General features: G+C 38.9%; 5 protein-coding genes and 1 pseudogene across 6 annotated transcripts; all 6 read right to left on the bottom strand.

The window, feature by feature from the left end:
• Positions 1-7,764: 7,764 nt before the first annotated feature.
• On the bottom strand, positions 7,765-10,330 carry LOC121782648 (thylakoid lumenal protein TL20.3, chloroplastic). Its single transcript, XM_042180587.1, has 7 exons — positions 9,974-10,330; positions 9,518-9,683; positions 9,418-9,447; positions 8,976-9,082; positions 8,699-8,733; positions 8,435-8,563; positions 7,765-8,177 (listed from the first exon to the last, which is right to left on the bottom strand). Exons 1-7 carry the CDS (start codon positions 10,209-10,211, stop codon positions 7,986-7,988), a joined length of 897 nt encoding a protein of 298 aa, XP_042036521.1. The 5' UTR covers positions 10,212-10,330; the 3' UTR covers positions 7,765-7,985.
• A 15,528-nt stretch (positions 10,331-25,858) lies between these two features.
• Positions 25,859-29,427, bottom strand: LOC121781807. Its single transcript, XM_042179505.1, has 5 exons — positions 29,139-29,427; positions 28,967-29,037; positions 27,111-27,216; positions 26,524-26,656; positions 25,859-26,402 (listed from the first exon to the last, which is right to left on the bottom strand). Exons 1-5 carry the CDS (start codon positions 29,219-29,221, stop codon positions 26,208-26,210), a joined length of 588 nt encoding a protein of 195 aa, XP_042035439.1. The 5' UTR covers positions 29,222-29,427; the 3' UTR covers positions 25,859-26,207.
• A 7,467-nt stretch (positions 29,428-36,894) lies between these two features.
• Positions 36,895-41,671, bottom strand: LOC121782657 (eukaryotic translation initiation factor 2D-like). The gene is made up of 9 exons (XM_042180602.1): positions 41,397-41,671; positions 39,883-39,994; positions 39,512-39,702; positions 39,327-39,421; positions 38,775-39,200; positions 38,473-38,581; positions 37,692-38,337; positions 37,289-37,418; positions 36,895-37,156 (listed from the first exon to the last, which is right to left on the bottom strand). Exons 1-8 carry the CDS (start codon positions 41,529-41,531, stop codon positions 37,297-37,299), a joined length of 1,836 nt encoding a protein of 611 aa, XP_042036536.1. The 5' UTR covers positions 41,532-41,671; the 3' UTR covers positions 36,895-37,156; positions 37,289-37,296.
• A 1,135-nt stretch (positions 41,672-42,806) lies between these two features.
• Positions 42,807-46,888, bottom strand: LOC121782804 (SUN domain-containing protein 4-like). Of its 2 annotated transcripts, XM_042180754.1 has the most exons (5): positions 46,653-46,888; positions 45,616-45,881; positions 43,760-45,201; positions 43,600-43,685; positions 42,807-43,170 (listed from the first exon to the last, which is right to left on the bottom strand). In XM_042180754.1, exons 2-5 carry the CDS (start codon positions 45,773-45,775, stop codon positions 42,924-42,926), a joined length of 1,935 nt encoding a protein of 644 aa, XP_042036688.1. In that variant the 5' UTR covers positions 45,776-45,881; positions 46,653-46,888; the 3' UTR covers positions 42,807-42,923. The 2 variants fall into 2 exon arrangements, with proteins under 2 accessions (XP_042036688.1, XP_042036689.1); XM_042180755.1 differs by lacking the exon at positions 46,653-46,888 and having other exon boundaries at positions 43,760-45,137; positions 45,616-45,752.
• A 4,412-nt stretch (positions 46,889-51,300) lies between these two features.
• On the bottom strand, positions 51,301-51,890 carry LOC121781992 (protein TAP1-like). Its single transcript, XM_042179691.1, has 2 exons — positions 51,580-51,890; positions 51,301-51,506 (listed from the first exon to the last, which is right to left on the bottom strand). The coding sequence occupies exons 1-2, from the start codon at positions 51,836-51,838 to the stop codon at positions 51,430-51,432; spliced, it is 336 nt and encodes a 111-aa protein (XP_042035625.1). The 5' UTR covers positions 51,839-51,890; the 3' UTR covers positions 51,301-51,429.
• Positions 51,891-52,392: 502 nt separating this feature from the next.
• Positions 52,393-55,348, bottom strand: LOC121782858 (annotated as a pseudogene).
• Between the last annotated feature and the right edge of the window lie 16,275 nt (positions 55,349-71,623).

The following is a 71,623-nucleotide window of genomic DNA, read 5'->3' as shown; positions in this document are numbered from 1 at the left end:
TACCTGAAGGCACTTGTGAGGATGAACCAGTTAGGCTATCCGAACTTCAGGTTTAGGTATCGGGACAGATGATCTACTTGTTTCTTGCATATGATTTACACACTTTGTTCTTCCTTTGGGCTTGGTCACTTTTTGGCCGGCCACGTGTAAGTATTGTTCACTTGTTTCGAAGCTTTGGCTAGATGGATAGATAGATAGTACCCGGTTGGACTTTGGGCTTGGACTTTGTATGTATGAGACTTTGATTTATTTGGTTGATATGGATAGGTTAGGGGGCCTAACCCCCCACCGCTTAGGTGTTTGAAGAACAAAAAAAACCCTGAACCCTAAACCCTAAACTAGGGTAGGCGGGATGTGATGCGATGGAGCTTGACTGGTGATGGTGAGTTCTCGACAGCCTCAGCATGGGAGCTCATCCGGACATGGTCCCCTAGACATTTCGGACTTCGCATGGTTTGGAATGTTGGGCGCCTCCTCCTTCAGAAGGTCCTTGTTGAGTGTCATGTTCAGACTCGTGGTATCTCTCTCGCATCCAAGTGTCTGTGTTGTGTCTCTTCTTTTACTGTTGAGTCGTGTCAGCATTTGTTTGTGTCGAGTCTGTTGGCGAGATCTGTCTGGGATTATTTTGATGGTTGGTTCCCCTATATTAGCACACACATTCACACGTGCACTGATATTGCACTTAGATTAGGTTTTTGGTGTAGGTCCTCTCACATGGCTCCCACCTTGCACATCAGTTTCATCATTCCTTGCTTGGTATATTGGTTCATTTAGACGGAGAGGAATAGTTGCAAGTATCGCAACATTTCTTTTCGTTCTTCTCATGTTATTTGGCAGGTGATTAAGCATTTGCGGGTTCTGGTGGCGGCAGGTGTGCTAGTCCCCCTTCATTGGCGTGGTAGTACCCCGATTGTAGATTTCATGCCTTCAGCTCCTCCTCGCCGGCGAGTTCTGAGGTCCTTGAGTGTGCTTTGGCATCCACCCGACGATTATTAGGTGAAATTGAACACAGATGGGGCCTTTTCTACCTCGACAGGTGATAAGGCTAATTTCATGCATCGGTCTAGGGGTTTTATTTCGTGAAATTACTGGGTCTAACGCACGATTTAAGCCAGGTGTGTGAAGATTTTCGCTAGATCCAGGAAAAGAAGAGGACGCTTGCATGGTCCTAGGAAACTGGCGAAAAAGTGGACATTATGAAGGAAATTGCTTGACGGAGGAAGCCTCGGAGTTGAAGGGTAGAATAGGGATTTCTACGAAGACTCTAGAAGGCTATGTCCGTATCTATAAAAGGAAGAAGCATGCAAGCTGGAGGGATCTTCTCGGTGGAGACCTTGCTAACAGCCTGTAGCTTAGTCCATTCTCTTCACACTCTTGGGTTCTTTCGGTGGGAAATTCAGGGCACACTAGGGGGTTCACCTCTAGCTTTCATACATTTTCGATCTGGTTGTAACACCGTCCTTCTTTAGGGAGAAGAAACAATTTATTTTCCGCTTTCGTTTCTGCTGAATTCGCCGAGCTTCGCTGTTCGAAGCTCGGACCTCTTTTGTTTCTGGATATTTCTTACTTTTATGCAAGTTTCGTTTTCGTTTACGTCGATCGTGATGGTTCCTGTTGTTTGATTGTGTTTACTTGAATTCTGGAGTTGGATTGTTGGAGTTGGTTGATTTCTGGATTATTGCAGGTTAATGGTTGAATCTGGGAGAATGGAGTTGGTTTGTGAATGAATCGGGGTTTTGTCTGGTTAATGTTGTGGAGTTGTTCGTGATTGTTGGAATTTGGCGGTGATCGGAGCAGATCTGTTAGAATCGGAGTTATGGAGTTGATTTTGTTGATTGTTGAGTTTGGATTGCTTGGATCCGGAGTGGATTAAGCGTCCGACGTGATTCTGAGCAGGAGTGTTTAATTTTATGCCGCGCTTACGTGTTTTCATTTCATTTCGCCTAGTTTACGTAGATCTGGTGTATTTCCGATTCGTAGCAAGTTTCCGGCGTCCAAATTTCTAATTTCTGTTCGAATCCAGGAGTATGCTCTGTTTTCTGCATTTACGCGTCTGAGTTGGTTAGGAAATTGCATGGGTTGGTTGTCTGCTGCTTTTACCGTACTTGCTATTTCTGGAAACATGGTCCCCACTGTTAGTTGCTTTCTGTTTAGCTAGATTAGGTAATTGTTTACTTAGTCTAGGGAGTAATTGTGTCTTTCGGATTTGATGTCTGATTCCAGTAAGTTTTCTGTGTCCTAGGTCTAGCGTTTACATTTCTTGCCTAGATCTAGTGATAGTTAAAATCTCAACCCCTTTGCGTGGCAGCAGCCGTTTGTTTCCATAGTCTCTTAGCACTACTTTGCGAATCCATCTCTGTGGGATCGACCCCACTTCCCTATACTAATTCATAGTATTCGGGTTGAGGGATTTATTTTTGAAGGGGAGTCGAGTGTGTCCAACGACAAAAACACTGTAGTTCTCTTGAGTTCCTGGACCCAGTGATCCAGTGGATTTAAGGAGCGTTGTGTCTGGACCGAGCTTTGCATTAATTCTCATATGTGCACACTTGCTTACACCTGAGTCTAGTCATTCGACATTAGAGTCGAGTGAGAGGACCACCACTTCAACAGGACAGGCTGGTGGTGGGGGAGTGGTTCGTGGTTCAGACGGTTCTTTATTGAGGGCCTTTTGCATGCCCCTTGTAGCTACGTCAGCCTTCGAGGCGGAGCTTTTAGCTCTTCTTCATGGGTTGACGATGGGTAAAGAGTTCTCATCAAAGGTTTGGGTCGAGATGGATGCAGCAGCAGAGGTCGTTGTGTTCACTTCAGGACGCAGGGGAGCGTCGGAGGTGAGACATCACATGGCTGGTATCCGCATCTTGCTCTCACAGCTGCAGTTTACCTTCTCTCACATCCACCAAGAGGGAAACCGAGCAGCCGACTTCCTGGCAGGTAGGGGGATCAGACCCCTGCCATCACTTTCTATGATGCAGATACAGCGCATCGGTATTTGAAGTCACTTGTGAGGATGGACTAGTTGGGCTATCCGAACTTCTGGAATGGTGATACTTGGGTTGATAAACTGCATGATTTGCTTGTTCTGTATGCTTTGTCTGTGCATGTTTTGGATGATATCAGGGTTGTGCCGATTGAGGTGGGCGGTAGGGATGTGATGCGATGGAGTCTGACCGGTGATGGCGAGTTCTTGACGGCCTCAGCCTGGGAGCTCATCCGGACTCGGTCCCCTAGACACTTCGGCCTTCGCATGGTGTGGAATGTTGGGCAGACCCCTACTACCTTCGTGTTCATCTGGCTCCTCCTTCTTCAGAAGATTCCTGTTGATTGTCATGTGCAGTCTCGCGGTATCTCCCTTGCTTCCAATTGTCTATGCTGTGTCTCTTCTTCTTCTGTCGAGTCTTTACCTTATTTTTTTTTTCTAGTCAGTTGGTGATGTATGTTTGGGACTACTTTGATGGCTGGTTTCCTGATATACGCACACACATTCACACGTGCACTGACATTGCACTTAGATTAGGTTTCTGGTGGAGGTCCTCCTACTGGGCTCCCACTTTGCACATCAGCTTCATTATTCCTTGCTTGGTCTACTGGTTCATTTGGACGGAGAGAAATAGCTGCAAGCACCGTGGCATTTCTTTTCGTGCTTAGGGTTTAGGGTTGCGTCGGACTTTAAGCCGAAGCTTCTTGCTCTTTTTCATGGTTTGACGATGACTATTGATAAGGCCTATTTCATGCATCGGTTTAGGGGTGACTATTGATAAGGCCTATGTCGTGGTCCCTGCCTAACTACTTGATCAGTTTATCGCGCAAAGCGAGCGTTAATTGTTCAGGAATGCCGCTTGACCAAGGGCAACAAGGCCAAGCTGATCAAGCTGGTGCAGATGGCGAAAAAGGACAAAGATCGGGTGGAATGATCAAGGGGGTGATCAAGTAGTTAGGCAGGGACCACGACATTCTAGAAGAGAAGCACGTGTAGCTGATGCGTTGGATAGGATCATCAATCAGTTATCAAGAACGAAGGAGAATCCTCATTCGATTGCTGAGGGACCACCGCATTCTAGAAGAAGGGGCACGTGTCAATTGATGAGGTTCGCGATCCTAGCGTGAGCGAATATTCTCTGCCGAAATCGTTATCTAGCTGGAGGTCATTGCGACGAGCATATAAATAGAGGATGTGCCACCATAATGAGAGAGCTCCGAATAATCTTTTTTTATCTTCCTTTTTATCTTCTCTTTTTCGTTTCTAGTTTAGTTTCCAGTTCTGAAGATAGGTTAGTTAGAGAAATGATCAGTTAGAAAGAGCGACCGAATGGAGCGCGACAGAATACTCAATATCTGTTCGGCGCCGTCTCAAGTTTCCGACCGAGAACTTCTCGGCTTTACTCGCTTTCTTATTTTCTGAAGTTTTTAACTTAGTTTAATTCCGTGTTGTCCCGTAGTTAAAGAATCGATCTTTTTGTAGTTCGCATGTTCACAGTACTGATCTGAGCTTTGAATATAAAATTCAGGGTTATTTGGTTTTCGAGAAAATTGTCCACAGTTCCAGTTTGGTTTGTTTTAAAGTCTCTGATCCAGTGTCTCATTATGTTGAATGTCAAGGTATTTTCGCAGTTTCGTAGCGTGATTAGGTAGTTAGTCTTTATTCCAACCTGTCGTTCACTTGGTCCAATTCCTGTTTTTCTTCCGGCATGATGAATGCCTTGATCAAGTAGATAGTTTATTTTCTGCCTAGCGTAATCCAGTAGCATAAAAACTCCCAACTTAAAGCGTGGCAGCAGCCGACCCCTGTTCACTACTCACACACTCAACACACAGGTTTCTCTGTGGGTTCGACCCCGAACTTGCCGTTTTACTGTTAAAGTAGTGCAAATTTGGGAGTTATAAAAATATATTTGCGGGGGAACGAGAGAGAACGTCTTGATCAAGTGGCAACGACATTTGCCAACTGATCCACTCGGTTCAGTTATCTTCCATATAGCTTGATCCACTCGCTTCTTAAATCGCGTCCGACCAACTATGGAGTTCTCAGCACAGGTTTGGGTCGAGATGGATGCAGCAGCAGTGGTCGCAGTGTTCACTTCGGGCCAGAGGGGTACGCACCTAAACTTAGAAACATATCTTAGCTCCTCGAAAAATGCACAAATTTATCCCATAACAAATGCATGAAATGAGTCTTATCACCTACTTTGTGTCGTATGGTGGAAGTCCTTTCACAGGGCCCCTACTTTAAATATCGGTTTTATTATTCCTTGTTTACTGTATTGGTTTTTTTTGGACGAAGACAAATAGCTACAAGCATCGCGACATTTCTTTCCTCTTCACTGGCACAGTTGCACCCCAACTGTCGACTTCATGCATATGGTTCCTCATCGCCGGCGAGTTCTAAGGTCCTTGAGTGTTCTCTGGCACCCACCTCCCCAGGACGATCCTTGGGTGAAGTTGAACAATGATGGGGACTTTTCTATCACGACTGGACAGGCTGGTGGTGGAGTAGTGGTTCGTGGTCCCCGGTTCGATGGATCTTTGTTGAGGGCTTTATTGCACACCCCTTGTAGTGGCATCGGGCTTTGACGCGGAGCAACAATGGTCACAGTTTTCACTTTGTCTCTAGATCTCACAGTTGTAGACTCGCTTCTCTCATATCCATTGAGAGGGCAATCGTGCAACTTATTACCTTGCAGGAAAGGGGGCCAGACCCTTACCCTCAGTGAATTTGCCAGCAGTGTTGCCTTTTGCTTTCGTCGGCCACTGCTTACTAGATAAGGTTTCTCGATTTAGGTTAAAAATGGGTTTCAAAACGTGATTCAGTTAGCGGAGAAAAAGACGAAGAATGTGTGTTATTCAATTAAAAGAGATTAAGTTAGCTAGATAACGGTTTAACACTTTCTAGTATGTTTGAACATAAGGGGTTGTGATTAGGCCATAAGTGAGCCTTCTTTCCTTTTTCCTATTTTTCATTTTCCTTTCTTAACTAATCACTTAATTTGGTGCAATTTCTCTATTGAATAATATTTGTTTTTTTTCTTTCTTATGATATTTTCCTTTATATAAAAATAAGCATTTACAGTCCAACAAAGTCAATGGATTGAATTGATCAAAGTCCACAATCCTTATCACATTTTTATTAAAAAAGGAGAGAAATTTATCATTTAAATCATATTCTCTCCCGTATGTGAATAGGAGTCTCGTTTTTCTATATTATTACATCCGCAAATAAGAGTCTCGGTTTATTTCTACTATAAATAGTAATAGATTCTCACATTCCACTAATTCATTCCACTTAAATTTCATTTAAACTAATATTCCCTCCGTCCTATACAAATATGAGGACTTCCCATTTTGTTCGCACATCCCATAAAAATATGACCATTTTCATTTATGAAAAGTTGTCCCCAACTCATTACTCATGTACATCAATTTATTTACAATTTATACAACTAAGGCCCACAATTACAACTCATTTGACACTAATAATAATGTGGATTACATTATCCACTAACATTACTTTAATTACATTTTTCCTCATCTCTCTTACATTCCCAATTATGCATTAATTATCGTGTCATTTCAAATGCACATATTTTTATCTGACAGAGAGAGTATATACAAGTCAGATTCATATTCCACTACCTTTTTGAGAAATTCTTTTTTTGTTCTAAGGATTACTTAACATTCCATCAAAGGGGTAGTTTTTTTTATTAATTCCTACAAAGGGAACGACGCATGATAGACATGCATTGGTGTTAATGAAACGCATGATAAATATGCCCAATAATTTGTTAAGTATTCCCTAATAAAAAAACTACCCCTTTAATGGAATGTTAAGTATTCCCTAGAACGAAAAAAGAATTTTCTCACCTTTTTTCTCCACTTTTCTTATTGTTTCTCAAAACTCATATCGAAAAAAATTTGACTCCTATGGCGGATGAGGAAGTTACTTTTTATTGACTTTTGGTCAATCACATAACTTTCAAAAGCAACCAATTTAATTATAACTTTTGTACATTTCTCAATTGTCTCATACAATTCGATGATTATTATGTAAGTAGCAAAAAATACGGTGACGAAAAGTACAAAAGTCACAAAAATTTTATCAAAATTTTAATTGTATGGGACAATTGAGAAATATACAAAATTTATGATTTACTCCCTCTGTCCTTGAAAATTTGTCACTTATTTCCATTTGGTCCGTCCCCAAAACTTTATCACCTTTCACTATCACTCCATCTGTCCCTCAAGGCCTAAAGAATATGCACTCTTTCCTTTTTAGTCTGTCTCATAAGAATATGCACTTTCTAATTTTGGAAAGTATTTTCTCTCTTATGAGGTGGGACTCATTCTCCACTAACAATACTTTATTTACTTTTTCTATCTACCTCTCTCTTACTTCATCAATTTTACATTAAAACTCGTGCCGACCCCAAAGTGTATATTCTTTAGGGACGGAGAGAGTACTATTTTTGGTAGTTGGACCTACATTCCACTAACTCATTATCACTCATATTTTATTATATAATAAAACTAATACTCCCTCTGTCTCATTGAAGATGATCCATTTCGTTTTTCTCACGTGTTTTGAAAAAATCATAATAAATAGTTAAAGTATGGGGACAATAAAGTAAAATAGTGAATAATGTAGAAGATAGTCTCTTCCACATTATTCTCTCTCTTACTTTACGTTTCCTCAACTTTAATTATTTATTATAATTTTTCTAAAACACATGCGAAAAACGAAATGGGTCATTTTAACTGGGACGGAGGGAGTATATAAAAGTAAGACTCACATTCCAGTAATTTTTTAGTTCACTTTTTATTACATTTATTTAAACTCATATCAGATAAAATGGGGAGAAACTATTGGGGAAGGAGGAAGTCAAAGACAATTTTCCCTAAAAAAAATTGGTACTCGGCCAAGTTTTAAAGATGAATGTGAAAGTATCTAACCCAATTTACTTTGGTCATAACATCATTTGATAGTCCATACGTCAGTTTGCCTCACAGAGGCCGGTGGCGGAATCGCAGAAACCGTCGCGATCGAGGAGCTTCGGTGGAGGAGCACTCAGCAGAGGGGAGGATGGGGAACCATATGCATTTCTCCTGCTATTCCCACACCCCAAGCTTTTTCTGGTGCTTACTCCTGTTATTGGATTTGTGCCATTGGCGTACTTGCAAAGCGCCTGCACGAACACGAACAAAAACATGGTTAGTGTTGAACATCATAAGATAACATAGCATGGTTGTAAGGATTTCCAAGAGTCACACACCTCCATGTCCATCTCTCATTTTTTTTTCATTCCTTGTTTTCCGTCTTTGAGAAGGGTTCACTAAAGTGTGACCAAATTTCTATCTTTTCTTATCTATTCTTTTTTATGAAAAGTTTGCAATCAGAGATAACACACCCTAAGAGGCAAACAATCAGATGATGAAGAAAGACCTGTTTCTGAGGAAGGTCTAAGACAGCATCACTGAAATCAGCGCCTTCAATTATAGCACCACCAAGATCACTGCGTGTTAACACAGATCTAACTAGGACAGCATTCGTCAAATTAGCTTCGTTTAGCACCTGCAACAAAGATCAGAAGACGTAAAATAAAGAAAAGCTACATCGGAATATTGGATATTCGATATTTAACTACTTGTATCGTACAAGAATTGAAGAAATAGGAAATTCTCTACGAATGTGTTTCTATTAGCTTACCATGCGATCCATTAGAGTGTCGCTTAAATCCGCACCTGTGAAAGGACATGTTTACAAACGGAGTTTGAGAAAAAGCGGAAACTCAGCATAGCTTTTGTTTCCCACTTTTTTACTTTCATTGATTATCTAATTTTTTCAATCCATATAAATACATGTTATGTTATTTCAACTCAGTGCTTTGGACATGCGTATTAGAACTTTGAGGCTAATGTAGGATGACTGTGGTTGACCTAAACTAAACCCCTTGACATGATTAGCAACATAATCAGTGAGTAACCTGTGAAGTTGGCTTTAAAGGCGACAGCTTTCTCAAGATATGCCCCATTGAAAGTGGAACCACTGAAATCCGATTCCCTCATATCAGCAGCTGTGAAATTGGCTCTTCTGTATCATCCATTTCAAGTTAACTTGAATAACAATTCATTCGCTGTTAACATCATTTCCCTTAACTTCATGGAGTACATGTATATCATAGTTTATGTTTCCATATTTTTCGAAGCATAATTCACTCGTTTACTTGTAATGATGAAAATCATTACCATCGGTGTAAAATTGACAATAACTTCATGTATGAACTTTGAATAACATATGAAATGAAGTTAGTGTTAGAACTATCACTAAGTTAAGTTAATTTATTGGACTAATCGGCTAAGCCCACAGTTGAGTCAGTCTAGTGGAGAAACAATTAAGCTTTAATCGTTAAAGAAAAGGAAAATTACCTGAAATTTTCATTAACATGAACAGCTTTCCTGCATAAAAAGCAACAACAAAATTTTTAAAACTTTTGAAAAAACCATAAAAAAATATGTAGAAACTAACTTGAGGTCTGCAGAGCCAAATTGAGCAGCCGATCCAATCCCAAATTCTCCGCGAGTTTCTGCCTCAAATTTATTCAGATCGGCCACGGCAGACATGTTAGCAGTGGTAAAGGAAATCACAGCTGCAGCCAACGAAGTTGAAACCAGCTTTCTCCAATTCTTTGGCTCTGCAATTTCATCAACACTCACACCAATTCTATTATAATCTTCAAGAAATTGAAGGAAATAACTTGTTCAAAAGAGAGATTCAGTAATAAAACAACAAGGTCCAGTTTTTAAAGCCCAACCCCACCTAGCTCCGCCACCCCCACCAATAACTGAATAAACGATTCACCGTAACTCACTTACTTTTTCTGAATATGTATCTCAATGGCTTACCCAGTCACATAAAGCAGACTTGTAATGCAGTGATACACTTCACACACGCACACATACACACAGAGAGAGGGGGAGATACCTGCAGCCAATGCAAAGACAGAGAAGCTCCCCCTCTTCTGGTTCTGGCGCAAAGTTGAGATATTTGTAGAAGCGGAGGCAATCGCGACACTAGCGAAAAATGAAGAAGAAAGAGCACGAACTTCGGCAGAGGAAGTGGACCTACGACGTCGTGTGGAGTGAGATACAGGAAGCAGAGGCCTCCGATTTAAGTTGCAGATGGCGGAGGATGATATTTTCATCACGGATTCTGCCGCCATTTCCGTTTCTCAGTGATCACAACTGAAAGAGAGGCGATGGATTGAGGATTATGGGATAATGCAAATTGGAAGTGGGATTTCGTGTGGTCCTAAATCAATTGCAATTTTGTTGATAAATCAATCCTATTCAGTCACATAAAGCAGACTTGTAATCCAATTCAGTATGTATATTTCGTGTGGTCCTACTCATTATATACCACCTTTAAGGACAAGGTGATTTTCGCCGGTGGAGGATATGATAGGGCCCTCGATCTAGCGAAGCCTGCCCAAGATCGCATCACAATAATCTCCAATATATATATTTTTATTTTACTCTCTCTGTCCACCAATACAAGAGGAGTTTTGACCTGGTACGATTTTTAAGGGAAGGTGTGTCTATTTTTATATATTAATGTTATAATAAAATGTAAGTGAGATAAAATTAGTGGAATGTGAAGTCCATTACCAAAAATAGTAAAAAACAAATGAGAAGTTTATTAGTAACATATCTAAATGGCAAAATGAGAGGTTTGTTGATGGATGGAGAGAGAGAGTATATGATTTAACAGATCTTGTACTTTAGTCAGCTATATTTATGCAATCTTTATCTTTATCAAGTCTAGCTAGTATTCTATAAAATGGAAGCAGGTATAGATCTTTATTCATTGAGAAATACTTCCTCCGTCAGTGAATATGAATCTCATTTCATTCCGGCACAAGTTTTAAGAATGTTAAGAAAAGTGGGCGGAAGAAAGTTAGTGGAATACTGGTTTTGCTTGTAAGTATTAGCTTTAAATGATATGTGAGTGGAATGAGTTGATAGAATATGGGGCCTCTTTACCATTTATGGTACATATGAACCGGACTCCTATTCGCGGACGGACCAAAATGGCAAAACGGGACTCATATCCAGTCAACAAAACACTAATTAACGGTTGACCGTCGGAAATTGACGGCACCGTCAAAAAAGGACCGGATCAATACGAATTTCATTATTATGGATTCGTTTTTCAAAAAGTAAATGTTTTGGACCAAATTCATATTTCGGCTATATGTTTAGGACCGAAATTGACCTTTACTCTTACCCTATTAAAATATACTCTCTACGTCCCACCACAAGTGATGGATTTCTTTTGGGCTAGGAATTTAAGAAAATGATATATTTGAATTAAAGTAGAGAGAATAAATTATAAGAGATGAAAAAGTAATAGAGATAAAGATAGAATAAAGTAAGAGAATTACAATTTTGTTTTTTGTTTAGGGTGTGATGGAGAGTATATATATATAAATATATATATATATATATATATATAGGGGAGCGTTATTCTCCTTTTCACATCTTAGATCCTTTTTCCTTCTTAATATTACGCGTTAGATCTAAGGCATCAACGGATCAGATTGATTCTATAAAACTGGTTCCGTGTTGCATTATAGAAGGTGGTTGTATGCATTACAGGGTTATTATTGACATTTGACGGAAAAGTAACTGCCACATTTTGGTATCTGCGAATAATGCACCACATGGTCACGAGTAATGCATATAATTGACTATATAATGCACAATATGTGAACTGCAATGCATACGAATAAGATGTATCATGTTATGATGTTTGGACACACGTTTCTTGTTTCCCCTAAGGGTTTAATAAGCTTAGGGGCTAGGGTATAGTATGTAGACACGTATGTAATCTTCACATGGTAACGAGTAATGGATATAATTGACTATATAATGCACAATTTGTGAACTGCAATGCATACGAACAAGATGTGTTGTGTTATGATGTTTGACACACGTTTCTTGTTTCCCCTAAGGGTTTAATAAGCTTAGGGGCTAAGGTATAGTACGTACGCATTAATAACAAATTATAAAACGATACGAATAATTCACCAAATTGTCACGAGTAATGGATGTTATTAACTATATAATGCACAATATGTGAACTGCAATGCATACGAATAAGATGTACCATGTTATGATGTTTGACACACGTTTCTTGTTTCCCCTAAGGGTTTAATAAGCTTAGGGGCTAGGGTATAATACGTAGACATTACTAACAAATTGTTGTTATTGGAATATACGTATGTGCATTATTTGGTTTAGGTAGTGCATTATGTAGCTGTTAATTGTCATTATCTCAGTATATTATGCATTATTAGAGGTATTGTGTATATGGGTTAATCAACGGATTGAAGATTACATACGTGCATTTAGTAATGTCTACGTACTATACCCTAGCCCCTAAGCTTATTAAACCCTTAGGGGAAACAAGAAACGTGTGTCAAACATCATAACATGGTACATCTTATTCGTATGCATTGCAGTTCACATATTGTGCATTATATAGTTAATAACATCCATTACTCGTGACAATTTGGTGAATTATTCGTATCGTTTTATAATTTGTTATTAATGCGTACGTACTATACCCTAGCCCCTAAGCTTATTAAACCCTTAGGGGAAACAAGAAACGTGTGTCAAACATCATAACACAACACATCTTGTTCGTATGCATTGCAGTTCACAAATTGTGCATTATATAGTCAAATATATCCATTACTCGTTACCATGTGAAGATTACATACATGTCTACGTACTATACCCTAGCCCCTAAGCTTATTAAACCCTTAGGGGAAACAAGAAACGTGTGTCAAACATCATAACACAACACATCTTGTTCGTATGCATTGCAGTTCACATATTGTGCATTATATAGGCAATTATATGCATTACTCGTGACCATGTGGTGCATTATTCGTAGCAGTTTCCAGCCATTATTAGATTACTATTGTACCCTCATAATGCACAAAATATGACAAATAATGCAACACGGGATTAATTACCCAATGTTGATCTTGACCGTCCATTTCTCTAATATAATGGCTGATATTAAGAAGGAAAAAGGAGGAAATATAGGAAAAGGAAATGAATACATCCCTATATATATATATTTATATATATAGAGGGATGTATTCATTTCCTTTTTGTATCTTTTGTTCTATTGTTCTTTTTAATCTCAGCCCTACGATTTTGTCATCTGACGGTTAGATTGATGCCACGTGTCATTTAATAATGCAGATTTTTAGTTGAATAATGCACACCGACTAATAATGCACCAATATAGTGTACTAATGCAAATTTTCAGTTGAATAATACACACCGACTAATAATGCATCATTATAATGTAATAATGCAGATCATCACAACCATCTAATTCAAGGATCCAAGGGTTGTGATTAAAAAGAAGCTTGGACTTAGAAGCTGCGAAGGACCTTAACACACCCCTATATATATATATATATATATATATATATATATATATATATAGGTGTGATCAAATACAAACTCTCTAAAATACAAACTATGTCACCGGAGTGTACAAATTCTGTCGACGGGGGTGTCCAAATTCTGATTTTTCGATGTAAAAATGTTGACATTAGAAAAATCTCTTATATTAACCGTTGATTAATTGTATTAAGTGAGTATGATTAACGTTTGTATAGTTTGTATTTTAGAGAGTTTGTATTTTATCACACCCCTATATATATATATATATATATATATATATATATATATATATATATATATATATATATATATATATATATATATATATATATATATATATATAGAGTCTCATTATTCACAAATCCACTCTTAAACACCGAACCACCGAACCATACCAAATTAGGGTTTTTTGATCTAGTTTTTTATGGATGAGAGGCACAAATTTATAATTTATTTTCACCTTCATCACGAGCCTATTTTAATTCATCCGAAGGTAAATAAGTCATACAAACATGTTACAAAGATTTAAATTCATTACAGTAGGTTTTTACTTCATTCCAGTAGGATTATTACTTCATTCCAGTACGTAAATGCGGTTTCGCCGTCGCGTGTCGTTCTTTCTCTCTACAATATCTATCACCACCGCCACAACGCTGATATGATGTAATAAACACATGGAATGATGCAATAAATTATTGGAATGAAGTATGTGAAGTCCTATTGGAATGAAGTAAAAACCTTATCCAATGAAGTAATAACGTTTCTGAATGAAGTAATAAACGCACTTGAATAAATTGCATTTTTTAATGTAAATAAAGTAAAAACTCATGTCAATGAATTCAAATGAAACATATGTTGAATCATTTCAAAACCTACTGGAAGAAAGTAAAAACATGTTGTAGTTTCAAGGTATTACGTACGGAATGAAGTAATAAATCTATACAATGAAGTAAAATGAGCTTGTAATGAAGACCGAAAAATTTACACAGCAGCACATCTCATCAAAAAAACTAGATCTAATGGCTCAGATTTGGTCTCTAGTTCGGTCTTTAAAATTGGTCTCTAAAATACAAACTATGTCACCGGAGTGTACAAATTCTGTCACCGGAGTGTACAAATTATGTCAAAGGACTGTACAAATTCTGTCACCGGGGGTCGATGTCAACGGAATGTACTAATTATGTCACCGGGGAATGTATGGAGTGTACAAATTCTGTCGACGGGGGTGTCCAAATTCTGATTTTTCGATGTCAAAATGTTGACATTAGAAAAATCTCTTATATTAACCGTTGATTAATTGTATTAAGTGAGTATGATTAAAGTTTGTATAGTTTGTATTTTAGAGAGTTTGTATTTTATCACACCCCTATATATATACATATATATATATATATATAGAGTCTCATTATTCACAAATCCACTCTTAAACACCGAACCACCGAACCATACCAAATTAGGGTTTTTTGATCTAGTTTTTTATGGATGAGAGGCACAAATTTATAATTTATTTTCACCTTCATCACGAGCCTATTTTAATTCATCCGAAGGTAAATAAGTCATACAAACATGTTACAAAGATTTAAATTCATTCCAGTAGGTTTTTACTTCATTCCAGTAGGTTTTTACTTCATTCCAGTAGGATTATTACTTCATTCCAGTACGTAAATGCGGTTTCGCCGTCGCGTGTCGTTCTTTCTCTCTACAATATCTATCACCACCGCCACAACGCTGATATGATGTAATAAACACATGGAATGATGCAATAAATTATTGGAATGAAGTATGTGAAGTCCTATTGGAATGAAGTAAAAACCTTATCCAATGAAGTAATAACGTTTCTGAATGAAGTAATAAACGCACTTGAATAAATTGCATTTTTTAATGTAAATAAAGTAAAAACTCATGTCAATGAATTCAAATGAAACATATGTTGAATCATTTCAAAACCTACTGGAAGAAAGTAAAAACATGTTGTAGTTTCAAGGTATTACGTACGGAATGAAGTAATAAATCTATACAATGAAGTAAAATGAGCTTGTAATGAAGACCGAAAAATTTACACAGCAGCACATCTCATCAAAAAAACTAGATCTAATGGCTCAGATTTGGTCTCTAGTTCGGTCTTTAAAATTGGTCTCTAAAATACAAACTATGTCACCGGAGTGTACAAATTCTGTCACCGGAGTGTACAAATTATGTCAAAGGACTGTACAAATTCTGTCACCGGGGGTCGATGTCAACGGAATGTACTAATTATGTCACCGGGGAATGTATGGAGTGTACAAATTCTGTCGACGGGGGTGTCCAAATTCTGATTTTTCGATGTCAAAATGTTGACATTAGAAAAATCTCTTATATTAACCGTTGATTAATTGTATTAAGTGAGTATGATTAAAGTTTGTATAGTTTGTATTTTAGAGAGTTTGTATTTTATCACACCCCTATATATATACATATATATATATATATAGAGTCTCATTATTCACAAATCCACTCTTAAACACCGAACCACCGAACCATACCAAATTAGGGTTTTTTGATCTAGTTTTTTATGGATGAGAGGCACAAATTTATAATTTATTTTCACCTTCATCACGAGCCTATTTTAATTCATCCGAAGGTAAATAAGTCATACAAACATGTTACAAAGATTTAAATTCATTCCAGTAGGTTTTTACTTCATTCCAGTAGGTTTTTACTTCATTCCAGTAGGATTATTACTTCATTCCAGTACGTAAATGCGGTTTCGCCGTCGCGTGTCGTTCTTTCTCTCTACAATATCTATCACCACCGCCACAACGCTGATATGATGTAATAAACACATGGAATGATGCAATAAATTATTGGAATGAAGTATGTGAAGTCCTATTGGAATGAAGTAAAAACCTTATCCAATGAATTAATAACGTTTCTGAATGAAGTAATAAACACACTTGAATAAATTGCATTTTTTAATGTAAATAAAGAAAAACTCATGTCAATGAATTCAAATGAAACATATGTTGAATCATTTCAAAACCTACTGGAAGAAAGTAAAAACATGTTGTAGTTTCAAGGTATTACGTATGGAATGAAGTAATAAATCTATACAATGAAGTAAAATGAGCTTGTAATGAAGACCGAAAAATTTACACAGCAGCACATCTCATCAAAAAAACTAGATCTAATGGCTCAGATTTGGTCTCTAGTTCGGTCTTTAAAATTGGTTCGACATTGATCACAACCCTATATATATATATATATATATATATATATATATGGATGTATTCATTTCCTTTTTCCATATTTTCTTCTATTTACTTCTTGATCTCAGTCGTTTATTTCCTCCATCCTATGGCCTAAATTATTGGCTTTAACCATTAAATTTAATTCAATTAAAATCCGAAAAGGTTAAAATAGGTAAACACTAAATTGGTGGTTATGGAAACTTCCATGATTTCCTCTCCCTAAATAGTTGCGGTTATTATGAATTAAGATCACTTTTCCAATATCTCTTTTCTCCCAAAAATTTATGCATCTCCATTGACGTTTGTGCTTCATGAGAAAACCAATTCCTGGAAAAATTCACAACCAAGAAATCGGCGTCGTCGCATTAAATTGGTTGTGAAGAATACCGCGGTTATTATTAATTAAGATCACGTTTCCAATATCTCTTCCCACCCAAAAATTTATGCATCTCCATTGACGTCTGTGCTTTATGAGAAAACCAATTCTAGGAAAAATTCACAACCAAGAAATCGGCGTCGTCGCATTAAGATCACTTTCGATTTTTGGCGCACGTTTCTTGTTTTTCCTAAGGGTTTAACAAGCTCAGGGGCTAGGGTGTAGTATGTTCTAAGTCTAAAAAATGTTGTCCAAATACACGAGCTGCAGTAATTCATCTCGGGTTGCACATGCATAGCGCGTAGGCATTTTTTAGAACAGATATACATAATGTACATATTGTGTAGTATAATGCGTAGTTTTAGCTCCTGGAATGCATTATTTGTGATATGTAATGAACATTTATACTGCCCCATTTAATTTAAGTTGTGTAGTGTTTCGATGTTTGGCGCACGTTTCTTATTTTCCCTAAGGGTTTAACAAGCCCAGGGGCTAGGGTGTAGTATGTTCTAAGTCTAAAAAACGTTGTCCAAATACACGAGCTGCAGTAATTCATCTCGGGTTGCACATGCATAGCGCATAGGCATTTTTTAAAACAGATGTACATAATGTACATATTGTGTAGTATAATACGTAGTTTTAGTTTCTGTAATGCATTATTTGTGATATGTAATGAACGTTTATACTGCCCCGTTTAATTTAAGTTGTGCCGTGTTTCGATGTTTGGCGCACGTTTCTTGTTTTTCCTAAGGGTTTAACAAGCCCGGGGGCTAGGGTGTAGTATGTTCTAAGTCTAAAAAACGTTGTCCAAATACACGAGCTGCAGTAATTCATCTCGGGTTGCACATGCATAGCTCGTAGGCATTTTTTAAAATAGATATACATAATGTACATATTGTGTAGTATAATGCGTAGTTTTAGTTTCTGTAATGCATTATTTGTGATATGTAATGAACATTTGAGGCTAATGTAGGATGACTATGGTTGACCTAAACTAAACCCCTTGACATGATTAGCAACATAATCTGTGAGTAACCTGTGAAGTTTGCTTTAAAGGCGACAGCTTTCTCAAGAGATGCCCCATTGAAAGTGGAACCACTGAAATCCGATTCCCTCATATCAGCAGCTGTGAAATTGGCTCTTCTGTATCATCCATTTCAAGTTAACTTGAATAACAATTCATTCGCTGTTAACATCATTTCCCTTAACTTCATGGAGTACATGTATATCATAGTTTATGTTTCCATATTTTTCGAAGCATAATTCACTCGTTTACTTGTAATGATGAAAATCATTACCATATATCATAGTTTAAGTTGTGCCGTGTTTCGATATTTGGCGCACGTTTCTTGTTTTCCCTAAGGGTTTAACAAGCCCGGGGGATAGGGTGTAGTATGTTCTAAGTCTAAAAAACGTTGTCCAAATACACGAGCTGCAGTAATTCATCTCGGGTTGCACATGCATAGCGCGTAGGCATTTTTTAAAACAGATATACATAATGTACATATTGTGTAGTATAATGGGTAGTTTTAGTTTCTGTAATGCATTATTTGTGATATGTAATGAACATTTATCCTGCCCCGTTTAATTTAAGTTGTGTCGTGTTTTGATGTTTGGCGCACGTTTCTTGTTTTCCCTAAGGGTTTAACAAGCCCAGGGGCTAGGGTGTAGTATGTTCTAAGTCTAAAAAACGTTGTCCTAATACACGAGCTGCAGTAATTCATCTCGGGTTGCACATGCATAGCGCGTCGGTATTTTTTAAAACAAATATACATAATGTACATATTGTGTAGTATACTGCGTAGTTTTAGTTTCTGTAATGCCTTATTTGTGATATGTAATGAACGTTTATCCTGACCCATTTAATTTAAGGTGTGGCGTGTTTCGATGTTTGGCGAACGATTCTTGTTTTCTCTAAGGGTTTAACAAGCCTAGGGGCTAGGGTGTAGTATGTACACATTAATAACAACGTTAACAAAGACCAGTAGTTTCAGTTATAAAACTAGTGTTTTGTTATAATCGCGGTTATGGACTAATTTTGACTGATTTACATAATGTACATATTATGTAAGAGACGATCGCTCTTTCTTCCTCTAGGGTTCTTCGGCTCACCCTGATCTCCAGTCGTACTTTGGCCTACCTCAGCCAATCTATCCCTGAATTTTTTCGCAAGTGCTACCGGAATTACATCGTCGACCGCTTCGTCGATGTCGAGTCTTAGCTGCTTCTCTAATATGGAACAAAAAACGTAAAACATCATAAAATTATCATTAAAACAAAATACAACATGATATGCGCACTTTGAATCTTCACTGGGTGGATTAACCAATATAAACAATACCTCACATAATGCCTATTATACTCCAAATAATGACAATTACCTGCTACATAATGCACTGCCTAAACTAAATAATGCACATATGTAATCTTCATTGAGTTGATTAACCCATATACAAAATACCTCTCATAATGCATAATATACTCCAAATAATGAATAATACTAACGACAACAAGCACTTCTGATTTCAAATAATGTGTACTTTGAAATTCACTGAAATAATTCACACATATACACAATAGCCTTCCTAATGAATACTATAATGTAAATAATGACAAAAACTTAACCTATAATACGCAAGACAAATAAAAAAATGCACATATTTATATTGCATTCAATAATGGATCATTTTACACTTTGAATCTTCACTGAGTCTATTAACCAATATAAAAATACTTCTAATAATGCCTAATAAAAACCAAATAATAACAATAACCTACTACATAATCCATTGTACAAACCAAATAATGCACATATGTAATCTTCACTTAGTCTATTAACCAATATAAAAAACTCTAATAATGCATAATATACTCAAAATAATGACAATAACCTGCTACACAATGCACTGCCTAAACCAAACAATACACATATGTAATCTTCACAGAGATGATTAACCCATATGCAAAATACCTCTCATAATGCATAATAGACTCCAAATAATGACAATTACATACTGCATAATGCACTTCCTAAACCAAATACTGCACATATGTAATCTTCGCTGAGTTGATTACCCCATATACACAATAACTCTCATAATGCATAATATACTGCAGATAATGACAACGTAAAGATACATAATGCACTGCCTAAACCAAATAATGTAAATATGTAATCTTGACTGAGTTGATTAACACATATACATAATACCTATAATAATGCATAATATACGGCATATAATGACAACTAGCAGCTACATAATGCACTACCTAAACCAAATAATGTACATACGTATCTTCCAATAACCACTTTTCCCACAACAGCCAACAAACCGGGTACATAAGTCAAAATATGTAACAAATAATGCATTCAAGTACATCAATAATGTGGATTTTATATTATCTAATGCGCACAAAACAGTCATGCAATTACCCTTCCAACCATTACCCAGATATGAAGATGAATACACAATGGAAGCCTAATTGATGTCGAACAACTGAACCAATTATACACTCACTTCATACCATCAATCAAATGACGCAATTATACACGCAGTTATACCTGCAGCTTATGTAGGTTGAGAGCGCGACAGACAACCTCGTTTAGTCATTGCGAATCTGTCATAACAAAAAGACATTAGATACCCGAATCCATCATTCTAAACCCAAAATTGATGTCTGCGCTTCGGATACAGAGAAAACCCTGACCAAACAAACTACTAATTTATGAATTTCAAAAATCGCAACGTAGTGGATGTTAAAATCTTTGTTTTTCGTGTCTAAAAATTCATGAATTCGGATTCTAGTCTGCCTTTTTCACACATACCTTGTCGACTTGGTGAATACGACAGCACAGGTGTTGCCAGTTTGCGTTCGATGTTTGCACTGGTGGAGGGTGGGTGACGGGATCTAGGAAAGTGATGACAAATTTTTCGTCGGCTTCTGACGGAAAATAACGGCGGCGGCTAGGGTTTGTGTTTAATGGAGGAAGGGGAGTGGGAAAGGCGGAAGAGTGGAGAGGAAGTTAGAGAGTGTTGAATGAGAGAGAATACGCGATGGAAGGGTGGAATTCATCAGAATGCATAAATTTCGTGCCTTCCATAGTCTGCCAGTTCCAATTTTTGTGTTTTGACTGAATTACCCTTATAATGCACAAAATCAGCCTTATAATGCAACTCGGGTTATAAAAACAAACATCCATCTGGACCGTTGATGAATCAGATCCAACGACCCATATTTAGAAGAATAAAGGATCTAAGGGATGAATAGGAGGATAACGCTCCCTTATATATATATATATATATATATATATATATATATATATATATATATATATATATATATATATATATATATAGGTCCATGATCAATTGAGATTTTTTAGGCTAATTGAGAAATGAGATGCAACATCAGCCACTCATTTTTATTAAATGAGTGGTCCAGATTTTGCCACAAAAAAATATTTTTAGATTAATTTATTATGAAAGGGTATAATGGTAAATTTAGTTGAAAACAAATGAAACCTAACTTCTCCCCTCCCATTCTTCTTCCCTTACGCCTCCACCTTCTGCTCATCTCCTCCCCCACTCTTTTCCGACCCTTCACGCTGATGCTCCGCCTCAAATCACGGCAGCGCTCCTCCTCGCCCCGTCACCAGCTCCTTCCTCGCCGGAGACGCCGCTGGAGGTGGAATCCCTAGCTCGTCGTCCGACGCCTCGAGCAGATAGCCTAGATCCGGCCGCGATTCGCCGGAATCCGACACCAATTCGACGATTCCTTCCTCAACCTCTCCGGATTCGCCGCAATTCGACGCCTATTCGACGATTCTTTCCTCAGCCGCTCCGGATCCGTGACTGGAAGTGGGAGATGTAGTGATTTCCTCCTCGAAACTCTTCATGAACGAGTCGAGGTCGTGGATGGAAGTGCAGAGATCGGAATCCTCGTCGATTCCGTCCAACAGATCCTCCCTCAGCCGCTCCACCTCCGGCGAGTCAATCTCTTCCGACTCCGTCTCCGTTTCTGTTATGGAATTATCAATTAAGCTATTGCATAGTTGTATACTATGATGCTTAGAGAAGATTAAGTCAAATAGTTGTTATTTTTTAATTACAATAATTGTTTTTGAGTTGTTGACAATATATACAAGCTTTTGACAAGCTGTTGACATTTGATATACAAACTGATACATTTTACTATAAGTTGTTGACATTTGATATATAAGCCGGTGACACTATGACAACTATGGTGCATATCGTGTCAACGGCACATACATGTCATGTCAACTACGGTACATATCGTGTCAACTACACATACAAGCCATGTCAACTGTGTTACAAGCTATGTCAATTACACGTACAACCATGTCAACTGCACATAGAAACCATTTCAACAACAATTATAAGTCATGTCAACTAGACATACAAGCCATGTCAACAATCCGACACATTAAAACACGAAATGACACTTATACCCCCGTGTTGACATAATGTGATAGCTGTTGACATTTAGTTAATCTTGTGGATTAGTGGCTGATATTGCATCTCATTTCTCAATTTAGCTAAATAATCTCAACCTAACAGGACCCTATATATATATATATATATATATATATATATATATATATATATAAGGGAGCGTTATCCTCCTATTCATTCCTTAGATCCTTTATTCTTCTAAATATGGGTCGTTGGATCTGATTCATCAACGGTCCAGATGATCTGCATTATTACACTATAATGATGCATTATTAGTCGGTATGCATTATTCAACTGAAAATCTGCATTATTACACTATAATGGTGCATTATTAGGCGGTGTGCATTATTCAACGGAAAATCTGCATTATTAAATGACACGTGGCACTAATCTAACCGTCGGATGACAAAATCGTGGGGTTGGGATCAAGAAGGAAAAAGGAGAAAATATGCAAAAAGGAAATGAATACATCCCTATATATATATATATACATATGTATATATATATATGGATGTATTCATATCCTTTTTCTAGTTATTGTTCAACCTTCTCCCTAAATCTCAGCCCCACAATTTAAAGATATAATGGCTGATTTTTATGCCACATGAATTTAATAAATTAATAAAAAAAAATTGAAAAGGGCATTTAGGGGAGTAGTAAAAAATCGGCAGTTATTGCATTTCCATGATTCACGCCTTCTGTTGCATATTTACTTATCTTTCATTTCTTTTCCTTTATTAAATCACAATATGCTTTTTTCTTTCTATAATTCATCGATTTTACTCCAATTCTAACTATTCTTTTGCTAAAAAATATTGGAGAAATAGGAGTTCAATATTCTCGTCAGTTTCTGACTAATGCATATGTCTCTTACAAGAAATAATGTACGACTAATGTCTAATAATGTACAGTCCGAATTTAAATAATGTACGTGTTTAAGGGAATAATGTTTAGGCTAAGTAGAACTAAATAATGTACGCCAAGTGGCCTTTAAAGTACATGTGTAATACTTAATGATGTACTTGTGTAAGTATTTAATGTTTGGCGAGAGTTGAATTCATACACTTTGGATTTAGCAATCCATGGGGCTATTGTGTAATATACTAAATGATGTACCTGTGTAAGTATTTAATGTTTGGCAAGAGTTGAATCCATACCCTTTGAGTTCAGCAATTCATGGGGCTAGGTTGTAGTACTCACTCACAAACGAAACCATCACCAAGCGCAGAGAGTTTGAATCATTCCCCTTGGGTTTAGCAACCCATGGGGCTAGGTTATAGCACCACCACATGAATTAAATTTTATTTTTTTAATGCGTTTAAGATTTGGTACAGTAAATAATGTACCAATAGTATCTAATAATGTGCACGGATCAGTGAATAATGTACAGATTGAAGAGAATAATGTTGAAAAGAACTTGAATTCATGCCTTTGGGTTTAGCAATCCATGGGGCTAGGTTGTAGTACCTACTCACAAACGGAACCATCACAAATGTAAAGAGTTTGAATCATTCCTCTTAGCCATTGGACTAGGTTATAGCACCACCACATGAATTAAATTTTATTTTTTAATGTGTTTAGAATTTGGTACAGTAAATAATGTACCAAAAATATCTAATAATGTGCACGAATCAGTGAATAATGTACAGATTAAAGAGAATAATGTTGAAAGGAAATTGAATTCATGCCCTTTGGGTTTAGCAGTCCATGGGCTAGGTTGTAGTACCCACTCACAAACGGAACCAACACAAAGGGCAGAGAGTTTGAATCATTCCCCTTGGGTTTAGCAACCCATGGGGCTAAGTTATAGCATCACCACATGAATTAAATTTCATTTTTTAATGCGTTTAAGATTTGGTACAGTAAATAATGTACCAATAGTATCTAATAATGTGCATGGATTAGTGAATAATGTACAGATTGAAGAGAATAATGTTTAAAGAAAATTGAATTCAAACCATCCCAAGTGCTTTACATCGTCATAAATCTAGACAAAATACTCTACAAATATGTTTCAAATCAGTTGGACACCTCCTGAAGTACATGTTGTTGTCTTTCTTGTTTCGACTAGGTGTTGCAACATCTTTGGCTAGCACTTTATCAGCCTCCTTATGTGCAGCCAACTTTTGTCGAAACTGATGCGCATATGCAAGGGGAATGTCGTCATCGTATTCTATCCTTGCAAACTTTGAACCTATTAGGAAACATGTACATAGATTAGCTGAAATGGTAAATAAATGTACAGTCATGATGCATATTCCATAACAAAGCGAGCCATCTTGAATGTTAAATTACAACAAAACAGAATAATGTAACAAAGCAGTGACGAATAATGTGATAAAGGCATGCATAATTTATTATTGAATCATTACCAATTAATGTACATCTTTGGCTAAATAATGTAATAGAAACATAATGTACAAATCTAGTTATATGATGTATCAGAGTATGATACATAAAAGCATAATCATTTAATGTACTGCTTTGTACATCTTCGTTGAGGGTTATCTAAATGATGTTGTTAAGTAATGTAATTTATTATATAAATAATGTAATAGAGCATGATGTAGTCTGATAATCTATTAATGTACATATCACATTACCAATAATATAGAATCTGAGTATAAAATAATGTACAAATTACCCTAAATAATGTGTATATTTACCAATTAATATACACATTCGATCACCTATATTTTGGAAAATAAACTGCCTTCAGATGCATAAACCAAACTAAAATCCGAAAACGAAATTTGGAAAATCAAAAGCTCTTAAGCCAAATTGATAACAGAACTACCTTTTTTATGATTAAAAAATAGACTAAAAACCAAAGTACCACACAAGAAAATCAACCAATCACTCCAATTCACAAAATGTATAAACGGCTTGAAACAAATTGATAAGATATCAATTTCATCAAATAGTAAATTGATTAATTTGATAGGTTTGAATACGAATTTACACTAATTGCATACATCAATTTCATGAACTAGAAGAATACATTACTAATTGTTACTTCAACGGACGGAGCTAGTGATTTTTAACGGACGATTACCTTACTTCGGCTAACGAAGCCCTCCTTTTGGAGATGACCGGTGAGTTTTAACGGACGATTACATTACTCCAGCGGATGGAGCCCTCGATTTGGAGATGACCGATGATTCGACCACGTTTTTACGACGACAGACGGTGGCGAAAGTTTCTTCTCGATGCCAATTTTGTGGAGAGAAGAATTGAGGGGATGTGGTTGATGAGAGAGAGCGGAATGGAGTGAGAAGGGTATGTCAATCGTCGGTCCAACTATCTTGCGTAATTTCTGCACTTGCAGTTTTGAAATTGCTGATATAATTCCAGTGTTTACAATAGTACCCTTATAATGTACATTATGGCCCTAATAATGTAACACGGTACATTACATCCCATATACATCTCATCCGTCTAGAATCTTGATTCAATGGATAATATTAAGTTGAAACTAACACTATAGAGGCAATAGGACCATAATGCTCCCCTATATAAATGTTTCTGCACTTGGGTCAAATTATGGTACAGCATTTACATGCTAGCAGCCTTTACAAAAATGTTTTGTAACAGTTATATCTGGGGTGTGTCTGATTTTATGGCAATGGTGTAACGTAGCGCTAGCTCCTTTGGTCATACATCCCTGACCTTTAGCCTGACTTCAGAGGGGGAGCTGAGAGACTTCCTTGGACTTGCAATTGAGCTGAGCGGCTTGTTCGGGCTTGAAGGAGCAACAGCAAACCTATGAACCAACATCTTGAAACATGGCAAGCATAGCGCGTAGAAGCTGACTAAAATAAATGGTGCAGCAACAGACCACCCCAGTAGCTGCCACATGTGTCAATACCATCGTTTTAATCACACGGTTGCCCTATTTTTTCAAAGACACTAGACAGCAGGAAATGAATAATAATGTGAACGTAATGTAAATGTCAACTTAGTACCATACCGCATGGAAAATGCTATGCAGAACTTCCCATGAAGCTTTTCCAGTGACCACCTTCTTGAGAGCATCAGAAGTTAGAGCGAAATGAGGTCCACCAGTGATGAATTCACCAAATCGTAGAAATGGAATTATCAGACTGTTGAAAGACGAATTAGACAAAAAGATTAATCGTTCAAATTTCTGCTAAGGTCGAAATCCAAGTCCAAAAATAACTAGTGGGATTATGATATAACACAACTTTCTACTCGCACCAGCAGACTGAAAGGGTAAGTATATAAATTAAATTTGTGCATACCCACCCAACCAATAAGAGGACACTCACGACCATAGTACATAAGTCAGCTGCAAAACATGATAAATCATGCACTTTGGCAATTTGACTCAGAATGAATCATGCACTTCGGCAATTTGACGGTAAAGGCAGACACAAATAAGCATCAATGCAGAAATTCTTGTAATGAACATTGAACCAAGAGTAAATACTATCATAGGGTGGGCAATGAACTAATATATGTCAATTCTTGTAGAGTTGGGCATAAATTGAATTACAGAATGGACTAATAACTGAGCTGAACTTGTTAAAGGATTACCTCAACTCAACAGGAGTAACAATAAAGTTAGTCAGCATTACAGTTGGCGCATTACAATGGGATCCAAGTACTGCAATAGCTAACCCGCATAAAAACACAGGAACCCCTAGTGAAGTTGAAAAGTTCCAAGTATAAGATGGATGTCAAGATCAACAACAGCAGTTACAATACCATCTTTGAGGGAGTGAAATAAAACAGACAATATCAAAGCATAAACTGGAACCAAAGCTTAAGGATTTCGAATCCAAAAACAACAAGTTTTATGTTTCCTATTCAAGAACAGGAGTTAAATATGGATACTAACGAAAGTTTTGAAAATAATCATAATACTCTAATGTAGATGCTAAATATAGACAGAGGTAGGGGGAGGAATCACACATAAAATCACCAGTAAATTCATCATCAATCAAAAGAGGAAGAAGAAAACCCTTAAAAACGATTAATTTGAGCTCAAAGTTGCGTGGATGAGTGATAAGGCATATTTCATGCATCGGTTTAGGGATAAAATGTATGCTACTTGATCAGTTTATCGCGCAAAGTTTATCGCGCAAAGCAAGTGTTAATTGTGCAGGAATGCCGTTTGACCAAGGCAATAAGGCCAAGCTGATCAAGTTGGTACAAAAGACAAAAAAGGCCAAAAATCGGGGGAATGATCAAGGGGGTGATCAAGCAGTTAGGCGGGGACCACTGCGTTCTAGAAGAAGGACACGTGAGGCTAATGAGCTGAATGATGATCATCATTCTGTTATCAAGGACGACGTTCTAGAAGGGGACACGTGCTGAAACGCAAGACGCAAGGACGGAGCTGAGTCATCATTCTGTTATTGAGGAGCGACGTCATTCTAGAAGGGAGGCACGTATCAATCGATGAGACGCTCGATCATAGCGTGAGCGAATATCCTCTTCCAAGATCGTTATCCAGCTGGAGGTCATTGCGGCAAACTTATAAATAGAGGATGTGTCAGCATAATGAAAAATAATCTTTTCAGCATCTCCTTTTCAGCTCTTTTATTTTCCTTTTTTTCGTTCTAGTTTAGTTCTGAGTTTAGTTTCCAGTTCCGAAGGTAGCGTAGTAAAAGAAATAGTTAGAGAGAGAGCGACCGAAGGGAGCGCGACAGGATACTCAATATCTGTTCAGCGCCGTCCCAAGTTTCCAACCGAGAACTCCTCGGCTTTACTCGCTTTCTTATTTTCCGAAGTTGATAGCTTAGTTTAATTCCGTAGTTAAAGAATCGATGTTTTTGTATTCCGCATGTTCACCGCACTGTTCTGAGCTATAAAAGTCGAAGTTGTTTTGTTTTCGTCATCTTGTTTACTATTCTAGTTCAGTTTCACTTTTAAGTCTTCGATTAATTGTCCGAATCTTTATTATGTTGAATGGCAAAGTGTTTGTGTTTTTCGTAGCATGCCTAGGTAGTTAAGATCTTATTTCCGCCTGTCGCTTACTTGATCCATTAAATTGTGTCAGCATGATGAGTAGCTTGATCAAGTAGATAGTTTACATTTTGCCTAGCGTAAATCCAGTAGCTTAGAAACTCCCAAACTAAAGCGTGGCAGCAGCCGAACCCTATTCACTACTCACACACTCGATACACCGGTATCTCTATGGGATCGACCCCGTTCTTGCTGCTTTACTGTTAAAGTTGTGCGAGTTTGGGAGTTACAAATTACATTGGTGGTGAGCGAGAGCGAGAACGCCTTGATTAAGTGGCAACGAACTGATCCATCCGGTCGATTATCCGAAACAATTTCGCTACCCACCAATGAGATATAATACGAATACATTGAAAATTACTTTATAATAGCAATGAGCTGAATCAGTGAAAACAATTAGCTGAAGAAGGAACATAGCATACCACAGATGGGAAAGAGCCCTAAAGTGCTTCCCAGCGCAGCGGAGAATGCGAGCTGCTTGGGCTCGGCTCCCCTATTAAACCAATCAAATTGCGGAAACTTCAGTGACTACAACCAGCATTGCTGCCGCAATTAATGAAGATACTACGGATTAAATTCGGGAAAGAGATTTACCGGAGAAGGATTTGGTGAAGAGGGTCCACAACACATCTACGGAACCATGAGACCAAAAATCCAAATCCAAAGCGTTTCGCCATCGCTGCGTGAATTTGCTTGAGTACTGAATCACGCTTGATAGATGGATTCCTGCTGCGGGCGCTCAAATCAAGGCGAATTTGGGTGATATAGCTCTGCGTGGTGCTCAGATCAGACTCCGTCGGTTGGTTAAATTGAAATTTGGGGGTCAAACCCACCCAACATTTTACGACGTCGTTTGAAGCAGAGCTATCAACCTCCGTAACTTTGTACTACTCCCTCCTTCCATTAAAACTTAAAACTAATATAACCACCTTCCACTAACCTTTTTTCCACCATATTTATTAAATTCGTGTCATACCAAAGGTGGACTTATAATCATAGACGACCTTTTTCCACTATATTTATTAAATTCGTGTCATACCAAAGGTGGACTTATAATCATAGACGGATGAAATATTACTAAACTTTTACTTAAAAGAAAATAATTTTTTTGATTATGTAGGAGTATGACTGAACTGCCTACTATTTTCAAGATAATGTACCAACACTTTAAAAATAGACAGTGGCGGATCCAGAGTTAGAAAAAGAAAATGACGGAAATAACCACTAGGAATGTTATTCGGCTCATCCCGATTGGGATCAGGCCAACCGATTCGGACTATTGGGCTACTCGAGTACAAGTCTTTATAATTTTTTTGAGTTATAAACGGCCAACCGTATTCCTAACATTTCGGATTTTCAAATAACTCGTTGTGCCAATCAGCCTTAAATAATTTATCATTTTTTTAAACTGATATTAGTATTATGGGTAGTGATTTAGAGACATAATATCTCTATGCCATAATGCTCCTATGTCAATTTGCCATAATTATATTTTATATTATGATTAATTTACCCTATTGTTATTTTAGAAAGACAAATCTTAAATTATGAAGTTTATTAACACATGCTTACATTCAATGTAATCATAATTTTAATTAGACTATTTAAAATCTTAATTAGAGTATTTTTAAATGTACGTTTGATAATTTTATGAGAAATGCTCATAAAAAGTTTAAAATATAAAATTAAAAATGATTGTTCTTATAAATAAAAATATTTTTTTATAAAGTTTAATTAACACATGCTTATCATGCTTACATTCAATGTAATCATAATTTTAATTAGAGTATTATTAAATGTACTTTTGATAATTTTATGAGAAATGCTCATAAAAAGTTTAAAATATAAAATTAAAAATGATTGTTCTTATAAATAAAAATAATTTTTTTATAAATAAAAAATTATTAATTTTATAAATAATATAATTCTTGTGAGTAAAAGTTATTAATATTATTTTATTAATTAAAATTTATTCTATTCATTGATAAAATTTATTGTCGTAATAAATAAAGTATATTTTTATTTTCAAGAAAAAATTTATTTTATGAATAAAAATTATTATTGTAAACAATGAATCTAATTAGTTTTAAAGCATCAATAGTCTTTTACATCATATGTGATTACTTAAACCTTTTGATTTATTGGATAGATGGGAGCTTATTACCAATTGAACTAAACTTCATAATCGAATAAAAAATTTTATTTTTAAAAATAAAAGTTATATTTATTATGAAAAATCATATTTTTTAAATATATAAAATTTGTAACTCTATTATATAGAATTATTATTCTTTTGAATAAAATTTATTACTTTAATATTTTAAACATAAGTTATCATTCATGAGAATAAAAGTTACTAAATTATTGTTTATGCAAAACTAAAGTACAGTGTAAAACAAAAAAGTTATTGTTGTTTTGATTAATAATATAAATTATTTGTTTCAACGAATAAAAGTTACTACTATTATTTATTGCGAACAAAAGTTATTTTTTATTGTGAACAAAATTTATTTTAATTTTTCTATGTACAAGAGTTATTATGATTGTGAAAAAAAAGTAATCATTTGATGAATAAAATATATTTTACTATGGTTGTTAATAAAAAGAATTATAGTAATAAAAAATTATTTTTCTTTAAAAATAGTTCTAAGAAATAAAAATTACTACTCCAATAAATAAAAGTTTTTATGCTTATGAATAAACTGTATTATTCTTGTAAATAAATATTACTATACCTTTTGCGAGTAAAAGACTGTTATTGTAAATAAAACTTAGCAATATTATTTTGTGAATAAAAGTTACTATTAGTTTAATAGATAAAAATTAACATTATTTTAATTAATAAATATTTTTTTTGTATTGAATTAAAAGATAGTACTATTTTTTGAATAAAAGTTGTGAATGAAAGTTAACTTTTTTGCGAATGAATAAAAGTTATTCCAAAATTCTAATGAATACAAGTTTGTGTGAATAAAAATTATACTATCTTTGTGAATAGAAAATTTTGTTTTTATGCATAAAAGTTGTAATAATTAAAAGCCATTCCTTTTGCAAATAAAAATAATTGCTAAAAAAATAATTTTTCGATTTTTGTAAACAACGTTTACTTTCTTATAGATAAAAAGGTTGATCATAGTGAAGTATATAAAAGTTATTGTTCTTATAAAGAAATAAAATGTGATAACTAATATTGATTAAATAGCTCAATATAAATTTAAATTGCCCTAATTAATCAATTACTATAAAGTAACAGTTTTATAGTATATAAAACTGGAGAGAAAAATCATTTTTTTCTTTTTTTGTAAATAGTAACGTATTAATAAAATCAAGTCGGAAGTCAAAAAATAGAGCAAACTAAGAACTATTTTTTTATTAAATTATTTGCACTAAAATTTATAAAAACTAATTTGATTAGAAACTCATGCATCTTAATATATAAAGACAACAAAAGTTATAATATGCTAAATTTAAATATATGCCGATAAATAAATGCAATAAGAGTAGAGACACAAAATGAAGATTGTCCATCATTAATATATGGACCCATGTTAACAAATACTCCTTAATTAGATCTAATTAATATGGTAGTACAATTTAATGTAAAGGATAGTAAAGTAAATATACAAAATATTAATTTAACTAAAAATAAAATATGGTATGCAATTACTATAAAATCCCCATTATGGCATAGACATTATGTCTCAATGGTTAGAGTTCCCGAGTTTTTCATAAAAGAAATATGGTTAGTTATAACAAATAATGTAGTAAATCTTTTAAGATTAACAAAATATAGGATACAAATGTGATGAAATATTGAGTAAATAGGTAATAGTGAAAAATGGTACTCCTTCCGTCTCACAAGAGATGTCATATTTATGGGACAGTACAAGATCTTAGGTGATTATGTTTTGTGTGTTAAATAAAGAGAGAAAATATTATATTTATATTAATATGAGATAGAACTTTTACCAAAAATGCAAATGTTGCATCTTTAGTAGGACAAACTAAAAAAGAAAATGACACATCTTTTATGAGACGGATGAGTACTAAAGTAACGAATTATTAAGAAATACTATTTTTTTAAAAATGTATTATAGTAAAATGCAACCATTTTATTTAAAAAAACATATATAATTAAATAAAAAATACATAATTAAATAAAAAAAATACATAATTAAATAAAAAAATACATGATTAAATACATTGTTCAATGTGCACCCCTCCGCGTCCACAACTCTTCAATTATATCATTACGGATTCGAATATGGGCTTCTTGTTGGCGCATGTCAACAAATGCACGGATCCGATCGGTGTTCCCATGAGGTATCCCCATTCGTACATTGGCGGTGGCCACGCCGTGGCTTAGACCGGCAGCATCAACATCATCATTGGTCCAATCTGTCAGTGCTGGACCTTCATTTTTGACAATCATGTTGTGCATGATAATACATGCGTACATGACATCAGCGATGCACTCAGGATACCAGAGCCGTGTTGGACCCTTCACTGCCGCCCATCGAGCCTGTAGCACATCAAATGCCCGCTCCACATCCTTGAGCGCCGCCTCCTGTCGGCTCGCAAAGTAGACCTTCTTTTCATCGATTGGACATCTGATCATCTTCACAAAGACGGGCCAACTAGGGTATATCCCATCCGCCAAATAGTAGCCCATTTGTGTAGGTTGCCATTGGCGACGAAACTGACGGTCGGACCAACGCCCATGCACTGCTCGTTGAAAAGGGGCGACGAATTTAGGACGTTGATGACGTTGTTCGACCCGACTACTCCAAAATACGCATGTCAAATCCATAGTCGGTAGTCAGCTACGGCTTCAAGGATCATTGTGGGATTCTTTCCTTTGAAGCCGGTCGTGTACAACCCTTTCCAAGCGGTGGGGTAGTTCTTCCACTCCCAATGCATACAATCTATGATGCCCAACATTCCCGGAAACTCATGCTGATTCCCGTGCATATCCATTAGAGTCTGACAGTCTTCGGGGGTAGGCTTCCGAGATACCTTTCCCCGTATATCTCAATAACGCCCTGACAAAAGTACTTCAGACACTCGCGGGCAGTCGACTAGCCGATGTGGAGGTACTCGTCGAATATGTCGGTCGCGCCTCCATATGCCAGCTGCCTGATTGCGACAGTGCACTTCTGTATAGGAGTGTGACCGGGTCTACCACTCGCATCCTCCCCGAACCTGGAAAACATGTATTGACGCTCTAAAGCGTTCACGATACTCATAAATAGCGGTCGTTGCATCCTAAAACGTCGCCGGAAAAAGTTCTCCCCAAACCGCGGCTCCTCCGCGAAGTAGTCCTCAAACAACTAGCGATGTGCAGCGATGTAGTCCCGGGGTACTACAACTCGACGATAGATGGGGCGAGGTACCACCGGCTGCAGATGCCGCTGCAGGTGCTCTTGTACCCGACGATTTATCTCGGCAGACGTATAAACCCGCAACCGTTCATTAATTTGCCACCTTGTGTTAGCAGCATCCCCACCACTACCACTACCACCACCACTAGCCATTTTGGATCTACCGATAGAAACGTAGAGAGAAAGAAGAGAAACTCGTCAATACAAGTGGTGCGAATGAAATGAAGTGCAACGAGCCGTATATATAGAGTTTTAAAAAAAATCAAAATTTGGGACGTCCGTCGTGACACCGCAATAGCGAACGTCTCGACGGACGTCCACTGAAACCCGCGGATGACCTCTCGTCCGTCGCCGACGTCCGCCATTTTTTACGCAATAGCGGACGTCCGCTATTGCAGATGCTCTTAGAGTTGGATAATGATACTCAAAATATAGCTTGTGTGATAGGGTTTTACCCATCGGACGAATTATTTGAGTGAATCTGTTGAGAAAAGAGAACAACCCTAGTTGAAGTGCTAGGGGCATTTCACGGCAGAGGAGAGAATGAGATTAATTCTTTTAACTCTTCATTCTTCTTAACAATAATAAAAAGACTCAAAAAATCTCCCATAAACTAAGAAAGCAAAAAAAATCCTAACAACACGAAAAACAAATTAAATCATAACTAAATAATAAAACATAAAATAAGCTAAATAATTATACAAATTGATTATCCGTCCCCTTCCGTAATGAAGTAAAAGTCTAGGTCATTATCAACTCCCCACGGTTGAAAATCACATTGCCCTCAAGATGGAAGTAAGAAAAATAAACTTTCATATCATTGTCTTTGTTTGGATCTTCGTTTGCAAACAAAATTGTATCGCGTATGACCGCAACGAGTGATGGGGAAACTGTCTTTGGGCATGAGATCTCTTCAACGACTTCAGTGACATAACCAATGATGACAACAATGATTTTTGGGCTATGGATTTTGGAGGAAATTTTGTTTCCACCAAAGCCATTGCCTCCATCTTTTGAGGCGATTCATCATCATTTTTTTACCGTCTCTTTGATAACGGGATCAGACTTGACATTTGTGTTTAACTTATCGTCATTTTTTGCAACAATCTTGATGATGGAACCAGGTGTGGCCTCTCTTTTTGCCATATATGCAATTGCCTCCATATTTTGTTGAGAAGCTTCCTCATCTCAGCGAAGTTGATGGAATCCTCATTAAAGTTCCGATATACAACCTCCAGAAATTCTTGCTATGAACAATCAAGATTCGAGCTTCAACTTGTGGAGCCACTCGGATGCTGGATGTTCAAAAAATCTCCCTACAAAGAATAGCCGATCGTCATCAGATAACTTGTTACAGTAAAAATATGCTTGCTTGAATATCCAAACTCCATCTGATACGGTCAGAGAATGGAGAGTGTATAGCCGAGGAGAAAAGGGGGTAGTTTGGCCGGTGGAGGAGAATCAGCAAGCAAGTCAACAAGGGGAGATGAATCTGGACGCAAGGGAGAAAGGGAATTAGAAACCTAGCAAAATTAGGAAGTTGTTGAAGATTATTTTCAGTTCCTATTATTATGCTTTAGTTAGAATTCCTAGTCTATAAATATTTGTACACCGCAGAAGAATCATCACCTCCGTAGTGATCAATATTGGGGACGACGTAGTCGTAGGCCTCCTCGTGAGGATTGTTCTTGTTCAGATTCAGCAATAAAGTTCCTATTCCCTTCTCCTTTATATTTACAGCCTTTCACTCCGTATCACCATCTCATGGGGTTAACAAAAAAAACACACACATCCAAATTTTGTACATCTTTGTGGACCAACAATTTTTCCTCTTTTTCAGGACATCTCACACAATGTGAGGTGCTCATATGTGGTGAGGAATATAATGTTGCGCTAGATTAATAAGTTTGGGAGGTGCCTAAGACTAAAAGCTCATTTTGGTACTTAACATATTGCGATTTTTTTATTTTGGTAAAAAATATTATCTTTTGAATTATTCGGTCCCTCACAAATAAAACTGGGTCACATTTGGTCCATTTTGGACGGTTCCGTCAAAAAATTGACAGAAATTCCAAAATTGGATGGAAATTAAAAAATTTGACGGAAACATGTCGGCTTCCGACTCCCGGTGTTCTGCCGCTGCTGCTCACCCTCAAGTAGTCGTCTCGCCTCCTCTCCCTCTCCCTCACCCTCGACCCCTCCATCGACCACCTCCCCCTCGCCCTCGCCGTCGTCCAAGCACCCTCCTCTACGGCTACCTCCCCCAGCCGCAGTTCCACCTCCTCCTCTCAAATCGTGGTTGCGGCAACACCGGAAGGCTTCTATGAGGGATTGATTGCTGAGTTGAGCAAGGCGAGGAAGGTGGATGTCGGGGTGGAGGTGGTGAGGGAGATGATGTAAGGAGGGGATGAAGCTGAGGGATGATGGAAGGTGGACGTCGTGGCGGAGGTGGTCAGGGAGGTTTGGGTTTAGGTTTCTGTCAAATTTTTTACAGAACCTTCCAAAATGGATCAAATGTTACCCGTTTTTATTTGTGAGAGACCGAATAATTCAAAAGATAATGTTTTGGACCAAAATAAAAAAATCGCAACATGTTAAGGACCAAAATGGGCCTTTAGTCGAAGAAGAAATGTAGAAGGAAATTCTAAAGATGTAGCTTTCGACATATTGTTAGCACAGTTGGTGCAGACAATCCAAAAGGGGAAATACTAATATCAATGTCTGTGCCGTCTATATAATTTTGATTCATTTGCTGTCTTCTCTCACATTATTATCATCACTCAACGCCTAGTCCCATACTTGCCTAGGCTTCGAGTTACTTCGCTCCAAATCCCCTCCCGGGAACGAGTGCTCCTTGTACAAACACATTAGAGCATAAAAGAAGCCCTTCACCACCTAACCGTAGGCCAAATGTATGTTAGAGGCAAGAGACATCGAGGAATTAACATCTGAATTCTGATTCAAAGTTATTGTCACAACTGATAAATGTATTCATAAGAAGATCAAAGATACAACACCATTACGATGTCCACCAAATAAAATTGGACTTCAGAACAACAATTATAGTGACTATACACAAAACTGTTCTGTAGTACTATATTGCATTCTCAAATTCAAGACATAAGATCCTGGCTACAAATGCTTATTGCAATAACAGAGAAGTCATCTGATACAAGAAATGCCATCATGTCACCACTGCTCCTTCGAGCCTCAAACGACATGCCACTACACCTGAAGGAGTCAAATGTGAACACATCTCAGCTGAGAGAATTTAACGTGTAATGAGCACCCAATTTAAAGAGCAATGTCACAATCCCTAGTGAGCTTAACCTCAACTGCCCAACCAAAAAAACAAGAACTTACCATAGTACTTATCTTCTGGTCTTGTCAAGAACCTCGATGTATCTTTTTTGGACGCCATATTGTTCAACAAGAAGCCTTCCGAGATCATCAATGACACCACCTTGGACCAAAACTTCAAGCCCCTTTTTACCTACTTGTATTGAAAAATTGATTAGATTTCAACAAAAGAGCAGAAGGGCCCCTTTACACATAATGAAAATCTAATTTGAACAAGAATGAACAGAATATGAAAGCACTGATGGAAATGAGATCTTCTCAAGCACCCTCACATGATTAGAGTGTAAGGGCTTGTAAATTTGAAGAAGCAAAAGGAGATATTGAGCACATAATGTATCAAGTAAGAGAATAAAATTCTTATTCTAACAAGCACAAAGAGAATATGACATGCTAGTACTGGCCATACCGGGGAGTTCTGAAACTGTTGTACTACAAGCAAACTTCTTCTGAAGCTCTGAAGCCAATGCCTCTGCATCTATCAAAAAGGACTCCAGACCAGACAGTTTGGTAACCTTTTTATTCCCTTGTCTTCGTTCTGTAATTATCTGGATAGGTTTCAGTGCACCTTTCCTCACAACCGTATCATTTCCCCTTGTCACTCCAATATGAGCTTGCATTCGGTTGATAAAGGTTTGTCCCACATCTTTTTTATGAATTTCAGTTGGATATGTTGTACCCTTCTTGATAGCACCCTTAAACAAAGCATCACACAGAGTTGCATCTAAAACTACAATGGCCTTGTTTGTTTGTTTCACTAGATTTTCCTTCTCTATGTAAGCAAAGACAATTTGAGAAGTTTCTGGAGCAGTATACAGTTTCCCAGTTTCTGCTCCAACAGCAGCAAGTATAGGGTTCACATGTGTGCTTGCCTTATAAAGCTCGACAACATCAAGTGTTTTCTCTGACTGTCCTTCACCACTGATGTTTTTTGCAGATTGTTCGTTGTTATCAACTTTCTTTTTCTCTGGCTTGAAAGATGTGTATTCCAAGTGCTTGCGGTTAACAGAGACTAGAGTTGCCTCTTTTTTATGTTTATCCTCTTTCACAGATATCTGCCATGCAAAATACATAATATGCATTGTTAAGCAATCAAATCTACATACAAGGATATAGTAGCATCAACACAAGGAAATAGTAACATCAACACACTAAAAGAGTAAAGGAAAATAGGCTAAGCTAAGACTGACCAATCCACCAGTAGATTTCGACTGTAGCCACTTGGACAACTTCTTGTAAGAAGACTTCTTGATGTCCAAAGTAACACCTGAAGGTCTGCATGGTAGCACATGACTAGACCTGTAACAGAACAAATAAGCAAGCTCAGTATGAAACATCACACATTGAGCATGAAAAGCAGGCAACAGAAACACTTAGACAAGATATAATAAAGGACATCTCCAGGTAAAATATTGAATGAAATGTTTAACCCGTTCATTAAAGTTAATTCCAACTATAAACAACTACAAACGGATCTCTCTGTCTCCCTTACCATAATATACTTCCTAGCATAGGAAGATCTTTATCTTTGATGGTTGTATGTAAGGCTTGCAAGAGGCACTTGTCCAATAGCGAATCTACATCCTCAACAGACAATGGATGCTGGTCATCCACATTAGAATCACAGCCTGATGCATTTTCCGTTACCTGTAAATCTGCCATTGCACTGTTTACTAGTTCACCAACTTCATTGACCACACTGTGATCAGTACAGGGAGCAGAATCGGAAATAGGAGCAGCCCCATCAGCCAGACTAGCGTCTCCTGTACTCTCATGAGTCATAGCAGTCATCTGGCCAGCTGAGGAGTTATCTTCAAATGACTCAGAAGCCGGGGTAGCAGAATATAAAGCAGGGTCTTCAAACACAACATCTTCCAAAAATCCAGCATTTGGAATAGAACAATTTTCAGCCAACTCCCTGGAGGAAATCACCAAATGCACAAAAAAAAAGAACGAGAGTAACTATTATTAAGGCAACCCACTCAATATATTTATATTTAATGGAAAGTTTTACCGATTAAAGGTAATTCCAGGTTGCTATTACCAAAGTGTATCACGGTAGTAATGACATATTTTTAATGCCTTCCCGCGCAAGCCAGCCTTCAATGCCTCTGTGCTATTCATGGTAGTACTGCCTACCTGAGTATAGGAAATGCATGATGTATTAGAATATTAGAAAAGAAACATTAAGCACTTTGATATGGCCAAATACATAATTGCAGTACTTACAGCTATAGGAGCTGGATTTCCAGGAACTTTGACAGCCCATGGCTCACCAGCAGAAAATGATGGAAGACCGTCAGGGGGAATATATATGCCAGGAAACATCAAGTCAGCCCCACCAAGCACATATCTAGAAACCTCACCCCCTTTGAGTATGAAAGCAGGCAAAAGATCTGGAACCTTCCACAAAGCATAAACTGCAGCCAAATACATGAGTAAAATCAGTAACACTAGTTCACAAGTATAGGAAAACAGAGATAAACAACTCGAACTGCAGTTATGCATTGGAGCCAACAGGCGCATATACAAGTATACAACACAATCCATGTATGACAAGTATACAACACAATCCATGTATGACATTAGCTTCTCAATACCTGTAGGGAATATTTCTGAGCCACGTCCATCGGCATCAAAAAACAAGGGACAGTCACCTTCTAGGCCATATACAAGAATTCGGTTGGGATACTTTGCTACCGAGATCTCTGCCTGAGAGAATAAATTATCTATGTCAAAAACTACGCAGTCATAAACAAGGACATCAGAAGAACCTAAAAAGGTTGGTTCTTCACTAATGAGACTCTAACTTAGAGAATACTCCCAACTAATCAGAATACAGACATAAAATAGACGGGGTTTTTCTTTTTATGTTCTAAACTAGAACTTAGGTTCTTTATTTGTACTAGACTTTTTTTTTGTTCCGGATTTGGGAGAGACGCATGACCCTCATGCGTCTCCTTTTAATGAGACGCATGACAATCATGCGTCTTTCATAGAGACGCATGAGGGTCATGCGTCTCTCTTTTTTTTCCGGTTTTTTTTAAAGACGCATGAGGGTCATGCGTCTTAGGAAGAGACGCATGATCTTCATGCGTCTCTAAATACATACAGATTGGAGAGAGATTGTATGAATACCGTGATTTTTGCAGGTTTAGTCAAGGGGGGCATGTTTTGCAGGTTTTACAGAAAGTAGGAAAAAGTGAGAAGAGAGAGAGATTGTTTATATCAGTAAATACTCATCGGAAATGTTGATTTGAAATATCAGTAAATACATAAACCACAACAACAGTACTATTGTTTATATTCCATCATAAGATAAGTTTGTAAATAAATCATTAGTAATTTATATGCAAGGATTCTAAGAATGGAAATAAAACAATATCATTCCACCTCCCCAAAGGGAATGTTAGAAGGATATTTCGTCCCAAATAATTAAAATATTTTGATTAATATGTCGTTGGTTTTTAAATAAATAATTAAGCATAGACTGATTAAGAGCTTTTTTTATTACGTCGTCACAGCTTTATATTAATATAATAAAAATAAACAACTTGGAGAATTCAAACAAATGACTCTATTTGTTTTTTCAGGAAGTTTTTTTATTAAACCTGCAAAAACCTGCTCCCCTTGACTAAACCTGCAAAAATCACAGTATTCATACAATCTCTCTCCAATCTGTATGTATTTAGAGACGCATGAAGATCATGCGTCTCTTCCTAAGACGCATGACCCTCATGCGTCTTTAAAAAAAACCGGAAAAAAAAGAGAGACGCATGACCCTCATGCGTCTCTATGAAAGACGCATGATCGTCATGCGTCTCATTAAAAGGAGACGCATGAGGGTCATGCGTCTCTCCCAAATCCGGAACAAAAAAAAAGTCTAGTACAAATAAAGAACCTAAGTTCTAGTTTAGAACAGAAAAAGAAAAAATAGTTCACGAGAGACTCTTATATAGTATAGCTCAAACAATACATATACGTATAAAAACTACTCCTATTATCAACGGGTGAAGTGAGGTGAGCTCCAAGAAAACGGGCAAAGATAAAAGAGAAAGTTCAAAAGAAGGGCAGAAAACAAAAAACTTAGAATCAAAAATAGGAAAGGAAAGACCTTGGGCGGAAGCAGAAGATCGATATCCGCATCGGAAACAGCGGGAAATCGCTCTCTCACAGTGCGTTTGAGTTTCTTGCGGTCGGCCCCCGATAGCCGCTGCTGCGATTTGGCATCCACTGCCTTCTTGAACATTTTCTTCCACTTCAATCTGAAAGCGATTGCCGATTGCTGCCTCGAGCTTCGGATTACGATTCTTTGAAAGGGTTCAGACTGCTATTCGGCTTTTCGTTTTATAGTGTTCTCCCTCATATTTCATTTGCTAAATGCATAATTTAGTGATATTAATGACGCCATATATCATTCGTTATAGGGGCATTATTTACTTGGCCAATCAACATAGGATCTCAAATTATTCGCCCGTCAACAAACGCGTGATTAGATGGTCAAGATCTTAGCCGATTGGAAGGCGGCAGAGGACCCCGAGGAGAAGAGCTTTCTTCACGCATTGCTCGTGAGCATGCGTGACGATTTGAAGGCCACCGCGACACGGGGGTACCGGCGGCGACGGGGGCGAGGAGTGAGGCGGATGTCGGGTTTTTTTTTTTTAAATAATGTATTAATTTTAATGTACTTTTTTTTAAATTAATGTATTTTTTTAATTTAAATAATATTATTGAATTTTCCCGTATCTGTGTCGTAAATTTAATTTCGTATTTTGTGTGATTGTCAATTATTATTTGTTTTATATAATTAGGAGTGATATGGCTAGGCTATTGCTGGGCTATTTGTTTGTCCTGATGATGTGGCAGGAGAAGTTTGTGGCTAGGCTATGGCTGGGCGAAAACCATTGTGGATGCTCTTAGGGGCATTATTTAGTGAAACGAATAAAGTAGGTGGAAATATAAAGTAATAAACATAAAGTAAGAGAGAGGTTTTTTTGTTTAAAAGGGAAATGACTTACTTATTGTGGGACATGCTAAAAAAATAACTGAAACTTTAAAAAATATTCTCTATATAGTTACTCCATTCGTCGATCATTTAAAAAACCATTTTGACTCGACATGAATTTTAAGAAATTATTTAACTTTGTGAAGAAAAGTAAATGGAATATGAGACTCATTTTTCATAATACTGGTTTTATAATAGATTATGAATGTAAAAAGTTAGTTAAATGTGGAGCTGCATATTAAAAATGAAATAAGTAAAAGATTCTTACAACCGTGGACAACCCAAAATAGCTCATTTAGTGGAGCTGCATATTAAAAATAAAATAAAGTAAAAGATTCTTTAAACCGTGGACAATCCAAAATGACATATTAAATGATAGACATAGACACAATAATAGGAATTACTTTTTTGCTCATAGAATTTGAAACTAATTTAGATTTAATAGTCTAATCCCAAAAATGGGTATATCTTTATTTTGGATTTTAGAAGATTCTAAAAGATCCAAAAATAATAGCAACATAACAAAATGGGTAGTAGTATTATTACTTTTTGGAGATTCTAAAACTCTACTAGTTATTCACATAAAATAGCAACATAACAAATGGTAGATTTCATACAGAAAATGATGTAAAATCTCTATACTGAGAGAATAATTATGATAATACTACAGCTGAGTAATAAGTAAAACCAGGATGACTTCTCTGAACAAAATTTCCTGGAAACACAATCACTCCAACTATTCACATTCATATTTTGTACCACCACCACATCTGCGAATGACCTCACAATTGCCATAAATCCAAATCCCACACAAACAAGAAATATCACAATTCCCTTGTTCTCCATGTGTGTCTGCTCCATTCTTACTGTCTCCACTTCCGATCTGCAGTGAAACGAGCGAATCATGTCAGAATTCAACGCATACATATGTGAAGGAGATAAGAGAGAGAGAGTGCAAGCACAAGACATTTGCAAGGATATTTTGTTTTGATCTTTGTTTTCTTTGCTACTTTCATGCTGCATAGGACTCAAATAAACACCAAGAAAACAAGCATGTAGTGTATGTGCATGCAGATTTGTTTAGCTAAAGCAATACTTCAAATTCACTAAATTGTTTCGAGTGTGAATCTAAGACCAAGTGTTGATCCCAGATACTAACACCAAAGCAGGTTTCTTCACAAAATTTTATTTTCAAATGGTTCTTGTTACTTCCGTTCAGCACAGATTCAAACAAACAAAAGTAAAGAGAAGAAAACACTCAGCAAGAACCACAATTCAGCAAATAAAAAGAGTAGAAGATAGATTGATGAACCTTAGGAGGGCATGCTCTTTGAGTATACTCTCCAGCTGCACCGAAACTAGAGATTTCCAAGACAAAAGCTCACTGATCTCCTCGCTCTGCACAGCAAGAGAATGCTTAGAAGAAGACTACATATGAAAGGATCAAGAAACAAATATAAAGCTTTGCATACCATAACTTCTTTGCTTTTAGATACACTCCGGAGTTCAGATATTATCTCCTCTAGAAGTATGCCCTTGTGTCCAATATCTTTATCAAATTCCTTGAAAATGTCTCCATATCTGGTACTTAACTCCTCCAGGTACCGCTCAAGAATAGCCAGATTCAAATCCAAAGATCTAACCTTTTTCATTAGAATTTTAAGAACGGTATCCCCAGGCATCCGGTTTACTTGTTTATGACGGATTTCTTCAACTGGGTCAGGCACGTCAATTTCCAACCTTCCATTTTTCACATCAGGGGTTCTGATCATAGTATCGGGTTCTTCAACTAGATCTTCATAACCCACACCTTCAGTGCTGGCATGCTGGTTTGAACCAGACTTTTTATCATCTAATATTTCCCCAGATAGGGGTACCTTATCTTGAGCTGAAATCAGATCCTCAAGCATTTTCTCAACTGCGTCAACGCCATATACTTCAATGAATGTTAGTGTGCAGTAGAACTCCGCACCATGATGAGTCAACAAGTTCAGTTTAAGGTATCTCGCCCATTTTGGCTCCGGAAGCACAAAGTCTTGAGCATGTTTCACGTTTTGAGCACTAAATTTTCCAAGCGTGATCCATGAATCAGTAGGGTAAACAGCACTGCCTAATAGCTCAAAATCTTTCAAATTAGAAGAGTGATGCTCAAAGTTTGCTATTTTAATGGCATCGACCAACGTTTCTTCAGAAAGCTCTATCACAACGAATTTCTCTTCGGTAGAACATGGGTTTCGGAGGTACTTGTCTTTGTCACTGTTCAAGATATTAGAAGCGCCCTTGGCTTCCTTATTGAAAGACAAGACCTTTGCTCCTTTAGAAGCAGAAGCATAATTGTAGTCCTCTCCACCAGGCTCTGATCTATGCATTATGCTTCCAGGTTTACCCGTTGCATATTTCGTTTTGGAACTAAATTCCTTATTCTTGAATTCATCAAGATCTATATGTACTCCACTGGACAACTCATCGGTTAAAGACTTGTCCTTCTCAATATTTCCAGGCAAATCTTTCCTTACAGAAGCTTCCTTGGCAACCAATTCAGATTTTTCTTTTGCCAGTTTAGCAAGTGATTCACTCTTATAATGATCAGTATCACCATTTCGTGAGACTGCTTCAGCTGATGGATTCCCATCTACAGATACTCTCCGCTTTACTTCCCTATCAAAAGGCACCTCATCTTCACCCCATCTTGTAGTTCCATCTGATGGATGTGCAGTTCCATCTAACGGATGTACATTTTCATCTGTTAATCTCCGATTCACATCCCTTTCAAGAGACGCTGTGTCTTCATCCCATCTTGTAGTTCCGTCTGATGGATCTTCGTCTGTAGATAATCTCTGATTCGCATCCCTGCCAAAAGACACTTCATCTTCACCCGATCTTGTTGCATTAACAAGGTACTCTTCTGATCTTTCTTCATAGCATCAATAAGGAAGATGGAGTTATGTATTGATGAAATTTCCAAGCAAGTAATTGCAGATTATAAAATAAAGGAAGATCATGATAGTCAATGTCACCAATACCAACAATCAAAAGATGGGCAACAATGATTTAGGTTAAAGTAAAGAGCAATTACAAAGTAGGTGTGTAAAAATTTCTTTTGAAGAATATAACTGAAACACACAGACTAATAGTACTAAAATTGAAAGGACTGAACCTGAAGGTATACTAGTCTGCTTATGAATAATTTCAGCATTCAACCATTGACTGGAATATTGAAGTACTGTCTAAACAACAACCGACTAGTAAACAAAAATAAATGACTAATAAAATAATGTTGGCCAAAATAATCTATTCGGTAAAATGGAATATTAGATAGTCGACCAACCTACTTGGCCATCTCCATGGCCTATCCATGTGTTTAAGAGGAAGACAAGGCCCCATAGAACGATAACAACAGAAAGAGAGACCCTATACAAGCGACTTCTACCATAAATTGCCTCCTTTACAGCTCTTCTTTGTAGAAGAGCTTTCCTTGACCTCTGCATTGCACATCAATCCAGCTTGCTGCCGATCACAGAACAGCTGAATCGGAGAGAACAAAAACAGCTCTACCCCACAGCAGTACTTTATTTACTGAGAGATGTAGTTCATCTTTAAAAAAAACACAATACAGCAATCAGCATATAAGCAAAGAACATCTTCATATAAGCTTCCCACACAACAACAGAAATCATTATGTATCTCACAAATGGATACATATGGCTAGATAATGCAAGGAAAAAAAAGGACTAGAGCAATGCAAATTTTCAACATCCAATAACAATGAACCAAGAAATAGCAAATAAGACTTCAAATCTCAACTTACAACATTCCCAAATCCCAGACTACTATACAATGATAAAATCAGCAACGAAAAATACCAGAAAGAAAGAGAGATAGTGAATAAAGAAGTATAGCTATCTTAAAGGCAATAATCAGAAAAAGGTATAGAACAGGATCAATCATGAAAAACATGTAATCCACTAACACCACAGAAACATGTAATTTTGCTTTCCAGCCAAGACCGATGACGAAGTCAAGAAGTTGGCTTGGCTAATTGAGTGAAAAAAAACAAAAACAAAAAAATGTCTTAGCAGTGACGTAAAGTTTAACAAGCACACTTCATGAATAAGGAACACTGCTACGAAGAACTGTGGGGAGAATTCAAAATTAAGTCCGATCTCATAAATAACGAAATTCAAGAAATAAAGCTCCCAATAATCTCGATTCTTGATCCCCGTGAAGAGGGATGGAATAAAGAATTTAAGAAAAAAAAAAGGTTGTCCTTTGAAAATCAAGATCTAATCCAAAACAAGCGAATTCCAAATATCTTGACGAAGAATTCTACAAAACCAAAAAAAAGGATTCAAAAGACTAACTCACCTGAATTCCGTGATTCTCTCTCTTTGAGATTGCAGGCAGCGCAGTGCAGCGATCCTTGTTTTTATATATATCACCAGTGCTCTCATTAACGGCTTTATGGGCTTGGCGTCGGTCGAAAAAATTAGTGTTGTAGTGCCACTGCACCATCAATCTCAGTAGAAAAGTTCAAAATTCTAATGGCCGACACACACAAATATTCATTGTGCGGGAATTTTGGTGTGAAAGTGTGTAATTAATTTGGCAAGGAAATCCGCAGTGGCAGTTCAATAATTAGGACAAGAATATAATCAAACGACGTCGTTTCATTCTATTGGGGGGGGGGGGGGAGGGGTCGGTAAGCGGTGACGTGGCCAATGATGCTAAACTGGCCCGCCCCAACGAAGCCTTAAGAGCATCCACAATGAGACTGGACTTCACCTAGCTAGCCCTCACATAGCCTTCACACTGCCACATCATCAGCATTAAAATTCTCCTGCCACATCAGCTTGCCACATCAATTGGACATCAAATAGCCTTCACATAGCCTTCCCACTACATATCCACATCACTAATAACAATTATATAATTTAATTTACAGTCGTATCAACATACGAAATTTAATTTACGAGAGAAATACGGGAAATTCGAATAATACTATTAAATTTTAAAAATACATTAATTTAAAAAAAAGAACAATAATTTAAAAAAAAGTACAAAAATTAAAAAGTACAATTAAAAAGTAAAAAAAATCACTCCTCGCCGTCGTCCTCGTCTCCGTCGTCGCCCAGCCCTTCTTCACCGTCGTCGTCGCCGCCTCTGTCGCCACCTACGCCGCGGCTATTCCCGCCGGTCTCCCTCCTCATCGCCTCCAATTCTTCACGCTGGCTCAGGAGCAATACACGAGATAATCCTTCACCTCGGGGTCCACCGCCGATTGGAAGTCGGCTAAGGTCTTCACCATTTGAGCGCGCGTTTGTTGGCGCGCGAAGAATTTGAGCTCCTCGGTAGACCTGCCGAGGGGGGATGCCGAATGGACCCCCTGGGAACTCGGGGTGCCCGCCCTCGCAACCTGTTGCGCCGCCTTTGGCCAACCGGGCGAGGTCGGCGACCGAACGAACGAGGGGTCGGGACCTCCTGGGCCGTCTCGGGGAGGTCTGTCGAACCACCGCTGCTGCCGCTATAATCTCCGGTATAGTTCAGTTTCTGCTTCTTCTGCCAGGCAGCGTCGACACCTGCCCGGAATTTCTCCGACTCGTTGAGCACAACGTAGCAGTTCCAGTAGGTGAACTCATAGTACTTCTTCTGCGGATCGGGGTAGGCTCTCTCCGCAATCCTCCTGCAGTCTTCCTCTGTTTGGCCACTGGTCTGCATGCGGAAGGCGTTGGCGTACAAACCCGAAAATCGAGAGACGCCAGACCTGATTTGGTCCCAGCACTTCCGGCACTCCTCCCCGGTGCGCGGTCTCCCTTCAGGGCAAAATGCCATGTAGGCTGCGGCTATCTTGGCCCACAAGTTGACGATCCTCTGGTTGTTCGAAATGAGAGGATCGTCGCAGACACTCACCCACGCATTGGCAAGCGCAACGTTCTCCCCGTCCGTCCACTTCCTCCGGACCCGGCTATCCTCCTCCGGCTGCGACGACTCGCCGACCTTCTTGGCCTTGCCCTTCTTCTTACCCCGCCCTACTCCCTGGCTTTGAATGAGAGTTTCCGGAACCTCGTTAATATCAAAACCCAAGTCCGCTAAGGAGAAGGTCTCCGTATACTGTGCATCCGTTGGGGTCGATGTGTGCGAAGAACCGGTGGAAAAATCAAAAGTCGGCCGATAGGCGTTGTCCCCCCCCGGGCGTCCCCTGCGGCGGTGGAATCATCTGCTGCGCCGGTGGCTGCTGTTAGAATTGGTATACTGAAAAGCATATTTCGAGCATGTTGCACGGATAGAATTGCTTGTATACAATAAACTCTACAATCCACTTTTATCCCAAGGCGAGAAGAAGTAATTTTGTCGCATTGATGTTTGCTTGTGCATTTATAAGATGTATCTCAAACATTTAAATGTATAAGAAGCAAATAAGCCTAATTCTTCTGCATAGTAGACTGGTCGTGAACGACGTTCACAGAAGGTGACGCGGTCGGTCCTTTGTAGAAGAGAAATAGAATTTCACAACCTAGATAGGCTTTGGCTACCTATCGTGAAAGGTTGCAGTGTCAGTCCGCATGTTTCCTTACCTTAGGAAATAAACGACACTGGTGTGGTATAGCACTGAAGGATCTAACAGTTGAGATAAGTCTTTCTTGCTATTTACTGAAAGACGAGGTCTCGGTGATTGTTATTTCTTAATCATTGTTGATATAACATTGAGCATACGATATTGATTATGCACTACTTTGATTTATCAAATGGTGCGGATTTTTCGCAATCTAAGAATCCTGATATCTTGGGTAGTGGTGATTAATGTCTAGAGGTGCTAGTATTGTTATTGCAATGAATCGTGTGCTGGGTGAGTCCAGTTTGATAATATCCTCAAGAGGTGTTCGAAAAAGGTTTTATTATTCAGAAACCCGGCCGTTTGGAATTTATTCCAGAATAATAAATAAAGATTTTGAACTAGACAACTCTTGGAAAAAGATATTAATTAAAGTCAAATAGCAGGCTTAAATTAATTAATGGATATTTATATCTTAAACACGGGAAATAATAAATTAAAGAGGTAAAGCCCGGATTACTCGTAATTTGGGATTGGACGGGCAGTCAATATTATTATACTATAGTGGATGATAATAATATTCTGTTTGGATTTAAATTAAATTGGGGCTCAATTTAATTAGTAAAAGTCCAACAGGTTTGGCCCAAGTCCAACCTCCACGGATCCCTAATCTGGCCCATTATAACTCAATATAAAAGGAGATTATAAAGGAGATTATTAGTGAATTAATCATTAATTTTCGTGCTCCCCTGTGGGAGTGGACGAAAAATCGATTTTTGAGAAAACTGATATTCTGTCTTCTTTCTAATCAAGCCCTTTTCGATTCTGACAAGCTTTGCCCACCCAAAGGTCATTATCTGAGTTCGGGATACAGATTAGAAGGTTCGTGGTTGAGTACGAAGAACATCACGTGGAGAAGGCGCAAGCAATCATCGATTCTTTGGAGAATCAGATCGGTAATTCTAATCCGTAGGAAATTCATGTTTTAGGTTTTAATTCCTTTTACATGATTTATGTGCGTTCTTGGATGCAATTCTGTGGTTAACATGTAGTTAATTAATCCCATAATCGAACAAATAGATCCGTAGATCTGATTTATTTGTGAATGCATGACTTCCGCTGTGCAAGGGGCTCCAAACCCCAGCAGCTGCATCCCTGGTGCCCACCCCGGCATCATCTGCATAGGGGGCTGCATGCCGGGTGCCCACCCCGGCATCATCTGCTGCTACGGATACATGTTGTAGTACCTGGTCATCGGAGGCCAACCACCTCCCCTAGGAGCCGGGGAAGTCTGGGACCCTACCCCGGGAGTCGGGGGAGTCTGAGACCCTACCTCGGGAGTCAGGGGAGTCTGAGACCATCCCCCGGGAGTCACTGGAGTTCGTGCGTAGTTGTTCTCCATTGCTCGTTATTGATCTTGTACAGAAAGAAAGATAGAGAGAGTACTCGTTAAAACAAGTTGTGCGAATGAAAATGACGTTCAAAGCGCGTATATATAGTGTTTTCGAAAAAAAAAATTAAAAATTAAATTCTGACGCCGGTCTGACGCCGATCCGGGGCCTACAATGGCGCCGTGAGGATCGGCGTTAGAACCGGCGTCACCACACGAATCGGCATGGGTACGCCGATTTCGCCGACGCCGGTCGCAATGGTTCGGCGTCAGAACCGGCGTCGGCGAAAAATCGGTGTCGCGGTTTTGACGCCTCCATTGCTGATGCTCTAATATTGGGCCCACATTAGGCTATTTTAACTGGGCCTGTCCTTTATAAAAATAATGTCAATGGCCGCCATCTTATTTCATTCGGAGTTTTGAGTAAAATAGGTGCATTTTGAAGTTATGAATGCATGCGTATGCAACCAGATTGTGTTATCTGGAGTGCTTTTCTAGGAAAAAAAAGGCAGCCGTGTTAGCATCACAGAAGTTGCAAGATTAGGATGCCATGATCTCAAATAGGAGTACCTATTGCTCAGCTAATAGCTTTGATAAAGTAGGCTTAAGAAAGAAAATGGATAAAGCCGGCATTGGTTGCACGAGTTTGCTTCTGGGGGGCATCTATTTGGATGAAGAAAATAGGCTATGTTTGATGTAGATTATTGTAGAAGAAGAGCATGAGGGGGAGCAACGGTATCTCCACAGCGAAAAGCTCGTGCTAGTTTTCTCGTTGATCAATGGTGGCAATTCAAGCTGCAACATTATTAATATATAATGAAGAACATACTGCTTCTTTGGTCTGCATGCCATAGAATTAATAGCATCAAAACTTCACTTGTTGCTAATCGATTTCATCATTTTAGAGACACAACTTGCTCTTCTTTTTTACTATTTGACAGGGCATCTCTTAGTTTTTGGTGAAATTTCAGTCCATACTATGTTATTTTTTTCAAAAATTTTCTTCATAAATGCTATGCTTTTTGCTAGTTCCTGCAGAGATTTTGGCTACAAACAAATTAAAGAGGCAAAAATGGATCAAGAAGAAGGTTTATTACAGCCATTATTTGATACAAAAACATCACAGAGAATCACAAAGGTATACTAAATAATGTCTATGTTGCTGCAGACTATTTCATTAATCATCACAATTCACAGACCAATCACTCTACAATCTTGGCACTGATCTTGCAGTGGAATTTTCGGCATTTGAAGACACAGTTGGTCATCCTCTTCTCATCTGCAACAACAAATGATAGTTCATACGATGCAAGAACCCAAAACTAGACAAATGGAGAGGAGAAGGTGCATACCACCAGTGAACTTGGCACATTGGTCGAGCATACATCCGAGGTTACAGTAATGCTCTTTGGTGGAGGTGTCAGGAGGGAGACAATGCACCGGGCAGTATTTCGTGCAGGCTGCAACACCAATGCCGCTTGATCTGCACTCTTTCATGCAATGGTCGATGCACGTTCCAGGGGGCAAGTGAGCCATCGTCGGAGGAACATTGAGCAATGCAACCACCAGCGTCATCAGCCCCACAATTGTTTGAATGCCTTTCCTGTCCATGCCTGGTTTGTTTTCTCTGCACACAAAAATATTATACCTAAGCTTGCCTTGCTGATGCAGAGGGACGCATCTGCGACACCTTTTATACGAGCCATGGTACACAACAATAGTGTGCGAGTTAGCTTCTAATGTTGCAGTTGCTTCATTTACCTTGTATGACTACACCTCTTCTAACTTGTGATCACTACTGGTACAACTGCTCTATTTTTTAACTACTTACTTGATTTTTATAATTTTATTTAGAAAACAATTCGATCATCTTTAGATATTTGCTCAAAAATTCTTCACAAGCTACAACTTCAGTGCCATTTTGATTACCTCACTACTCAGAGACATCTCAAAGGCATCGTTTAGTTAGATAGAAGAAATTGACAAATTCAAACGTGGTTGCTGAGCACTTTTAAAAATTGATACCTCGATCTAAAAGGCATTGACATATTTTGAGCTTGTCTTTCAAGATTTGTATGAAAACGTAGTATACCATATAGTACCATTTTCACATTTTCAAAATTAATGAACTATAAATTGAAATTGAAATTGAACTTTGGAACGCATTGGCCTTATTAATATAGTATTATTAGAAAAATGGACAAAAGGTGATAATCTCGTACATGTCTATACCTCAGTAAAACATTAGATGCTAATAACATTCCAAAATTTCATCATACACCAAGTAGTAATCTAATATGAAGATGAAACTAGCAAGGGCGGAACTCTTCATGTTCAAATCTTGATGTTGAAGTAATCTTGATCAAAATGGTGCAACCTAACATAGCCATCTTCCCCTCCACTCGAGAAACTACGGACATAAACAGGAGTAAATCATTAGATTCTAACAAAAAAACTAACTTAAAAGAAAAACTAAAAGCTAAAAGATGAACATTATTGCGACAACTGAGTAGTATAAAATAAGATTGTTCAGATCATTGTCTGTGAGACGTAAAGGAACAAGGACATAAATCTCACCTCCTGCCATCCGGATTGAACGCCAATGCATTGATAGGTCCAAAATGGCCCTTTACACCTCCTATTTCTTCGGTAAGGATCTGCAGAAAAGAAAGGGATCGGAAAATCAGAGCTCTTTACTTTTGTAAGTTCACATCACAATATCATCTTGATTGTGAACTTATAGCAACATTAGTTAACCTTGTCATAGAATTTGGCTTCAAACTTTCCAGCACGATGATCAGTTGTGGTAACAGATGATGCATCCTGACCACCTCCAAGCACAATCTATAAATGCCACAAAAGTCAAATCAACAACATCCGGAAAACAAATATCTGTCTTACTAACACATGGAAGATCAACACAACATTTTCCAAGTTCACAAAAACATTGTGCGTGCAAAATATAGAAATACACATAATAACAGTCAAGCAAAATTTGGTGCTCTTTCTCCAAGCAACAAGTATGTTCTGGTAACCAGTATATATAGGATTCTAAAAGCTTCAACTACTATCGAAAAGCATAAAGTTTATCGTAATGCGAGAGATAAAACAAAGATATCTTTTTTTGCTGGGCCTTCTTTGGATTCTTACATGATCAAGAAGTGGAGACATTGCAACTGCATTTACAGGCCGTTCTGTCACTTAGTTTTTGACAAGTTTTAATGTTCTTGAATCCCAAAGCTGAATGATGGGAAAAGATTAGTCATTACAAGATGACAGCAAGACCTATAGAAATAATAAAAGGACAATAATATGAACATGAACCACCTTTGCAGACTTATCCAATGAACCCGAGAGAAGATGTGAACTGTCAACTGCCTTTGCAAGTGATGTAATAGTTTTTTTATGGCTTTCGTCCTTGTCAGACTCTTTCAGCAACTTCCTGTCTGTAATTAATTCGCAAAACAACAAAAGAAGAATTAGTAATTCTTCCTGGAAAGAAGGAAATGTTTTTTGCAACATGCTAGAAAAACAAAATAAATGCATTAAGAACTGAAAAACAAAATAAGTACTAGTATCCTTTTCAATTAAAGTACTAACCTCGGAATCCCACACACGAATTACTGAATCTTCACCACCACTTACGATGGTCCTATTTAGAGGTCCCCAAACTGCCCTATTTATTCTTCCCTGTGGCCCCTTAAGAGTGAGAACAGATTCACCACTCTCTGCAATATCGACCCACAATAAATAACAATATGACCAATAACTTGATTTGTGTAACAAATATAATGCCACATAGTTTTGGGAACACTAACATAACATTAAGTCGTCAAATAATCATTTGTTTACTATTCTTCTAAAAATTCAGAAGCCTTAATGATAACCTCATCAGGCACCCAAATACAAAGGAGGTATTTCATAGATTACTTTTTGACCTTAGTAATAGTTTAATGGATAGAATCTTAAACTCATCCAAAAAATATTGGCAACCATACAGCTCAGGCCATAAGAGACATCCTCTTACTTCAACAGTAAGATTAAATCTAGCTCATTGATTAAAAAGAACAACTTACGGTCTTCTGGGTTTCTAGCTATGCGTTTGATGTGAATAGCAGAGGGCAATCCCATGAGAGGATCTGTAGTTATGACAGCAAGCTTATCACCAACGGCAAAATCAACAGACCTCGTTGGTGAATCAAAATTGAAGGTGAAGAGTGGAGCTCCTGTTCTGACATCCCATAACTTTGCAGTCTGATCAGCACTTCCAGTTATAAGTCTTGTGGAATCCCCTAAAAACAAAAGCGGTCCATCAAAATCATCATGCCACCAAGTCACTAACTTGAAAGAAAAGGCAGCAATCAGCTTAAAAATCACATCTCTTCCTATCCAAAATCACGGTAAGATCCTTCGTTCGACTACATTAGAGCTAAAACAGAGCCCAATTCACCCATGCACCCACTAAAACCGTAAAAGCACACAAAGCTAACTCATTACTTTGAATAGCATTAGCATCATCACGAGGGTATGGACACGCTATAACAAATGTCAATATTTTAGCTCGTGGGAAAGAAAACGCCATAAAAAATGATTCTAAAAAGTCTGATTTCAAGAAAATTTACAAACTTACAGCTAAAACAAGCCCAAAAGAAATCCAACCATCCATCCACAAACCCCACAAAAAACACATAAAATCTCAAAGTTGCATATTTCTCCGGCAGGCAAGGAATTCAAATCAAGCAAGTCTATAGCGAATACTCCTAATAATCAACACTCATAAACTCCTTTCACTTTCGAGGTGTCAAAGTCCAGCAATCGGGGAAATAAGAGACAATACTGGAGATGTCGCAGGTCCAAACAGCGCCATTGTGACCGCGGTAAGTGCCGAGGCGCTCGCCGTTGTCGGCGAACCAGACGGTGGGATCGTGGTCCTCGGCGCAGGAGAAGAGCAAATCGCCGTCACGATTGTACTTGAGAAACGTGAGAGGCCTCTCGTGCCCTTTCATCAGTATCGGCCTCATCTTTAATTCCTTCCTTTCTTCTCAGCAATGGCGATAAAACCTTAATTCGAAGATCACAAACCCTAAATCTATCACCTCAAAAAAAACTTATACAGTGTTTGGAGAGAATCATTTGCTAAATATATTTTCTCCAAATTAATCTATACAGTATTTATTTATAATAAATTTTTTGCTCTAATAATATTTTACTATCTATCTCAACCATTTTTATTCTCTATCACATTCTTAATTTACTAATTTTATATGGACTATAATTTTAATATAATACTAATTATTGATAATATTGTCAATTTCATAAATTATAGTACTATTAAAAAAATAAATTAAAGTTAGTATTTTATTTGTTTATTTGAACTTACAGATAAAATGCAATTTGATTTGTTTTATTTAAGTTTACATAAAAATGAATAAATTAATCTCCGTAATTTATAAAATTCATGCAATAATAATTTTGAAGATATTAAAATTAATTAAATATATACAACAAAATTAACAAAATTTAATTGTGAAATGTCTGAAATAAATAAAATAAAATAATACAAAGTAAAAGGGTAACTACATATGTCATTAACTTTGCAAATACAAAAGGTTTAGTATTTGCAAACATTGAATAAACCGAGGCACAACAAATGATTTCGTTCCAAAAATATGATTGTGTTTTGAAAATCAACAAATAAACTGGAGTATAAATTAAAATTAATTGCTGGAATTCTGAAAATAATTAAAGCTCCCACTTGTAGTCGAGTTTCCAAAAATTTTGATTGGTTCTTTCACCTTCCTTGGTACATATATTTTGTGTGTCAATTGAAAATTTTGTTTTTTAAAAATAATCCATTTTTATTCAATAGAATGATATTTCCATTTTATTTAATTTTAAGAGCATGATAGAAAAAACGAGAATACAAAAGTACCAACAGTTAATTGCTGGACTGGGCCAAAATATTTCTTAGGATCTAATCTAATGTGAGAAGCCCCATATAAATAAGATTATCGATTGATCGTAGTTGTCAATTCATCCATTCAAACCAAATCAAGAAAGCTTTGTGCCATGACATGCATTACACTGTCAATGCACCTATGAGCATCCACAGTGGGGCGCTTTAAGGGGCACCCTAAAGCCCGCCCTATGCACCGCCACGTCAGTATTTTATCCTCCTGCTCTTCCACCTGTAGTAGGGCACCCTAAGGCGCGCCCTAAAGGGCGTGATAAGGCTAATTTCATGCATAGGTTATAGGGTAAAATTCTTGTATTTGCGGGGTCTAACATATGTTTTAAGCCATGTATGTAGAAGATTTTCGCCAGACCCAGGAAAAGAAAAGGACATTTTGCATGGTCCAAGGAAACTGGCGAATAAGTGAGCAATTGGAAGAAAAATTACAAGACGGAGGAAATCAAGGAACTAAAGGGTAGAATGGAGATTTCTACGAAGGCTTCTAGAATATTATGTCCGCACCCATATAAAGAAGAAAGCATGCAATCAGAGGGGACCTTCTCGGTGGAGGCCTTATGACCAGATTGTAGCTCTAGCTCACTACTTCTACATACTTTTGGGTTTTATCGGGAAATTGTGGGGGATTCTCAGGTTTACTTTGCTAGGTAGCAATTGGGTAACACCGTCCTTGTAGAGGGCGAAGAAACAATTTAATCGCTTTCATTTTACTTTACAGTCGTGAATTTCACCGAGCTTCGCCGTTCGAAGCTCGGCCCTGTTTGCTGTTGCATTTCCGTTGTTTATGAAGTTTTTGTTTTCCATATTTTGAGTTGTTGATTAATTTCGATCATGGATGTCATTTATTTTGAGTTTGATGCCGCTGCGGAATTGGATGTTTGATTTTTGTGTTGATCGGAGCAGATCGTTCGAATCAGAAGCTATGGAGTTGATTTTGGTTGTTGTTGGGTTCGGAATGCTTGGATCCGGAGTGGATTAAGCATCCGGCGGTTGGATCTGAAACAGGGTAATCGGAGCTTTCGTGTTTTCGTTTCATACCGTCTAGTTTATGTAGATCTATTTTATTTCCAGCTAGTCGCAAGTTTCCGACGTCCGAATTTTTATATTCTGTTCGAATCTGGGTACGTGCTCTGTTTTCTTCATGTTCGTGTTTAATTAAGTCGATGAGATGCATGTTGCTGTCAGTTAAAACTTTAGTAAGTTAGATGCAGCTTTTTCTTCCGTACTTGTTATTTCTGGAATATGGTCCCCGCTGTTACTCGCTTTTTGTTTGGTTATATTAAGGAGTTGTCTGCTCAGTCCAGGAAATCAGTTGGTTATTTTGATGTTCCTTGCAAGTGAGACGTTTACAGTTCCTAGGTCTAGTGTTTGATTCTGTGCCTAGGTCTAATAGTAGTCAACCTCAACCCAATTTGCGTGGCAGCAGCCGCTTTCTAAACCAAAGTCTTTAGATGCTTTCTTACGAGTCCATCTTCGTGGGATCGACCCCTACTTCTCTATACTAGTCTATAGTATAACGGGTTGAGGGATCTTTGAAACACGAGCTTTGTGTGTCCAACGACTGAGTCTCCCATATTCCCTTGAGTTCCTAGACCTAGTGATCTAGTGGATTCATTGGAGTTAGTAGCTTGAAAGAGCAGTTTGTGTCAGGTGTCGTTTCGAGCAAAGGATGTATCCTACTGATCAGGATGGAAGTCCCAGCTAAGCCTGAACCTGGTATCAAAAATTCCTCAACCCACTTCTACTGACTAGTATAGTGGACGTAAGGGTCGAATCCCACAGAGATGATGCGTTTTGGTATCGTGGTGATATTCTGGAAGGTTTGGTTAGCTACCACGCTTTGGGTTGAGACTTAATCTAGGCTGGAATTTAAGATGGTACTCTACTGACTAAGAGGTGGGAGAGATGTTTGACAGGCGGATGTGTACGTGAGAGTGGGGAACATGATGTTTCAGAAACATATGGAAAGTACGAGTTTACTATAAAAGGCTAAACGGAATATCAGAGGAAAAAAAAAAAGGTAGTTAGGGGACTATTCTTACAGATCTGAAAAGTAACAGCTGAAAAGTAAAGGACAAAAGTAAAAGTGGTTAAAAAGCAAAAGTGGTCCCAAAGTGGATGGGGATGTATTCTTCTTCAACAAGAATCAATTCAGATCAGCAAATCCAGACTTATCACCATAAAAACACAGATTAACAACTTCATGAACACAGATCTACAATTAAAACTTCAAATCAAAAGATCGAACACCGAAACTGTAACTAAACTTACTGGGTGACATGCAAGGTGACAGAAACTACGTAAACTAGGCCTTCACACTTAACCATTTCAGATCTAAAATCTAACAGCAAACTGAACTCATAAACTCAGATCTATCAACTCGGAAATGAAAACATGCTCGCAACAACTGGAAATTACCGTAACAACTGGAAATTACCGTAACAACTGGATCTAAGCTATTTAGGCAGAAAAGAACGAAATCAAACAAGAACCGATGTAGAAAAAACAGCTTCGTATCATAAAATCGTTTGGATCGCAACTAAGACTTCAAAATAAGCAAATATTGAACGTGCAACAGATCCAACGTAAGAAAACAAAGTGCGATTAGCTAAGAAAGCAAGTAAAGATTGTTTTGCCACTCCGGGCGATGAAATTGTTAACACTACGAAACACGCTGACTGGAACGAGAGGACGGGGGACTCCGGCGAACTGATGAGCTTCAGGTGACCATAGCTGTGGCGAGGAACGCGAATATGAAGGATAATGCTGAAGGATTGATCTACCGAAGAGAGATTTCTAACTAAGCGTAGGAGTTGATGAACTAATTGATGATGATTCTCTCTCCAAGTGGCTTCCTTTTATAGGGAGGTCTCCCTTGATTTTTAGGGTAAACTCTCTTCATTAAATGACTCTTTTGCCCCTTGCTTGCGGTTGATTTTCCCAACTATCCTTCTTCTCCATCTCGAGCCTTTTTGGCATGCATCCTGGTCAGTATTGCACCCTACTGACGCCCTTTTCACCTGAATTATCCGAACATTCCCATACTGGCTAGAACACTTTCCCTGCACACTTTAGCAACTGTTTTGCAGATATATTCCAATTATGCACATTATATTGACCAGTAACCAAGGCCTAGAATACGACTTATCAAACTGCTCACACTTACCCCATGCTTGTCCTCAAGCGTGAAGAACAAACAAAAGAAGTAAGTCGAATTCTAGTCTGGTTATACCCCTGACCGATTCTATCCTAACCTAGACCCTAAACTATGACGCAAAGAAAAACAATAAAACAAAGACAAACACACATAAAAAAAACAAAAGAAAAAACACTTAAACACATTAACGCATCAATCGGGCTACATTTTCAACCATCCCTCCCCTTGGGATCAGGTGCAATCCGGCCTTAGACAGCCTTGAACTTCCGCCGCCCCCCTGTTCTTTCCTAGTCAATACATCTGCTCGTCAAGATCACCCATACTCGTGGCTACACACTGGATTCGCTCAGTCACTCATTCCTCACCAGGGATGCTAGGACTGTTTTCTCTCAATATGCTAAACCACAGATGCTCTGGACTCGGATTTCACGTGCAGCTCCTGAAGGCCTTAAAGGCTTGTAACGGGGCTATTGGTTTGTAGTGTTTGGGGTGGTTGTCCCTAAGGCTCTAAGGTTCAAAAACTACTACTTTATTTCGATGTGGGAGAACTGTGGGCACTTGAGGCTCTTGGTTGTTGCTTCCTTCGACCGGCGTTTCTGACTTTGACTTCCAACTGGTCAGTAGCTCCTTGTGGCTTTGCCACCCTTATTCCTTCTCTTCTTTTTGTGGTCAAATATTTTCGACCATTTTCTTCGCATTTTCTCATTTTCTTCTGTGGCTTCGCCACCCTTATTCCTTCTTATCTTTTTGGGGCCTGGAATCTCTTCCTAGTCATTTTCTCCTTGTCTCTCTCTTTCTTGATCCAGTTGGTTTCTTTCTTGTATGTCCTTCTGGCCAGTGGCCTCCTTGCCTCATGCCTTGCACACAACAGTCTAGTGGCTAGGGGTTATATCTGGGTATATACGGCTAGAAAGTGGGGTTCTACAGGGTGGTTTTTTTTAGGAGGGGGGGGGGGGTTCCTACTGCCTTCAGTGTTTGCTACACGCGGTCACTTCACCCTAGGCAACTTGTGGCAGCCACTCTTTTCTTTTCTGAATTAGTGGAAAGTGGTTCCACTTTAGGCTTTTAACTCACATTTTAAGAGGGCTTTTGTGTTTGGCTCTAAGGATGAGCTTTTCTCTCATACTCGCATCATCTATACTGACTAGGAGATACTAAGGGGGTGGTTTCCATTTTCCAGCATGTCTGATCTCCTTCGATTCCCCTCACCGTCAGCTCGAGACAGTTGAGTTTTAAGCCCAGTCAACACGTATAACAGACCTAAAAACTAGACCTAGAAAGACACTAACACAAACACTAAACACAGAAGACACATATGTACACATGTCATACTGGCCATTGCATCCCCCCTCCCACTTCACAAGTGTCTGCCCTCAGATAGAGCTGTGAAATGGAAAAGGTAATGGCTAGTATGACTGACACACATACATACCAAACAAGAAAACACATGCTTCTATTAAAAACTTCTCACACTTAGACTATATAATAGGCTAAGTGGGAGAATTTTAAAACCTAAACAGAACCCAACAAACACAAATACATATATACAAAAACTCCTCACACTTAGACTGCGTAGTAGGCTAAGTGTGAGCTACATACACACGAAAACAAAACAAAGAAAACACGAACACATGCGTCAAAATAGCAAACCCTTTACTTCTCACACTTAGACTATTATATAGGCTAAGTGTTATGAAAGGGGTTTGCTCACATACTACACAGATTATATTACCTAAAAAAACACATAAAAACGAAAAACGAAAAACTAAAACTTAAGAAAAACTAACTTGTCAGGTGGGGTGGTGGTCACACGTTTCTCCTTCTCCTCCTCAGTGCAGGGACTGTTGCAGGTGGTTCCTCCAAATCCTCTTCCTCGTTTCCGGATGGTTCCTCCTCAGATTCCTCTTGTTCCGCTTCTTCTTTCTGCTCTGCTTCTTCCGTCTCGGGTACTACCTCTGATACTCGTGGTTCATTAGTTCGGCCTCCGTGGCCACTCGGTCCGGCTTCTCTCACTAGCTTTCCTTCCGCTAATTCCTTCAGAATTCCTTCCATCACGTTAGTCAGGCGAGCCAATTTCGCCCTAGCTTGTCGATTCTCTTCCGCCAACTCTTGCACTGCCTTCTCTAGCCTCTCCTGTCTCTGCTCTTGATCTTGTGTCCCCGGATGTGCTGCAGATCTCCCAGTCGGTATAGCTTCCTCACCTATCGCGTAAAACCGTGGTACTTCTTGTCTCATGTACACAGCATTCGTCCGGATGAAAAATGGGGTGTCAAACAACCCAGGGGTGTCGACCATGATCTGGGGAGATAAGCCTTCAGCCTCTGTGATGATGATGTTGTTTCTGACGAACACTCCCAAGATATGGCAGAGAGTGAGGTTTCTCGCTGGGTGGGTCGCAATTAGATAGCATTGGTACGCTGTCCAGAATCCTAGATATAATTTCCTTCCGCGCTTCGCGCTCTAAAGAAAGTATAACTCTGCCATTGATGTTCTTACCGCAGAGTTCGACTGCCCCAACAAATTGAAGTCCAAGTGAAGCTGGACTAGGCGTAGGATTGGGTTATTGAAATGGATTGAGCGAGAGAGAGTGGATGCAAATTCCCCAGAGGCTGGGTGAGTTAACTCCTCCCATGCCTCCTGGGGCTCGAAGTCTATGTGTCTACGGGGAATTCCCCGTTCCCTGTTCCGCCACTCCGATCCTATCGCCTCCTCCAGACTGCACATCCCCAAACTTACTGTCCACTCAATCAGATTCATACTTATTTCCCCTCCAAGCAAACGGAAGCTTATAGAAACCTAATCTAAATCTTTTGTGACCCTAAATCGGAATGTGGTAAAGAACTCCTTTGCTAACCTAACACTGATGTTCGGATTCCCATTCTCCAACAACCATTCGAATCCTAACGCATGCAAATAAGAGAGAAACTGCTCGCGGGCACCCAACTCATCTAAAGAAGGAATATGAAGTACCTTTCCGCTCTTCACTTGCTTACTCCCTTCATCCTTGCTATCGAAAACTTTTTGTAGCTCCTTCAAGTCTAATAGCTTCATCTCCTCCACCAGATCATCAGTAAGGTCCACTGTCCAGCGTCGGTACCTCAGTCTCTCTACCGGGGGATGTACTAGCTCCCGATGATCGTGTGGAAGCTGTTGCTCACTGTACTCCTCATTTTCCAAGGAAATATCACTGTCCGATTCTGACTCTTCACTGACAACGTATTCTCTATCACTTTGTTCCCTCCGGTGTTCCTGGGCTCGTTGAACTGACTCAGTAATAACTATGCCAGTGTTCACTGTACGTGGCTTCTTGTTGCTGGGCTTCTTCTTCATAGGGGCCTTCCCCTTCCGTTTTCTCTCTGGACGGTATCTAGCTTCCTCTCCATCATCCTCGTCTTTCTCTTCTTCGGGTTCCTTCTCAGCTTGTGCTGAAAATTGAACCTGGGCAGTAGGAATGGTCTCCTTGTGGCCTACTGACCTGGATGCGAGGTCCAGACCCTCAGCCATCCCGTCAGCCTCTTCACCTTGGCCACTCAGTGTTGGAGAGACCGCTTCGTTTTCCCTTGCAGTATCCTCTAAGTCAATAGTAGGTAAAAACTCCTCCCCAGGTTTTGTGGGAGTAGCCCTTTCCTCATCACTCAAGATCTCCACCGGATCTGCCTCTGTGTTTACCTTTGCTTTACTGGATGCCCACTTCCCTAAGCATCTTTGCAACACCCTCTTCGACTTCGGCTGTTCTGCCCTAGGGTCGTCCTTCAACACCAACTTCCTCTTGACAGCTTTTGGTTTTATCACTGGCAGTACCACTGGTCCGGGAACCTCTGTTCTTGCTACTGTTTCCTCATCCTCGATATGCACATTACTCTTCCCCGCCTCCGCCTGGGGAGTTGTTGACTCTGTCCCTTCTTCTCTAGTTTGGCCTCCCACCACTTCGTCTACTGGCCGTTCGGCTAGGCCTTCTGAGTTGTTCTCTCCATCGTCCTTCTCACCCTCTTCTACTGCCCTTGATGCGAGGTCTAGACCCTCAGCCATCGTGGCGGTACCATCTTCTGTCCGATTTACTTCATCCAGAAGAGCTTGAAATTCTTCATCAGTCATTAGGCCCTGCTTTCTGGCCGTCTCATTTAGATCTATCTCTTCTCTCGCCGTTTCTTGAGGAGTGGGCTCCGCTGTCGGCGTTTTCTCTGGTTCATCGCCTCCTTCTGGCTCTTTTCCTCCTTTCTTCTTCTCGCTTCCCTTTCCTCTGGGTCAGAATCGTAGTAGGCGGAGATGGGGTCAACATCCATTGAGTCGCTTTGTTGGGGAGTTTGGGTGGATTCCGAGGGTTCGGTTGCTGAGGGAGGTTCCCCTTCCGGTGCAATTGTTGATGAAGTCGGAATGGAAATGGGTGGTTATACGGTGGGCTGCACGATCGGTTCTGCTGCAGTTTCTGCCAGGGCTTCTCCAGTTGTGCTCGATTTTCCCCGGACTTGGCTGAAACCGGCCAACGCCGCCGCCCAATCTCTATTAGGGTCCTGCTGTCGAAGGAATTCCTCCATTGCATCCAAGGAGACCATTGTTGGCGCCTGAGGAGTCGGCTCTGGTAGTTGCGGTTCTGGTTGTGGGCTCGGCGGTCGTCCTTCCCGCGGCGGTGGTGATTCTGGAGTTTCTTCCCTGCGGGTTGAAGTGGGTTTGATTTTCTTTGCCCATTGTAATATCCCAACCTTAGAAGAATTAGGAATTAGAGATTAGAATTTATAGTTTAGTTAGTGGCTTTTTATGTATATGTTTTTGTTAGGAATAGAAGAGATAAATATAGAATTTTTATTGGAAATTTAGAAAAAAGAATGAAATAAAGAAAAAGAAGAAAGAAAAAGAATATGAAGTTGATGAGTAAGTTAGTAGGAAAGAAAACGTGTCATGTGGAGAAAATTAGGAAAAAAAAATAAGGAAAGGAAAATAGGAAAATAATACCCATCCTCTTCTTTCTTCTCTCTCTCTTTTTTTTCGTTCTCCATCTGCCCATGCCAACTTCATCTCTGTGTAAATTTTCAATAGCCCTCTACTCCCTCCGATCAGCCACCGTGACAGCTCCGATCACTCCATCGTGTAACATGTAACACACTTCATCAATTCAAGCTATCAATTCCCCCTTTTTCCTCTCAATTTTAGAGCTTAGGTTGCAAACCCACATCCACTTATCTTTGGAAAATAGTTGAAATTAGAGGTGAACACGGTGCAAGCACAAGCAATAAGGGAAAGGAGCACCTCCATGGTTGACTAAGCCAGTAATAGCGTTTTTTTGACGTGTACAAGTAGTGTACGCGTGTTCTAGAATTTAATTCCTTTAACTTCGATAAATATTACTATTTGTTTGTGTGATTCGTATACTTATGCCATAGAGCTTAAAATGGTTGTGTGGATTTTGTATACTTCAAAGTTATGCAAATAGCTATATGTGTTGAATAATGTGAAAGTTGATGTGAAATAGTTGCGTTACGCCCCATTGCTTGAGTGAATCACAAGGTATAGTTGGCATGCCATAGGACAGCGGTACTGCACACATGTTGATCACTCGTCTTCTGGATAACCGAAGCGATGATCTATATGATATATCGATTGTTGAAAGGTACCCTATAGGGGTAATATATGACAGTTACCTTGCATAGGCCATATGGAAGATTACAGTGTCCGATACGGACTTACATGATAGACGCCCTCATAGGGCTACAGATAGTGGCCGTGTACCCGTGTCCATCACTAAGCATAACTTGGGGGCTGAATGTGACTTTCTATTTTTGAAATAATATGGTTGTGTTTTGAAATAATATGGTTGTGTTATATAGTTCTGATTGATATGTGATAGATGGCTATTATTGAAAGTATTACATGATTAAATTGAATATGTGTTGTACGACATTCCAGGTAATAAAGTGTTTACTTGTGATAGTGATATGGATTGAAGTTGTAGAGGTTTTATTCTGGAATGCGATTACACTACGAGCTTTTAGAAGCTCACCCCCTTTTCTTCTCCCTCTTGCAGAGTATAGAAGCGAGTGAACTCGCTAGTTGGCAGCAGCACATGTCAAGTCACCACCTCCTTTTTTTGCTAGTACAGTCGGAGTTTACACGTGGCATGCTTAGGTTATCTTTTGTTGTAAATAGTTGGGTTACAAACGTAAGGTTATAACCTTCTTTTTGCTAGTAGAGTTGTATATATCTATCTAAACAGGTTAATGTTATTTTGTTATGTATAGTTGTAATCAGTTGTGTTATCAGGTTTAGTTACTTATATGATAGTATTGTTATGATGAGTGTTTGCAAAATGATTAAAAAAAAATAGGCAGGTTTTATTTATCGATCGTACCGAAAGGTAACATCACTTATTTGGTTAAAACTAACCGAGTAAGGGGTGTTACACCCATGCTTTCTTTCCCATGGCTTAGATCTATGATTTTCTGTGTGTAATGTGGGGGTTTGGTGTTTGTGGAGAGATGGTGATAAATTTTGCAGAGAGAAATTGCAGGTGAGGGTTTTGAAATGAAATGGGAGAGACGGTGTGGTTATGAGAGTAGAATGGGTAATTGAGGGTTTGTAACCGGCTATAAGCGGTTTCCAGGTTGGCGTCGATTCGTGTGGGAGGCGGTTGAGCGCGCTGCTTCCTGATTGGACGTCGTCTATCCTATTCTGCACACGCACCCTGCCAGCCACTGCCACCCTGCAAAAGCTGCAACAAAGTCCCAATTCAAATTTGGCCCTTTAATGATTTCCCCCTATATTTTCCTAGATTAGAAACAAAGTAAAAAAGACACTTAAATAAAATAGGAGTTTCACCAAAATGGGATTCTAATGGTCAGTATATACTCCAAATTAATAGTTGAGGTCCGAAAATATTTTTGGGTTTTCTTAAAATTAACTAACAGGAAAAGATTAAATTAACTACTACGTATTTACACTATTTACATCTCCCTTAGGAAAATTAGAATTCTACTTTGCCAGCATATGTAAATTACGCTAAAAGGAGCTAGCCCAGTGGAATTCCAATCCATATCCTACCGGTCAGTATGAAACCTAAGTATGTGGTTGCAGTGGAATCTCATCCACCACAGCCATATCACTATTGTCCCTAAATACCTTTAGCCTATGCCCATTCACAATAAAAGGTTCAGAGTTAGGAAGACTCCCTGAAATCTCCACTGCTCCATTAGAACGGAGTGTAGTGATGAAATAAGGCCCTGTCCACTTCGACTTGAGCTTCCCAGGCATGAGCTTCAGTCTCGACTGGAAAAGTAGTACTTTCTGTCCAACATGGAGATCCTTAGTCCTCAGATTCCAGTCGTGCCACAACTTGGTTCTCTCTTTGTACCACATGGCTGAGTCGAACGACTCCAATCTAAGTTCCTCTAGCTCCTGCAACTGCAGCTTCCTTTCCTCTTCACAGGCTGTAGTATCCACATTTACTTGCTGTACTGCCCAGTATGCTCGGTGCTCAATCCCGACGGGTAAGTGACACATCTTTCCGAAAACAATTCTTTATGGGGACATTCCTATGAGAGTTTTATAGGCTGTCCGATATGCCCATAGAGCATCCTCTAACCTCACGCTCCAGTCTTTCCTAGAAGGATTAACGGTTTTTTCCAGAATCTTCTTTATCTCTCGGTTAGAGATCTCGGCTTGACCGTTTGCTTGCGGATGGTAGGGGCTGGATAATTTGTGGTGCACACCGTACTTCTTCATCAAGACTTCGATGGTGCGGTTACAGAAGTGGGTGCCTTGATCGGATATTAAGGCCCTTGGTACTCCGAACCGACTGAAAATGTTACTTTTGAGGAACTTGGCAACCTCTCTTGCTTTACACGTGCTCGTGGCCTTGGCTTCTACCCACTTGGAGACGTAGTCAACTGCAACTAAGATATACAAGTTCCCATACGACGAGGGAAAAGGCCCCATGAAATCCATCCCCCATATGTCGAACAACTCATAAACAATGATTGAGACTTGTGGCATTTCATCTCGTGCTGATATTCCACCGGTCAGTTGACAACGCTCACAACCTCTACAGAATTCGTAGGCATCTTTGTTGAGGGTTGGCCAATAAAATCCGCTATCCATAATCTTTCTTGCCGTCTTCTTGGAACCGAAGTGTCCTCCACATGCCAAAGAGTGGCAATGCGTCAATACGTCTCTCTGCTCCCAGTCAGGAACGCACTTTCTTATCGCTTGATCTGCCCCTACCCTCCAGAGATACGTGTCGTCCCAAAAGTAGTATTTCGCTTCACTCTTGATCTTCATTCTTTGAGCTTTGGTGACGTTCGGCACTTCTGGAAGCTCTCCTGAAACTAAGTAGTTGGCTAGGTCCGCATACCATGGCTCCTGCCCTATTTTTTCCTTTCCTTTTTCTGTCACATCCTGGCCAGTAAGCTTCATCACTTCTTCCCAGTCAATTTTTCTAGCGGCGAAAATCACTTCACACAAGTGTTCCTCAGGGAATCGATCTCGTACTTCCTCGCTGCTCCCATTTTGCACTATCCTGCTCAAATGATCCGCAACTTTGTTTTCGACCCCTTTCTTGTCTTGTACCTCCCAATCGAACTCTTGTAACAGGAGTACCCATCGGATCAAACGGGGTTTGGATTCTTTCTTGGTAACCAGGTACTAATGGCTGCATGGTCAGTATAAACGATGACCTTGGATCCCAACAAGTACTGCCGAAACTTCTCGAATGAATAAACCAAGGCCAACATCTCCTTCTTAGTGGTATCATAATTCATTTGGGCTTGATTTAAAGTTTTAGAAGCATAGAAAATTACATACCTTCTTCCCTCGATATTCTGACCCAGCACAGCTCCCACTGCATAGGCACTGGCATCATACATGACTTCGAAAGGATGCTCCCAGTAAGGAGCCCGAATAATGGGTGCAGATATCAACCTCTCTTTGAGGAGGTTGAAAGCAGTCTTGCACTGTTCATCAAAATTGAATTCCACTTCGTTTTGAAGAAGTCTGGTAAGGGGTTGGGCAATTTTGGCGAAGTCTTTAATAAATCGGCGATAAAACCCCGCGTGCCCCAGAAAACCCTTTATTTCCTTTTGGTCAGTAGGGAACGGTAGTTTGGAAATGACGTCCACTTTGGCCTGATCCACCTGGATCCCTCTCTCTGACACCACGTGCCCTAGGACGATGCCCTCTGTGACCATGAAATGACACTTCTCAAAATTCAAGACTAGGCTCTTCGCTCGACACCTCTCCAAGACTACATCCAAATGACGAAGGCATGAGTCGAAGGAGTCTCTGTAGACTGTGAAGTCATCCATGAATACTTCTATACACTCCTCAATTAGATCGGAAAATATGCTCATCATGCATCGCTGAAATGTTCCCGGAGCGTTGCAAAGTCCGAACGGCATGCGTCTGTACGCATAGGTTCCAAACGGGCAGGTGAAGGTGGTCTTATCCTGGTCTTCAGGGTTTACGTAGATTTGAAAATACCAGCTGTACCAATCCAAAAAACAAAAGTACTTCTTCCCAGCCAGTCGCTCCAACATCTGGTCGATGAACGGTTGAGGGAAGTGGTCTTTCCTGGTCGCGGCATTTAGCTTGCGGTAATCTATGCACATCCGCCAACCAGTGACTAGCCTTGTCGGTATCAGCTCATTCCTCTCATTTTGAACCACCTGAATCCCGGACTTCTTGGGAACCATGTTCACAGGGCTGACCCACTCGCTATCGGGCACCGAGTAGATAATCCCCAATGACAGCAACTTTAAGATTTCCTTCAATATTTCCTCCCACATGTTGGGATTCACCTTTCTCTGTGAATCTCGGTGTGCCTTTGCCCATTCTTCTAGCCTAATATGATGCATGCAGACGTCAGGGCTAATTTCCACCAAATCTGTAAGGCTCCATCCAATTGTTTTCTTGTTCCTGCTTAGGACGGTCACTAGCCTTGCTTCTTGCTCCTTTGTCAGGCTGCTGCTTATGATCACCGGATATGAATTTTCCTCCCCGAGAAAGGCTTACCTCAGGGTTGCTGGTAACTTCTTCAATTCAACTTGTGGGAGAAGTGTGTCTGCTGGTAGAGGGTTCCTTGCAGCATCCCCTTCCTTTTCTAATTCTCCCTCTGAAAATTCATCTGTACTGACTGGTAGCTTAGCCCCTGTGGCTCCAATAAATTCTGATTTCTGGCAGAAGTCCTAAATAGCTCCTTCTATCTCTTCATCAGTTAACCCTTGGCTACTGATCAGGTCACACCATGCAGCTGCCTCCACATCAGCCTGCCCATATACATCCAATGCTTGTAGCTTTTCCTGCAATAATTCAGTCTCAAGAAAATCTTGGACTAGGGGGTCAATTACAACCACATAGCATAGATTTTCAGAATCGATAGGCTTTTTCATAGCCTCATTGATATCAAAGGTAAACTTCTCTCCATGAAAATCAATGCAAATTGTCCCTTTAGCGATATCTACAATCGTCTTGGCTGTTCGCAAAAACGGTCTCCCTAGCAAAATACCACTAGATTCCCTAGCTTCAGACTCACTCATCTTGATCACGTAAAAGTCAACAGGATAACTAAAATCATGTACTCTCACCAACACATTTTCTAATACACCCTCAGGACTTATGCATGATCTATCAGCCAGTTGGATCAACACCCTAGTGTTTGACAACGTTACTCCCTTCAACCGATTATAGATTGACAAAGGCATAACATTAATAGAAGCTCCCAGGTCACACATTGCATGCTCGACTTTTACATCTCCTATAGTTATAGGCAAAGTAAACATACCTGGATCGGCTCTCTTGGGTGGTAGCTTTTCCTGCACAATTGCTGATGCTATCCCTTCCACCATGATCTTCCCATCCTTCTGGGCTTTCCCGGCTATGCATTCTTTGATAAATTTTCTAAGCGGGGGTAGCTTCACGGCTTGGAGGAATGGTATGGTGACATCCAGCTTCCCAAAAATTGACATGTAATCCACTGGGTTTTACTTCTTCCTCTTGGTCACGAACCGGTAAGGGAATGTTTTTTTTTCTTTCGCCTCTTCAGACGGTCCTTCAACAGCCTTCCCGGAGTTTTCCTTGGGTACATTCTGGGCTGGAGCCTCCTTCGTGGGTTCCGTTTCCTTAGGAGGGTCTCTCCTGGGCAGTACGCCTCTTGTTTCATTCTTTTCCAATGGTGCTTTATCCAAAAAGAATGGATCCTGCATCTGAGGTAGAGGTCTGTTGAGCTCTCCCTCCGAGACGACATCCTTCAGTATATTCGTCCCACTAGGCTCTCCGTTGGACTTCTTCGGTTGGTCCTTCATAGGTTGTATCGGACCGCAATGTGACCTTGCTCACGTTCGCCTTTTCAGGAACATGGACTGTAGATGGGAGTTTTCCTGAATTTCCCTTCATTTCACCCATTGAACTCGCCAGCTGAGCCAATTGCCTATTCATCATGTCTATGTTCGCCTTATGCTCCTTCTGGGCATTCTGTATCCCCTGCACTACTTCATTATTGGACTGCAACTCACCTTGATACTTTGCTGCAAAGTGAGCAATTCTCCCATCATGTCCTCCATAGATCTCCTCGACCTGTTAGGATATTGGGACTGATTTGGTCCTTGGTGATGGTTATACTGGGGGTTTTGGTTGGGTTGGTAATTTTGGAAGTTTTGCTGGTTCTGGTTAGATGGGTAGTGGTTATACTGGCCAGGAGGGTTGTACTGGTCTTGATGATATTGATTCTGGTTCTGGCCTTGGAAATGGTTCTGGCTTTGGAACTGGTTTTGGTTCTGCTGATGTTGGGAACCTTGATTATGCTAACTTTGGTAATTTTGGAAGTTTCTTTGGTGGGGTGGTACATAAACAGGGTTTGAGTTTTGGTTCTGTGGGTTCTGGTTATGGGTTTGTTGGTTCCTTCCTGACCAGTTGGCCTGGTGGTCGGGATTTGCTGGGCCACGGTTGGGATTCTGGTTCGGTTGGGGGTTGTATTGATTCTGACCTGGACCTTGGATTTGATTTTGGTTCCCGTCTCCCCATCGAAAGTTCGGATGGTCCCTCCATGGTGCGTCCCGCTGCCTTCCCTGGATCCAATGCCCACTAGAATTGTAGTACCCGACAGCATTAACTTGCTCCATATTGATGAAATCATTAGGCTGATCATAGCCCGGCCCTTGAATTCCCTGCTATGCACCTTTGTAGCTCCCAGTTGGTGAAGGTGGTGGTGCGTTCTTCTCGATCGCGCTCAGGAGTGTCTTCTTCAATTCGTCCATCTTCAAATCCATCTTCTGCTCTATCTTATGCT

Source organism: Salvia splendens, chromosome 20 (assembly GCF_004379255.2).
Source record: "Salvia splendens isolate huo1 chromosome 20, SspV2, whole genome shotgun sequence".
In the NCBI taxonomy this organism is placed as follows: Eukaryota; Viridiplantae; Streptophyta; class Magnoliopsida; order Lamiales; family Lamiaceae; genus Salvia; species Salvia splendens.
The sequence above is the reverse complement of the archived record's forward strand: the minus strand, read 5'-3'. Positions and strand labels throughout refer to the sequence as shown.

Excerpts from the sequence above, each read along its gene's own strand:
- LOC121781992 (XM_042179691.1), bottom strand. The coding sequence starts at position 51,838 with ATGGACAGGAAAGGCATTCAAACAATTGTGGGGCTGATGACGCTGGTG. Across the intron at positions 51,507-51,579 it reads ATGTGCCAAGTTCACTGGTG|ATGAGAAGAGGATGACCAAC; the intron begins GTATGCACCTTC and ends TTGTTGTTGCAG.
- LOC121782648 (XM_042180587.1), bottom strand. The coding sequence starts at position 10,211 with ATGGCGGCAGAATCCGTGATGAAAATATCATCCTCCGCCATCTGCAAC. Across the intron at positions 9,448-9,517 it reads TTTGGCTCTGCAGACCTCAA|GAAAGCTGTTCATGTTAATG; the intron begins GTTAGTTTCTAC and ends CTTTTTATGCAG. Across the intron at positions 9,083-9,417 it reads CATGTTAATGAAAATTTCAG|AAGAGCCAATTTCACAGCTG; the intron begins GTAATTTTCCTT and ends TGGATGATACAG.
- LOC121782657 (XM_042180602.1), bottom strand. The coding sequence starts at position 41,531 with ATGTTCAAGAAGGCAGTGGATGCCAAATCGCAGCAGCGGCTATCGGGG. Across the intron at positions 39,703-39,882 it reads CTCAGAAATATTCCCTACAG|TTTATGCTTTGTGGAAGGTT; the intron begins GTATTGAGAAGC and ends ATTTGGCTGCAG. Across the intron at positions 38,338-38,472 it reads CGAAATCTACTGGTGGATTG|ATATCTGTGAAAGAGGATAA; the intron begins GTCAGTCTTAGC and ends TTTGCATGGCAG.
- LOC121781807 (XM_042179505.1), bottom strand. The coding sequence starts at position 29,221 with ATGGCGAAACGCTTTGGATTTGGATTTTTGGTCTCATGGTTCCGTAGA. Across the intron at positions 29,038-29,138 it reads CTTCACCAAATCCTTCTCCG|GGGAGCCGAGCCCAAGCAGC; the intron begins GTAAATCTCTTT and ends TTGGTTTAATAG. Across the intron at positions 27,217-28,966 it reads AGGGCTCTTTCCCATCTGTG|GGGTTCCTGTGTTTTTATGC; the intron begins GTATGCTATGTT and ends CAACTTCACTAG.
- LOC121782804 (XM_042180754.1), bottom strand. The coding sequence starts at position 45,775 with ATGCAGAGGTCAAGGAAAGCTCTTCTACAAAGAAGAGCTGTAAAGGAG. Across the intron at positions 43,686-43,759 it reads CTAAAAGCAAAGAAGTTATG|AGCGAGGAGATCAGTGAGCT; the intron begins GTATGCAAAGCT and ends CTTGCTGTGCAG. Across the intron at positions 43,171-43,599 it reads AAAGAGCATGCCCTCCTAAG|ATCGGAAGTGGAGACAGTAA; the intron begins GTTCATCAATCT and ends GTTTCACTGCAG.